General features: G+C 41.9%; 1 protein-coding gene across 7 annotated transcripts; it reads right to left on the bottom strand.

Annotated features, from left to right (window-relative positions):
* Positions 1–17,283: 17,283 nt before the first annotated feature.
* On the bottom strand, positions 17,284–71,711 carry pcdh19 (protocadherin 19). 7 transcript variants are annotated; one of them, XM_079670517.1, is made up of 5 exons: positions 68,499–71,711; positions 65,685–66,030; positions 40,935–40,993; positions 39,021–39,193; positions 17,284–19,924 (listed from the first exon to the last, which is right to left on the bottom strand). In XM_079670517.1, exons 1-5 carry the CDS (start codon positions 70,643–70,645, stop codon positions 19,371–19,373), a joined length of 3,279 nt encoding a protein of 1,092 aa, XP_079526643.1. In that variant the 5' UTR covers positions 70,646–71,711; the 3' UTR covers positions 17,284–19,370. The 7 variants fall into 7 exon arrangements, with proteins under 7 accessions (XP_079526643.1, XP_079526642.1, XP_079526647.1 ...); XM_079670516.1 differs by having other exon boundaries at positions 39,021–39,206; positions 40,936–40,993; XM_079670521.1 differs by having other exon boundaries at positions 65,898–66,030.
* Between the last annotated feature and the right edge of the window lie 378 nt (positions 71,712–72,089).

Genomic DNA, 72,089 nt, shown 5'->3' with positions numbered 1-72,089 from the left:
AGTTAAGTTCAGCTCGTTTTGAATATGCTTAATTAGATTCTTCCTTTGAAATTACTTCATTTGAATAACACTGTAGATGTCGTAACAATTACCTAATGAAATGATGAAGCGATAACGAATGTATGGTAATTCAAAATGTAAACTATACTTTGGTATTTCATTTTGACCTCTTTCCTTAAGATTTAATTCAACTCTTCTTTTATTCTTTTTACAAGATGAACAACATTGTACTTTTGCAAAAAAAGTTTTCCCCTTGTCCAGGTTGGCTCCCCTGTAGTGGCATAAGTGTGCTGAGCTAAATAATCATCACATCAATAACATATCAATTTTGTTTGCCTCAGTCATCACGCTGTAATTCCACTCCATCTTTTTCCTCGAGGGCTTATCTTCAGAACATTTGGAGGACTTGAAGGACCTGTGACCAGGAGCAACAATGAGCAGAATGCCATTTGTGAGCTCCATGGAGCGCAGGTAATAACATAACAGCATAATTGCCACACTTTCTTGAAAATAATCTTTAAGTCTTTAAAGTGAAAATTGCTCACAAATATCATCTCAGCCAAAATGCAGTGTCCACATTGTTGTTTGGGTGTTGTGGTGGCTGTCATGGCTTTCATTTGTTGTCTGGTGTTTGCAGAATAAGTCATGTGAGTTTTGAAAAGGGCATTTCATGGACCAGGGATTTGTTGTCTTTCTTTGAGCAGACATTAGAATGTGAAGACAATAATACATCTTACAACATGTGCTGGTCAATAAAGGAATCATTTTTATCCGTAAACCTTTCCCACACACATCTATCCATACTGTACTGTACTTTACAACCACTAGCACTTGAGAACGTTCTCAAAGTCATATCTGTTTTTTTTTAAATCTATTTATTACAGAATTTCACCACACAGACTTGGTCTTATTTTTCCTTCTTATCTACCGCCATAATCAATCTTGACCCAATCAACTGCTCACAACGGCAACTTTTGCCCACTGCTTTAACAGGTTTTATGCTTACTCCTCAGGTGCCGCCTGCTGCCACCTTTTTACACATGCCACTGTGTAAATAAGTTCATATATAAATAAATAGGAGACATTTCCCCCACATTTATAAACCAAAACTGTCTCATTAAATAAAATGTATCAAAGTAGATACGTAAAAAAAAACTTCAAAAGACCTCTTCAAAGCTCACCAGTAAGCCATTCATGAATCACCCTAATATCTCTAATAGCGGAGGTATGAAGCTCAATCCATTTGTAATCATTAGAGCATTTTATAAAATGGTTTGTGTAACGTTGATAGTGTTATGTATTGTAATAAATTATATGATACACTATATAAAAAATACAGATGATCATCTCAACACTGAGAGGGCCGAGCATTCACTTAAAGCTTTTTTTAATTTATTGTTATCAGGTGTAATGGTCAAGTTTTAGTTACAGAGAATAAATCTTAATTTGTTGAATGGAATCAATTCCTGACGGTCCACGCACAGAGAATAATAAAAGGGTCTTCCCAGCTGTCAGTATGTCAGAGCAAGGTGAGGGTGATTTAAAGCTCCCTCCATATGTTTAATCACGTAAAACACACAAATATAGTGATGTGTTGGCTGCCAGCCCCCCCCTCATCAGGGACTAGCCAGTAGATATTTTAAGCCAACGGAATGTTCCACGTCCACTTTCTCTTTAACGCTGTTATTGAGCGTCTTTGTGTCTTTATCTCTTGTTATTTGATCAAATAAAAATAAAACACTCCCGATCATTTGCTAACAGTTACAAGACGCAATATGAATATTGATGTCAGTTTTACGAAATGCTGGATTTCACAATGTTCTACTTCTGTAGCGTGAAACAGAACCCACATGTTTGGTCTTGTCTGTAAACATGTCAATAAATTATCATTAGGATTCTTCTGTATGGTATTTTCCAGCTTATATTATCAACAAAAAAAATCTTCTCTGATCAAACCCAACCATTTTAATCCTAAAAAGTCAACAACGAATTTGGTTTTACACTTTGAGTTCAACTAAATTGTCACTAGACTGTGTGTTTTAGAATTATGCAAATTACCTCTATGTATGTAAAGTGTGGAGATCCAGGCATATTCAACAAATATTTACAGTATGGGCGTATATAGTTGGGTCTCTTTTTATCCATCTCTATTTCCATCTATCAGTATAAATACTGGAAAACATGACAAGTGATTAACAGACTTCACTGTGAAGTAAATTAACCAATATATATCACTCTTGACAGGAAAAACATGCGCTGTAGTTATAAATTGTTAGAAAAGTTCCTCAGGCTGCATGTCCATAATGGTAAATCTACGCTGTTTACAGATTTATATATGGGGTCTTACGTCCTATCCAATGCTAATCTGTTTCAATATTTATTTATTTTTTACCAGAAAGGCATAATTTATGGAGGTTTTATCCAGGATTTGAAAAGGTTAAACTTTGCTGGGGTGTGAGTTGAACACATATCAAACAATTGAAATGTCAAAGTTGGTACCTGTGAACAAATGAAATGTCAGGGACAATACTTTGGCCCACGCCCCCCCCTCACCTGCTCATCATCTCCAGGCAGTCATGTTTGTAGTCAGACACAAGAGAGCAGACCAAATAGGCTTTCTTTCACTGAGCTGACCTATTAGCACCCAATTATTTGAACTGCTGAATGAAAAAGTGCCAGGGTCCCTTCACCCACCGCAGAAAGTTAAGGTCACAAAGTACAATTCTCTGGTACTTTTCTCCGTCCCTTGGCTCCTGACTCTGCTTTCTCCTGTTTCCTCTGCTTGGCACAGTGCCTCGATTCCTCCCAGTGTGGACATTCTCCCATGCACCAACTCTGACTATCAAAACAACAGTCATTAGGCAAATTTGCTTTGGTGCAGGATTACGTTAATTATCATAGAATTATCACTTCATTAAAGCAGGCAGAGATAAATTATCTCTGATGAAATGAATGCAAAATGAGGAAATAATGATCAGTCCAATAAAGAAAGAAAAAGTAAGAGAGTACTCGTCGCAGCAAATCAAGTCAGTGTGTTCCGCAGAGCTGCTCCCTGAGAGGCATTGCAGCCCAACGCAACATGACAGAGCGAGTGGATTTCCACAGAGAGGGGTGAGGACCACCCACCCTTTTACCCAATGCAGTGCAATTTCAACTTCCCAAGCCTCAATAGAGCCAATACTTTTCCCAGCAAATTACAAGTATCATTAATCATGCCAAATACCATTTTGAATGAATGTCTGCTTCAGCCCCGCAACGCTCTTTGTTTCCAAAGAAAAAACGCTGTAGCACTGAAGGACAAGTGTGTTATCTCTATTACAGTACTGTTGATGTTCAGGGTCACATTCTTTGCTCAATTGAACCTCACTGTGACCATGTGATATCCAGTTGAACAACTTATATTTTGTATTTAAATTCTGAAAAGCCTTAGCTATAATCTCCGGATATTTGTGAGAGCAGTGACGAAAATAAATCTGAAACTTGAGCTGATATTTATTATAGGCGTCTTCAGTTTGGAAAATTGAGTTAATCAATGAGACAGCCTTGTTTTCCACAATGCAAGAGAGGACTTAGAAAAAGCATAAATTAAACCTTTGCTATAGCAACGTTAATACCCTATTTCTTTCTTTATTTAATGAAAGAACAAAGGATTTTGTCACACCATTAACTCTTTTGTCGTTATATATTAAAGGTGCTACCAAGGGAACAAATAAACCATCAGGGGCTCATATTATTTTTCCCAGTCTTTGTTTTTGATGATCTTAATGACTGCAGCACAAGGACATTGGTCTCTGCTTGATCATCATAATAATCATATTTCTATGGTAACATTACGCACTTCCCATTGCTTAGCAATAGTTGATGTGCAGTACGAAATAAAGGTTTTCTATTAAGATGAATTCATCTTTGTGGTTGGGAGAAAATATTGTGGGAGAATCATGGGAAAAAACTGCCTCAAATTATGCTTGACCTTTTATCTCCTGTATAATTCATTCATACACAAAAAAAAGGTGTAAAGGTTAAAAATAAATAGTGTTTGTGTTTGATAATGCATTGACTATGCAAATTATTTTATTTTTATTGTAATCTGTGACGTCAGTTTGTCTAAAAAGCTTTTGCCTGAAAGGAGAGTAGAATGTTTGTTATATGAGGGGGCAAGAACATTCTTGTCTCCTGTTGCCTCAATTACTGTCTCAAAAAGCATTGAAAAAAACTTTAGTAGCATCCCTCGGCTTGCAAAAGGCAGAACATGTCTCTGACAAAGGACGTAGGAATTTTGAAGTGACACTTATTTAATTGCTTTAAAAAAAGTGACTATGTGTGTGGCAGTTAAAAGACGGCCTGACCTGTGGGTTTGTAACTGAAAAAAGATCTTCAATAGTAAAATATCTTGGTCTCTCCTCATTTCCATTACCAATAACCTTCCCTGTTCCTCTGCAGTAGCCTGCCTCACACTGCTGATCTAACACTTGATGAATTGCACCACTGAAGCTGTGATGCAGACTGCACTAAGTCCCTCAAGGACCTCCTCGTAATGGTGGCACAATGTTCTATGAAAATGCTAGTTTGCTTTGGAAATTGACGTTCAGGTTCATTAGAAGCCATCCTGTTGAATTTGAGAATAATCTCCCAAGTGAGTTGGGTAGAGTAGGGGAAAGAAATCACTAGAGATGGGGGAGGGAAGTTTTAACCCTCCCTCTCCTGCACTGATGGTTGCATCATCCAGGCCTTCTATTGTTCAAGTACTTCAGGGGAGAAACCTTGCAGCAGGCTACTTATTCTTCATGAGGTCACATTGAACAAAGACAGCCACTCTCCAGACTTTTCTATTACTTGGAAAAGCATAACGTCGTTAGAATGAGCTGCACTAGATGAGTCGGAATAAAACCTTCCATCAAGGAGAAAAATTGATTTGCTCATCAATTTGAATTCAATCACCAGCCCTGACATTTTCACAGTTGAATGAAACCATTGGGAGCCGTAAGAATGGCATTGGACAACACAATTGGACAGGAGATGTCTTGCAGGCATGTTAAATCAAAACGTGTGGCCACAAGTGTTGGTAATTTTTCAGCTGTTGCATGCTGAACTAGAGGATTTTAACAATACAATAATCACAGCATGGAGATATTTACACTGCTGTGACTATCCCTGTGTCGAGTAACAAATTACATAAACCACCCACAAGAAATCTGTGAAGATGTATTTGTGATGATGCAGCTACTCGCCACCATGGCCCAAGCGCTCTCTTTCTATCCTGTCGCTTTCTTCCAGACACTATTTCATGTTCTGCTTTTGTGTCGTGGAGGAATCTGTATCTTACCATTTTTACAACTTAGACTCGACCAAAAACATGTCCAATTTTCTTCCACCAGCTGCACTAGAAGCTACACACACCTGTAGCCAAAGCTCCAGGCGATCCATTCACTTTTGTTCAGAGATTTAAATAAAGTAGAGAACAATAAGAAGCGTGCACACTACACACTGTTCCAATTTCAGCTCTCTGAGTAATCTCTCATTCTTCTCTGCAGAATAGTGAAAACCATTCAACCTTTTTCTCCCACTGCCTCGGAGTATAACATTTTACGGCCATCCTATGTAAATATTTAGCATATTATCTAAATATGTTAACACTTTATTTGCATATAATGTCCATCCTAATTGGTTTGATCAAAAAGGCACACTGTGCATCAATAAATACTGAAGAGTAATATTCACAAAAGGTGCTCTCTAACATCCCAACTGTTTTATTTATTTGTTTATTTGTCACTGACAATGCAAACAATGTTAGATTTTACAATAACATCATGTAGATATATTGCATATAGCACTTATAGCCAAGGCTAATTGGTTACCCCTGTCCATGGTTACATTGTTCTGCTTAAAAAGGTCAATATGTCATTATTACCACGAGTGCAGTGCACATTAAGCACATAATAAATAGTGATATTATCATACATTCACAACTGTAAACTAACATTCAATTCAGTGCATACCAGAGTGAAAAGAACATTTAATCAGGTTGGCATTGAGGTCGAATGGGCGGGTTGGAAACCCACGCATGAATAACTTGTTATAAGGAACAGGCTTAATAATAAACTTTAATTATCCCTGAAGCTCTCCTATGGAATTTCATTTATATATATTTATATGTTGTGAAAGAAACGTAATGTTTGATGAAAGAAAAGGAGAAATGTTCCTAATGGACATATCTGTCATGGTGAAAAATATCGATATTGAACTTATTTGCACAATGCTTACAATCTTGCAGTACAATTAAAGCAGCTACGTCATGATAAACACTTTTCATGGTTACACCCAAGTACTGTCTAATGTGTAAAGATTGCTTTAACATCCATTTCATTTTATGATCTAAAGTTACTTCAATTGCTGCAGTAGAATAGTTTAGCATAAATCTAATTGTGCTTCTGTCAGAGGAATATATCTGGATCATAAAAGGCCGAAATCATAATCACAAAGCAGCATTACTTGATGTTAAAAAAATGAATAATCTATTACAGTTAATATCCAATATTTGTTGGATCGGGTATCGTTCTCTACTGCAGCTCAGAAAAAAACTGCCTTGTTCTGTCACAATGGGACATCACAGGGAAATTAATTAGGTGACATGCAGGACAAAACAAGTGTTTTTTTATATTCCAACTGCCAGCCTTTTATCTATTCACGGTTCACTTTGTTTGCTCTGCCAGCAGTAAAATATATATTTTCAAAGCGCCATAGGCCTTTTGTACCGATGTCTTTGAGCCCCATAGTAAATCACAATAGGTTACTGGTTGTATGCAGGGCTACAATGCAATGGGAAACACAACCCTGTAATTGTCAATAGCATTTCAGCAGAATTGAAGCAATAGTATTAAAGTTGAAAAGAAAAACAAATCTTTTCCTAACAGCAAGGTCACAGGAGAGAAGGCAATCACTTTGTTTTGCCATATGTTTTATGACTTTCTTTTTTCAAATCATTGACAGACACATTTTTATTATCTTTTATGCAGTTGAAGTGTCTTTCTGGGAAAGAAATAAAAGCTGAGAAATGTAGCCATATCTTGTAAATGTGTTTATTCATTTACAGGCATTTTTGGAGGTAGGACTGACAGCCACCATAGTTGAAATTAATGTTCAGACGGTTACTGTCTCTACCTTCAAGTAGCTTAAAACCAAAATGAACACTAAGGGACCTGACATGCCTGACAGTTGGAGGGAACGATTTTACAGATACAGACGGTGAAATAAGGCTGTGTTTGTATCCAACGTTAAAATGGGATTTCCCAGCATGTACCACAAAAAGCTTACTTCCCAAGTGTGATCACTATAAGCAAATAAACATGCAAGCCTTCATCCTTTCCGTTTTCATAAAATAAATGCATATTTGAATGAACAATAGTTTTTGTTATTGGATTGTCGTTGTCAGGACTACATTACTGAAACGTGCAATGACTAATGAAAAGCATGTATGCTCTGATTTTTGGGAACATTTTACAGTATGAACCTATTTATTAAAGCTGATTTAAACCGAAATTCCCCACAACAGTTATAGTGTAAGCAAACACTCTATCTCTGTTTGGTTTCCTCATAGAAGAATGAAACAAATCAAATTAACCTCACTTAACTCCTGTCGGATCATGTTTTATTTGTGTGCTTAAGAAACCATTGTCAGATTAGTCACGGACAGCGTTGGCAGCCAGAAGTCTTTGGCTTGCAGAAGAATAAAAGAAAAGGCTGATACACTCATCAGATCGGCAAAAAGACACTTAATGGTGGAAATCACTGGTTTACTAGCCAGTCAGACAACATTGAATGCCTCCACTGACAGTTCAATTCAACATGTTGTATCAGCCGAATGACTTCTGATGAGGGCCCACTACAGCCACTAGTGTCAGTCACACACTAACTGCTGTGTTATGGCTCTGAAGTGCTCATCTTCTTCACCATTATCCCACTGCTTGCATAGTGTTGAGCTCTACAGGCGTTTTCTAGGAAGCTTATTTCACTGTTGCATTCTTTACCTGCACACAATGGAGGCATTATTTCCCCTGGCACTCCATATGAAAACGGAGGGCCAAGAAACGAGCAATGAACCGCGTAAACTGTACTGGTTGCTTGAAAACATTATGTTGGGTATTAGAGAAATATCAAAGAGGTTAAAATCAATATGTCAACAAATGCATAGTGGATGATCAATATGGCAGGTTAAATTGAGTAAAGGTGTGAGTCATGCAGATGGAAAGAGAAAATGTGCAGCAAAACACTTTAGATTTTGTCAGAATATCTTCAAACTACAGGTAGGCTGATTGTTGAAGGATCAGACAGAAAAGAACAACAGCTAGAAAACGCTTCAGAGACCTCTCCCTGCTGCGAAGGTTTTTCAAGATATTGTATATTTTAGAAAACGACTCTCTTGTCTGCGATCATACCTCACTAACCATGAGAGCTGACATTTGAAGTGAGTTGCTCTTTCGGTTTGAGCTTTTCACAGCACATTTTGGTTTCACTTTGGACTGCAATCCATCTTTCTGAATTACTGCAGCGGTGGAACAATTGATCCAATCTTTTCGGTCCCCTGTATATTCCTGTAAAAAGATTAATTCCACAGAGATAAAAAAGATTTGAGATGGACTAACCCTAACCCAAAATAGATTAAAACTGGTTCCTAACATTTCTTTGAAACATTTGTCCCACTTATATTCCAAACTCCAACTAAATGCTGGTGTATTCTGTCACTCAGCTGTCCTCCAAAAGGGCAGAGAGGTCATGAAGCATACCTGTGTCTGGGTAAAATAAATCATTGCCAAGCTGAGAGTTTAGGTCAAATAATCACCCCTCTGATAATGCATGTCTATGGAGAGGGCTGCTGAGATTCATTGCTGTGCTCCGGCTGACAATAATGGAGGCTTTCAAAGGCCATAGTCTTTAATTTCTAGCCCCCGCCATCAGCATTTTTATCCTCTAGAGAGGGGGAGGTCAACTGCCCTTGTTGCACAGCCCCAGAGCCAGCATCCTGAGCATTAAGGGCTGAGAGAGGTGGCTGAGGTCAGGCTGTTTGCTGCTGGAGATGGCAGACTGAGGGTCCTGGGGCTCATCGGACCATTCTCCGACAAAGACGCTTCACAGAGCAGCTCCTAGGACAGTCCTATCAGGGCATCACTAATGGTTATGATATGATCTGTCTAGCATCACTTCCAATTAAAGCGTGCTGGGGGAATGTGGCCGCTCCCCATCTCATTGAGAGCTCCATATTGTTCGCTGAATGTAGACTATTGTTTAAGCCTCTCATTTCAGTGGCGATCAAAGTTCCATTGCGACTACCACAAAGGGAAGTGGCCACTGGCCAGGCCTATTAGATATGTAGCTGTGGTGGGGAGATGGAGAGGGTAATCAGTCTTCTTACTGATAGCAATGACCAGCCCTCTTCTCATTGTGACAAAGACTAACCTCTTCAATACAAAAATAAAGCTATAACAAAAGGTTATTCTTCTTGTTTGGGCAGCCTTGCCTTGCTGCCAGGAAAAATACGTCCTCCAGAGTCTTCATAATTTCAACAAACTTTCTCTTCACACTATAGTCTCTGAGCTAATATCTAATTCTTGGAGCTTGCCACCTTCAAATGACTGTGACTGCAGCAACAGTGGCAAAGTCTGAACTGAACAGTCACAAGGCAGAGCAAGCCGGCCTCCGCCAAGCATCTCAAATCTCCGAGCAGGCCCAGACTGAGAGCGGTGCAGATGTGGTGTGAGGACACATGCAGGGCGAGGTGACTCCAGCTCTGGGCCAATTTCATTTCTCTCCAGCAGGGATGATAATCGTCTTGCTTAAAGGTGTGGATCTGTGGAACAAAACTATTATCTGTTTAGTTTCCTATCTAGGGAGAATGTGAAAAAGCACTAATAGGACAGTTCTTTAAAGATAGTTAGTATTTTAAGTTATAAGGAACAGCTGTCAAAAAGTTAAAGCTTAATTTTTCATGTTTGACTGAGCTTCTCCACATCGTGACTCTGAAGTCTTGACCACTTCACCTGCTTTTCAGTGGAAGGAAATTAGACAAGAGATGTGAGCGTAAAGAGCTCAGAGTCAGTGTCTCATTTGCATGCTTGAAATAAAAAGGATAAACCAGTCAAACTGCACTGGACTGGAGAGATCATTATTTGCAAACTCTGTATTTTGGGGAACTGTCATTGGAATAAACAATCTCACATGGTGCCATTAGGCTTTCTTGCCACATCAAAATAACAGATAAAACCGATTCCCCCTTATTCTGTAGCAACAGAATGTTTTTTTTTTTTTTAATCATCCTTAAAATCATAGTTAAAAGTCTGATGGTCAAGGAATGCAACAGAACAGCAGGACAGTAAGACCTTTATGTTACTTGACTGTATCAAACATGACTGCCATCTCATCCCATGCTAAAGCTCCACCAGAGGTTCGTGAAAAGGAGCTGGCCATAATGAGGCAGGAGCAGCTGCAAGCCCTTTTGATAGAATGAGGTCACTAGAGCGACAGAGATCAGTGTGCCTGATTGGGGGTTGGTCGCAGGGGGGTCTCACTCAAAAGAACTGGCAACAAACTATTTTGTATTGAAGGAATGCGAGGCTGCAGGCTCTCTTCCTGCTCTTTTTCAAATGCATGTCTCTGTCAGAAATAAATCATTTTAATTGTTCTCTGATTCCCCCTCTCACCGTTTTGCAAAATGATAATTGAAACATTAATAGGATGTTAATAGGATGTGTGTCCTGGTAACCTTTGATATAAATCTTGCCCTTAATGGGGAATATTCTCCATGACCACCATGAATCAGGAGTAATTAAAATGCGTGGACAAGCACTATTTTGGGGATTTACAAATAGTGTTCCTGCATTGCAAATAGGGTTTGACCCTGGGGAATATTGTCGATATTGAAGACAAAGTTCTTTACATAAAGGTTTGAAAGAATTACTGCAATGTTATGCTAATAAGTCCGTTTTTCAGGTCAACGATTATGAGACTGGCTTCTTAAATATGCATATAATCCCTTCAGTTGGAGGTAGTACCTTTAGCAAGTTTGTTATGGAGACCCAGGAGTCTGAACACTACTGAACTCGTATGAGTAACTCGTGTGAGTGAGGCAGAATAGTGGTATTGCCCATGAGAATGGAACTTAGCTGGAAGAAACAAGATCCTCCTTATAGACTAATGGATGTGTTAGCGAGCGCTCTTTCAGACCAGCTTTCATGTTGGCTCCACCAGAGGGTATAGAGGGAATGGCAAATTAATTATAGAAATGAAGCCAACCTCCTTTTCTTATCATAGAGGGCAGCTGTGTGTTTCCCCCTCGCTCATTTCCCCTTCTTCTCTGTCTACGGCGCTGGAATGTGTCCTGTTCGACATCTACTCTGTGCTTTTCCTCATAAATCCATACAAACGTACTCAAGACTGAGATCTGCTGTGTATGGGATAGGTGAAAAGTGGAGCCCTTATTGAGTGAAAATGCAATAGCAATTGTTGAAGACTGGCAGAGGAAGAATTAGGCTCCATCTTGCCTTTCAACTTATTTCATAGCTTTTAGACCCTTCCACTCAAAGTCGACAAAAACATCAATATTTCAAGCAGGATCTTGTTTTTAATGACATCATTCTGTTGGCTGTGAAAGCACATTAACCACCAGCCGAATGGGAGTCTCAATGACAGGCTACATGTTCCTGATCAGCGTCTGCATTGTACTGTTTTCAGACACATTTGGAGATGTTAAATGTCTCAAAAATGGCATATGTGACCCACTCTAGCAAATGAAAAGAGCACTACCATCAGAAACAGACATTAGCGCACACTCACCTCACTTGTTGGACCATTCCCAAAGGTCTGCTTTGGAAATAATGGGAAAGAGGCAACAGTGAATGCATTGAATATTAATGCAGAGTTGGAGCCAGCTTCGACTCAAACTGTTAATTTCCATTTTATCATGACGAATAGAATAGACATCACTCCATGTGTTATCATGCTGCTTTCAACAACAGTTCTCAGAGACTCACATTAAATAACAGATTGTAAATGTATTATGGCGGATCTAAATATAGTTCAAAATTGAGAACTTCATGCATGCACTCACATCCATTTCTGCTTTATAAATTATTCAAGTTGGTCAATGGTCATTTTAACAAATATGAAGAGGTGCTGAAGTTAACATCTGCTTTAAATCCGCACATACAGTAAGTACACATTGTTTGATTATTTTTCTGCCGTAGCAGATTGGTGCGGGTAGGCACTAAAAAAAGGATTCCTTAAATTTGAATGGGTACATATATACACATCAAAGGGGCCACACAGGCAGCTGACCAGCTTGGTGGACCATTGCTTAGTCCCATGTTTTTGTGAAGAATGTTGCTCCATAACTCACATCAGTTCATAATGGTCCTGATTCAAATCATGTGACACACTGAATGCTAAGAATACAGGACGAATGGTAGTGTGGGTTTTGGCAGTAAAAAATACATTAAACACTAGCTAGCCGTGTCTTCTTTATAAAGTTGGATGAACATAGCTGTGGGAACATGTTTCAAATGGGGGGTGCTGTGGGGATGACACCAGGGCTGGTTCTGACCAATGTGCTGCCCTAGGCAAGATTTTAGCTGGCAATGAAAAACCTCTACAAAAGACCAATACACTGCAAAAAGAGAAATATATTGACATGGTGCACAGCTTATATAACAAGGCTTCAAATTTATTATATATTATAACATGTTTTAATTGGGGGGGTGGACTTCACATCCAAGATTTTTTTAACATTTTAAAGTAAAATGCTTCAATTTGGTGCACTTTGAGCGCCCAATTAGAGACTGATCTAGGGGGTACAACTCTAAACACCCATATGAAAAAGATCGGTTTGCATTTTATTAATCAAATAAGTAGGTATGTGAACATTTCCAATAACCTACCATAGCCAATAACAAATACATGTAACTTATTCTATTTGTGTTGTTCATTCATATCTTATTTTACCAGTTAACATTTATTTATTTATGTATATTTTAAAATCTCTCCAGTTTTAAACAATATTTTTGGTTTACTGTTCTATAGTATACATTGGAATGATTTCAAACCTGTTTTTATTTATCCTAATAATTATAAAGGTGTGCCTTGGAAATATTTGTTTACATAAATTATGATCAAAACGTTTGAGACCCACTGAGATAACTTCGACTAAAGTGAACTATCTAAGCCCTCAGAGTCCTTTACCTCACTGAGCCTCTCAGTCTGACAGGAGTGGACCCTCCCTCCACATTATTGTAGAAACAGCTTCTTATATCCGTTAGTGCAGCAGAAGCTAACAACAATCCCCGCCGGTGTTACAGTATAAGTTGAGTCATGACAACTGGCGACATTCTATTATTTTCGTCATAGGAATCCGGGGCGTTTACATTGAGGACCCATTGTTGACTTACCAGGAAAGAAACATCGTTTGTCGTTTACGTTCATCTTTTGCTATATCTGCCTTCCTAAGATCACTTTGCTGCACATTCAGTACTCGTATGTGAGGTTGTGGGTGAGAGTCCGATATCGTGACGCTTACAGGGAGGTATCGAACATTACAAAGTAGGTGACTGTGTGGATGCCTGTTCAAAACATTGCAAACTTCAATAAATCATTTAAATTATATATTTGTGTCCGACTTTCATTTGTTCATCGTTCTTAATGTGATGTATAGTAGCTTTGATAGCTGTCCATACCTTCAGACAGCCTAAAAGTAAAACACAAGTTGTTTATTCACAGCCCGAAAGCTCATCGAGATGACTGGATCAGTCATGACAACTTGTGATCAGCTCCGATTAAATTGTGATATCAATTCTGTAGCTATTCTCCAGGGAGCACGTTTATTTTATGAAATACCTGTATCCCTCTCATCACAACAAGACTCTACACTGTGCAGGAAAAACAATTACATACATGAAAATAACCTTGATGCACACACATCAAGGGGGGGGGGGGGGGGGGGGGGGGGCATTTGTTTATGATAGTATCGTTCGTTCCGGTGCACTCCGGCAGGACTATAGCACATCGAGATTAAGATTAAACAAATGTATTTCACTTGGGAATACACATATAACTACGGAGAACCAGATTTGTGTAAATTATTGTTCGTGGTAATTTGAAAACAAATGCCGGTGCCCGGTGGTGTCGGACACACACAAACACACCGAACACGCACACACACAGCGGAGCTGAGCACACACACACACACACACACACACACACACACACACACACACACACACACACACACACACACACACACACACACACACACGCACACACACACGCACGCACGCACGCACACACACACACACACACACACACACACACACACACACACACACATCATGCGCCCCGGTGACAGGACATCTCCTTCATAAAACGAGGGGGAATACTCTGGTAGTTCGATGTGTGTAGAGGTGTGTGTGGTTAAACGTAGCAGCCTCGATCTCTATTCAGCTGTTCTAATGAAGGGAAACGCAGTGAAGTAAACAGTAAAAGACACAGCTCTTTGCAGCTGGTGCTGCTCTTCTCAGATTCTGCTGAGTTACACGTTACTGCCTCCAGTGCCCTGTACGACGAAGCCAGTTCAACAGACCCTGGATATGTTTGAGTTACCCGGCTTAACTAACCCTAACAAACGCGATGTCGCTAAACGGTCCTACGAAGCTAGTTATCAACTCAGTAAATCAACCAGGGGTTCTCTGTCCGACTGAGAGCGCGTTGACGTGAAAGGGACGGGGTTAGCAACATTTGACCAATCACAAACATGGAGACGCGGGCTGACAGCGCAGCGTCATACTTCATGAATGAATAGTGTAAATAGCAAAATCCTGCTTCGTAGTACAGGCCACTGGTGCCGCAGAGATTTCATAAAGTGAAGGAGGTTTTCCTTCTATAAATCAGTTGTGGGCAGCAGATACTGTGAGTCACGGACAGGAATCCCTCAATTTGAATAAAATGAGGCCACGCTTTATTAACTCGCTTGCACGCTTTATTAACTCGCTTGCACGCTTTATTAACTCGTGCGAACGAGAAAGTAAAACGTGGCCACGTTTTATTTATTTTTCTCTCTATGAATCCTCCAGGGCTCCGTAGAAATCAGTTACAATGTTATCGGCTAACTTTCCTATATTTTCCGAGTAGTAGCTTATTAGCTTGCCTGGCTTCCTCTTTCCAAACTACTGGTTCCCGTAGTTCTGTTCGTTCCAACAAACCACCAGTTTTTCTACGTAAGGATATGTTGGAGGAATGTCTTCCTGAGTAGAGCAGCAAGTCCTTTTCATCCGTTTTGTTTACAATGCAGCAACGCGAGATTACGAGTTAATTAAGATGAAGGCATAGGCCCTCCATCCTCTACCTCTGATTGGCTAGTACTTCTCACCTGGCTGGCGATGACGTTTGGCTTGTCTCGTAGCAAACTTAACAAATAGTTTACCTCTGATTTCAACTTGTTTTGTACGAAAAATGTATGATGTTCTTGAATTATTAAACGAAAAATAAACACATAGCATAGGTCTACATAAGCCAAATATACTTTTTTATAGAATAAGATGCATTGCTGCAGAGGAGTGTGGGGCCCTTAAATAAATACAATAATTGTTATCCTTTAAAAGGTCCCATGTCATTGCCATTTCTACTGATCATAATTCCATTGTTGAGGTATACTAGAATATATTTATATTGTGCAATTTTCCAAACTCACATTGGTTTCTCATACAGCATCTCTGTATAGTATGTGTATTCACTCTCTGTCCTAAACGGCTTGTTGGAGCTCATGCCCCCCCCCCCCCTGTGAGCCCAGTGGCCATCTGCGAGACAGCGAAACACAGCCCGAAACACACACACACCCGCAGCCTGGCTGGGAGTTTGTGTGTGTGCTCAGGCTGAGTTTCGCGGTGTCTCGCTGTCTCGCCGACCCCACACTAGTGAGCCAGCTCGCAGTTTCCCGCTCCTCGCAGCAGCGAGCCTCGCAACGTCCCGCCGAGTGTGTGTGTGTGAGGAAGTCCGCGTATTGGTCCAAACGTAATGGCTCCTCGGACGTAACGTTACGTTACGTCACTATACCCAAATACTTCACTATACCCAAGAAGTAAACAATGGAAAAAGATAAATCTCCACCAAGGCGTTTTGGGGCAGCATAGACGGGTCTTTTCTGTGTTATGGTACGTCCACAGAGCAGCTTTAAAAAAATCTTCCAACGCTTCCAATGCTTCTCTGCCCGTTGACTTTGAATGGGGGTGACGTCACTTTGCCTCGCTTTTCGCCGAACTGCATTGTTGGGAAGAAAAACGAAGATTTCCAGGATTTTCAGGATTTTCAGGATTCAAAAGTTGAGCAATGTTCAACCTTTGAAGCTGAGCTGGAAGCGTCAGCCAATCAAATCCCGTTTATGCAAATCTGACAGTACAAGCGCTAGCCAATCAAACCGCATGCAAGCTGGGAGAGCCAGACCGCAGTTCATTTCCTCAGATTCCAAACGAGAAATTACAGTGGCAAATCACCCGGTTCTTTACGACCAGAACTATTTACCGGGATACAAACCGGAGGAACCAGGCATGGAGGGAGGTGGCAGAGACAGTGGGTGAAACTGGTAGGTTTTCGCCTGTTTGGGGAGTTTATATATATATATATATTGCTCGCATAAAATCCCCGGGATTTTTTACTTTGTATGTCGGGGGCGGGAGATTCATGTGATTGGTTGTTGGTCGCGTTGCTCGCAAAAAATCCCCTAGCTCTTCAGACACGCCCAGCTCCAAGATTTTCAAGATTTTTTCAAAGCTGTTGTGTGGACGTACCGTTAAGAGTTTTACTTGCTACAGGGTGTACTTTGAGGGTTTGTGACTCTGCAGACCGTTTATATGCATAAAAAGCTACATAACACATAAGGGGACGGGTAATAACCAGAAAAGCATGACATGGGACCTTTAAAAAAAAAAAAGTATTATTATTATTATTCACACGACACCTACTGTATGGCGAGTCTGTCCATCCTGGGTCCTCTTTTGCTCTCTCCGAGGTTTCGTCCTTTCCCCCCCAATTAATTGAGGGAGTTTTTCCTTGTCTGATGTGGCGGTCTAAGGACAGAGTGTGTAGTTTGTTTGTACAAACTGTAAAGCCCCCTGAGACAAATGTAAAATGTGCGATGTTGGGCTGTATACATTAATTTTGAATGATTGATCGATAGATTTATAATTCTGAACACAAAATATCAGTAAAACTTTATAATTTACATGTGGTGAGTAAAGACGAGGAAACAATCAGTGAACATTTAATAGTTTAATTATAAGCTGCTGTATACATTCAGTGATTATTCCGATTTTCATGTTGCCAGAAGCCATGGGTGAGACCAGCAAAACATTCAGCTACAAGATCTAGTTTGTTGTATGCAATTTGTCAATTTTCATTCATATTTTTCCACATTGTACATAGTTTACTGCAAAGCAACATAAAACCACATTGCTGATGTGCAACACGGTTCTTCCAAGACCTTAGTTTGATCAAACATGATTCCACCCAGTATGTTGTGTGATGCTCGTAGGAGGGAGAGCCCTGTTTATACCTCTGTTCTTAAACTTATCTTTGAGATCAACTGAACAGAGATGGCATGGGTGATAGCAGTGCTGAGCACAGCTAGTCTCTGCTTCCAAATGCCCTCAGTTGAGGCTGGAAATGTCTCGTTTGAACTTGATTGGGCCCAATAGGAAAGGTGACTCATTAAACAGATAAAATAGGTGGAACCCTTTTACCAGCTTGGAGAACACTGGGTGCTGTTTCTCTCCTCCGTAGATTCTAAGATAAGAAACATCCGGCCATTTTAAGGTTTTGTTTGCATCTTTTTTGGTTTCTTTTGCTATCTCACTCTAAGCTCATTGAACTGAAACACTAATGTTGGTGCTGATATCGCTTTTTTTTGTCTTTTTACTTTTTCTAGTAGCCCACACAGAAACTTGATGGCACAAGAACTGACCAATAAGAAACTCTTTACAACAAGGTAGACTGCAACAGTTGCCAGGGGTCACACAGTAAACAAAAATAATCCAAGTTCATTTTGAAAAAAAAGAAATATCAGATTCAATATAAAAGCAAAAGACAAAATGAACAAAAGCAAGTTAATTTCAAGTATAACTTACTCATAAAATAACTACACAGCATTAAATATTCTCATTATACATTTTTAAATTATTTATAAAATATATTTTGGCATATATGTTTTTTTTTATTTTTGTGTTTGTGTAACAAACGCTACTGTAGCTTCAGTTGAACACCAATGTTTATTTGTTTTTTTCTCTTGAAACAAAACATTAAAGGGATTGTCACATAACAACAGGTTATTAAAAATGATAATAGTAAACCCTATAGAGAGTTTCACATAGCAAGACATGAGTGACGATCCCTTCTATCCTAGCCCCATAGTCAAAAGTCAAAAAAAGTACAAGACCAGAGCACAAAGGTCTAATTTGTGCTCCACTGGCTACAATCAAGATTGGGCACAGGAGATTTCAAAAGCAGTAAGTCTTTTTTTCATACAACTCAATTTGAACACAAGGATCTGTCTGTCCCACTTCCAGTGTTCAGAGCGGCTGGGCAGATAGCGAGAGTTCATTTAGCTCCATCCTTGATAAAATATAAATACTGTAAAGACCTCAGTCTGATGACACTGGGATGTCCTCGGGGATAGGCAGAGAAAGTTTCTCTTATTAGTCAGGGAAAGTGGCAAATGAGACCAGGAGGCCTCTCTTTCCTTCCCCTGAACACACTGAAAACTGTTGAAGGAGTAAATTGAGAATATTTTTAGATGAATCCTGTGTATGTCGTTTATTACATCGATTGAGCTCACTATACAAAGGAACAAAGAGCGATTTGGCAGCTAGAACAAACTGCAAAAACCAAAGAAGGCAAATATCAGTTTGTGATACAAAAGTAGTTCAAAAGGCATAACTGTACTTATGAATCGGCACCTCAGGTGTCCAAACACGCAGGGTCCTGTTTTGGCGCAGGCGCTTCAGAGGTCCACTGGCCATGTCCATGTCCATGCAGTCAACAGTAACCTGCCTGTCCACTCAGTGCAGACTGATATACGAAAAACTGAACAAAAAGCAAACAAGGAAAAAGTACTGCGACTACAACAAAGCCACGTCCACTACCTCAGATTGAGCACACAACTAGCTGCAGCATACTACAGTTCATCATCCTTAGCAGGAGCTGGCTTGTGAATTTTGCATACTGCAAATGGATGTGTCTCTCTACTTCCACAGCCTGACTTTCTTCTGTGTACACACAGCTATTGCGGGGTACATATATGTGAGTTTACACGGCATGAGTGTTGGTGTGTGTCATAGAGTAGGTCGCTAAAGCACAATGTCCTTCAGGCGCTTGCTGCTGGGGGACTCCTTGTCTCGGCCATCGTGGAGAAGCGTGTTGATCTCCCTGACAGCTGGCTCACTGTCCTTCCCCTCCGGCTGCCGCAGCAGGCTGTGGTTGGCGATTCGCTCTGCGTCGCGGCATTTCAGCGTGTTATAGGCAGATGACGGCTTGGACAATGGGCTCTTCAGGTGCACAGGGGAAGTGATGGGGCTGGATGCCTCACGCCCGTTGCCAGCTTCACGGACAGCCCCTCCATTGGCCTTGGGGCTGCACACCTGAGACTCCTGAGTCCGCTTCCCCTTTAACTCTCCCCTTTCCACGTCCTCAGGCCCATCCTTGCCGAAGGTGGCAAAAGTCCTCTTGATGGTGCCGTCCTCGTAGTGGGGCACGTCCACTGTGGTGGCTTCGATAGACAAAGCGATGACATTACGGCCGTGCTCCGGTGACTTGACACGCGCCGGGACACGGGGCATCCAGCAGCGATCCGAGTGGCCAAGGATGCGACATTCGTCCTGGCAGTGGAAGCCTTCGCTGGGATCTGTGGAGACACAAAAGGAAGAGAGAACATTAATGTCTGAAAACCAGCCTTTTTTCTGTACTCATTCGCACTCAGATTTTTCTACCATGAGGCTTTTATTTGATTTAATTTCTGTCATGAAATAATAGAACACAGAAATGAAAACCAATGCTGCATTTTGTTTTAATTAAAAAAGTAAAATATTCAGGAATGATTAGCTTTCACTTGCAATGCATTTGAGCATCTGCTCAGGATTGCAGACCCGGTAATGCCGCTCACTGATAACTGGAGCTGGATGTTTAGGGTACTTCTAATATGCCAATTAAATTATGTATTGTTAAATCAAAAGTCCATTTGCAACTCTTGTATAATTGGGTTTTCTGTAGCAACACTAGATGAAAGGCAGGTTTAAACAATGCAATCAGATATCTCGCAGCGAGAGACACCAGACGAGCTGCGGTGATGTTGCCTGGTTCATCTCTCTCTTCCTCTCTGTCTCTGTCATCTGGCGCCGGGTTATAAATATGTAATGATGTTTAACGCTGGAGTGAAAAACACATTTGCCTGAGTCTTTATAGCGGCGCTCTATTGTACTTTGTTGTGATGGAGGGAAATTACTTTCAAGACAGTTTTAACATCATTACAACGACCAAAAAAGTGTCATGCTACGGTACTCAAACTGAAGTTCTTTAATTAAGTTTTCATGTTTGTTTTTAATTCACATATACATACACTGTTCATCGTGAAAGAGCTTGGTGGGAGGAATCTATAAACACGATATATGGTACACAATTTCAAAATTATTCAGCCCCAGAAAACCTAACAAGTCCAAAATGTATCTTTGCCACTGCGCTGTTGTGTTTCCACCTGCTCCAATTTTGAGAAAGAACCTGCCACACAGATGCGCAATGACACATTTCTTCGCTCCCCTACTGCTTGTTTCACTTCTAGTAAGAGTCATCCTCCGTTCCAGAGGCCCAAGGTGACAAGAGGGGATTGTGAGAGGGATTGCCATCGACCCAAATGCATACGCTTACATCTGGCAATCGCAGCTTGACAGATCACCTAATTAAAATCACTAATGATCTGTTTTTCTCCCTTCTTTCCTGCACTCATGAGAGGCACCTCTGCTTAGACCCTGGGGATCGATATTTAAAGATTGGAGACAGGCTTTTCAGGGGCAGATATGCCAGAGCTGTCTCTCATAAAGTATAATCGTATGAGACAGACAGATAACATGGTGACTAAATGACTGCATGCATGAGTAAAGGGGATCATGGGCTGTTTGAACCCAAATATGGCAAGTGGTATTCTGGAGGAATCACCATGCCTGAAGGCTGAAAAATGAACATCAGCGCACAAAAATGCAGACCATGAGTGACCAATGTCTACAAGAATGTTTTATAGTGAGGCAGAGACGGCACATGATTGATAATTGAATAAATACAGGCATCCTCATCCTTACAAGGGACAGCATTGTTACGAGCCTCTCAAATATAACCTACAATTACACCCCAATTAACAACTAATAGGAAATATTTCTGTGTAAACTATATGACATGTCATTCAACACTATCATCCACATTATCCACACAGCAGAATAAAAAGGCAGTTTCATAAAATATCTATACAGTTCGAATAATTTTATGAGGCCAAATAGTAAGAACGAGCTAATTAAATGTGTTTTCCACTCCGGTATGCATGTACATTTGCATGAGTGCTGATTAGTCCGAGGGACTGCACCAGCAGCAATCAAGGAGACAAAAGGCATGAAGCTGGGGGTTTTGTTTAAAGAGAAGGGATCCAATCAGAATGTAATAATGTAATCAAAAGTCTTTAAGAGAGTCTTTACCAGGTACCAAGAAACATAATGGAGGCAATGAATACAAAAAAATATAAAACCTGCCCACATACTAGATTGGATTGTCCACTGCGGCGGTGTTATTTTAAATCCCTTTCAAATCCCATGTCCTTTTTTTAAACTGATGTATGATTTGTTATCAGCGTCATTTTGAACTTAATGCACTTTTATTGTCAAATTGCGAACAATAAAGATGAGATTCATTGCAGCAATGTTAAGTATATTTAGAAATAATATATAATGTATCTCCTCCCTGGGTCCACGTCTCTGGGCCCACGTCTGTGGAATCAGCTTCCAGGGAACATACGGACCTCGGCATCACTCTCAGTTTTTAGGAAATGCCTCAAGACCCACACCGCATTTTACTGACTGTCCTTTACTTTATTTATTTAAAAACAATGTATGCTCTTAACCTTTTATATTGCCATATTTGATCCAATATGCTCCTTTAGATATCTTTTTACTAATTTTTCCTTATAGCTTTGTGAAGCACCTTGAGATGACGTTTTGTCTGTAAAGTGTGCTATATAAATCAAATGTATTTTTATTATTTTCTGACATAGAAAAAACTTGTAGACTTTTACACAATTCCCTTCTCTACATTCTGAAAGTGTTCTACAAATCTTGTTAGACAAAGCAGATATTTTTCTCTGCTGATTAAAGATTTGCAAACATCTTGGTTATGAATGCAATTTCCTCAATTTTTTTTTCTTTTTCTATAGCCCAGAGCACTTCCTAAAGCATGAAAAGCCTCAAGGCAGAAGGAAAAATACACAAGTTGTATGCCCGCTTCATAGCAGCGCATGCATATGCAGTGAATGACATTTCTCTCTTTGCTTTAGGGGTCTATGGGAGAGCAACTGGGTTGTAAATGACATTGTTAGGAAAGGCAAGTGCCATTAACACTGACACATCCTGCCTCTCCTTAGAGCTTCATAAAACGCAGATGTTGCTCGAAAAGGCTCACAAAAAATGGAAGAGAAAAACATTTAAATAAAAAAAGTGACGGGCCATCGACCTCTTACAAATACAATCTCCTCCTATTCCATAAACTGTAATGATTGGAGATGAATTAATGGATTTTACCGCGGTACTTTGGAAGTCGACAAGTGGAGAATAGAAGACAGTGAAGGCACCTCCTGCTGTGAATGTGTATTCAAAGTGTTCAGGAAAATAAGCTTGCCAATCAGTTCCAGGAGCAGATTTAAAGTACAGTACGGTGCAGGATGTCATTTGGAACATTTCCTATTCACAATTTAATACCTATTAATTAGTGAAGGAGCTCCAGCGGGAGGCGGAGGCTGCCTGGGTTTTTAAGTGTTCCACATTTGAAATACAAACAGATTGTTGGTAGTGGAGGCAGAGGAAGAAAAACACCAAAGTCTTGCTATCAAATCAGATATACTTTACTTACGGCTGAAATAAGGTCCAACGACGAATAAAGGCACTGGGGAGCACATTAAATATGTATGTACCGATGCGCATGGTTTTGAAAAATAATAAATACTGCCACTTTAAATGCAGAAGCCAAATCCTCCTGATAATGCAGGTCATGTTGTTGTGTTTGTAGTCACCTGGAATAGCATCACAGCACAGGGAGAAAACCCCACATGCTCCCTGCCATTTCATCTCACATCTGCAGCATGCCAGCAGCCGATTCAGGCCTGCCGCTTCCCCTCAATCAGATCAAGGTGTCTTGACTTCAAATTACAGCAGACAGATCCTCAGCTTCAGCATGGGGATCCCATAGCCTGACAAGCTCATTGCTCAATTTACCCCTGTGCACCGCATATAATGATCCCTTCATGTCCTACAGCTGGAGGTGCTATTTGTTTGTTGCTAATTTAGCAAAAAAGAGAAGAATCAGCAAAAGACTTAAACCCCCTGAAACGAAGGGGAAGGTATCTGTTCAGTGAAAGAGGCAACTCCCCGAAAAGCTCTATGAGCTTTCGCCAGCTATTTTGCGTCCTGGCTGGCTAACACATGGAGCAGGGCTTGGAAGACACAGATGCTTTTCCCTCCAAAATTAGTGCACACAGCCTCAAGGTTGAGAACAATGATGTAATCCTGTGTAGAATGAGTCTGTAAGCAGCCACAATAAACAGAAGGCAGGATTGGAGGGCCAGACACGGGGTTGAGCTGAAGTGAGAACAGATTCAGGTGACAAATCTTCATTTGTTATTTCATGGTTTAACTGGAGCCACAAAGGCGATGGCAACATGCTGCATGACACAATTCAGTCAGTTCGGTTTTAGAGCATGAACCCTGAAAAGAATTTGGAACAGCAGCGTGGCATGATAAATCATTTTACAAAGAGTGTCTGCCACTTTTGGCTTAAATTACTTTTTTGTATTTCCTCTGTATGCTGACATTTTTTTTGTAGCAATAACAATCAGTGTCCTGATTTAGTTTGTCACAAGAAAATAAGCACTCCTTAGCAGACAGCCAGACAGAATAATATAGATATTACTGTGATGTTTTCTTGGGGCCTGCACTATGCATCCCTTTGATTTCCCCTGCTTTCCTGTCCTTTCTTAAACGTCCTTGATATTAAACCCAATCAAAAAGCCATCAAATATATTGTCTAGAGTCTGGAAAGACAATTATTGAGTTCTGGTGATTGAAAAAGCTAAAAGCAACCCCGACACTGCTTTAAGCCTGTTTTTATTGCTGTGTGCGAGGACTGATTTGATGTACAGAAAGTTAAATGCATGTGAGCAGAGTCCTGATGACCCTTTCTGAGGACAGCCTGGGAGCCATGTCTGAGTGGAGTACAGAAAGCTTTCATTTGCTGCTAAAATGCCGCCTACTTTTCTGCTCTCATCTTGGTGTTATTTTGACACTGATGGCTGTTTTCTAATTGCTCTCCATATTAATTTTCCATCCTGGCAGTCAGATGGCAAAGATTGATTAAATCTAAATTGTTACTACAGAGTCTTGATGGAGTCTGTGATGCAGAAGCTGATGGAAGTATTACAGGGGAGGAAAAATGCAGAAAATATGGCACCAGCAGAATATAGGATGACTGTGAATGGTTGGTGCTCTGACTGCAAAGCATGCTCGAGACGCGTCACGCTCGGCCCCGCCTGATCCTAACACTGGGGATGGAGCTTAACATCTAGTCTGCCCTAACTACAGCAAAGGGCAGTTCTCTGGCCAGCTGAGGCTGAGGCTTGGCCGAGCAGTCTCCCACACTACACACCAGGGAGAGTCCGAGCTCTGCTGTCATCCCAGCCAGCCAATTCAGTCTGTGGGCCATAAATCAGCCTGGAGGCCTGGCTCCTGCGGGAGCGGCAAGATGGAGTGTGATGGTCTTGTTTTTACAAACAGTAGAGGGGCACCCTTAGTGTGCCACGCAAGCCATCATTCTCTACACAGCACAGAGTCCTCACCTTCTCCCAACAGCATCTGGTTCAGTCACATCAAGCTATCCCCCCTCTGACACCCCCAGATTCATCCCTCGCAGCTCCCTGCACAAGCCAATCCTTTATACTTCCCCTCCTTCTGTCCTCTTTCATCTCATCAGTACTGCTGTCTCACGTACATCGCTGTAATTAAATAAATCCTTCACCCAAAAATGTCTCACTTCTGCCTATCTGAACAGAATTCCTTCTACTCTTCCAGTAACATATTAATTGTGAAGGAAATTAGGCTCACTAGGCGGCCTTGTTAATACTGTCATACGGCTGGTGAAGCCAGGGGTTCATGTGGCACCGGTTCTATTTCTGAGCATTAGTACCAGTCAATTTATCAAGAACAAATTCACTGTCTAATCCATGAAGCACTTCAGAAAGTGTCTGACAGTTTGTCACTTCCACCAGGCCTCTCTGTGTCCTCCCAAAAGCCGATACCAAATGGCAAGTTAACTCAATTTTGAGCTAGTGTTACAGTCACTGTTCTTTATAAGCTCTTGTCAGTAACTGTTTTAAAAGCGGGCAGCAGTTCAAGCCAAATGTTTACTTCCTCTGTATGTATTCCCTCCCTCTCTGCTGGCCCATGCAGACTGTGCATTGTGCAGCAGGTCCTGGTATAAAGAATGCATCTCCAAACTGGTGTTGACAAACAATGCTCTAGCTTCTAAATTGGTACAAACAGCATCTGTTTAACAGCTGTGTAACAGCAGCGGGAGGAAAAAAAGCAATCGCTATGGTGTTTTATAAATCACTATGTCATCGCAGAGCACTATTTTGTTCAAAAGCAGGACCACTAGCCAATGGACTGCTTGATGTAGTGGAAACGATGTGAGCTGCTTTTCATGATGATGTGCATGGGTGGTCTGCTTTCTAATAATACAATATATAATAATGTTTGCAGAAAGGATTTCCTCACCTTGTTGTGCCCTGCTCCTACAATCACTCGCTCCTACAAGGCGCAGTTTCTCAGTCAGACTGTGGAAACATTACCGTTGGCTTCTATCATCACATATGCAACGCTTGGAGGGGCAGGTTTTTAGACCATAATTCATGCACTGGTTTTCAAACATGACATGAGCCAGTGACTGTTTAACTTTCTCAACAGGAACTCTGGACTAGATTTAACCCAGACACAGAGACCTAAGCCTGGCTGCATGAGGCTGAACTTTACTAAACACGAAAGCCTCTGGAAAGGCAGCTGTCATGCTTGAACAAAGCCCAACTGTTTAATCACACTGCAGATCCAGCTTGAAGAAAAAAGGTGTTTTTACATGGTCAATATGATACAAAAGTAATAACAGACCAAAGGCGTAAACTGCATATGTTGTTGCCTATACATTTTTCTGATCCAGTCTAGCCACAGAAGAGTTAGATGTCATTCAAAGGGGCATATGTGAAAGATCTAATCATTTTTTCTTGGTACACTTTACACTTAAGTTATGCAAATTAAAAGAGGTTTCAGGAAGTGTGTATTTGTTCAATCTTTTTGATTCAGTTCCAGTTATGTTGGTTGTTCTGCCTAGTAATACTTTCCACATTCAACACTTGTTAGATAATAAATAGATAATATCTACAATAGATAACCTGTAACATCATTTGGGCTATCGTTGACTCTTTAATACTTAGTTTGTTGCTCTATTGGTTTGCATCAGCAATAAATAACTACTCATTTGTGTTGATGAAGGTAGAAGAAGTATTGTGTTGTACCGTGATGTGATGTACTTTGCTCTAATTACACAGTAAATGTCACCCTTGTCAATTCTCAGCGTCCAAATTGCCCTTCTAATGATGGGCTACAAATTAACCTGTGTCCTGGCGCCCCAGGCCCACAGCAGCAATACAATGCAGCCCAGAACTTCGCACAGCAGGCCAGCTGCAGACCCACTCCAGCATGCCAGCCATTCAGACCGCCTGCCTACCTGCCTCTGTCTGCTTGGCTCGTTTCCTCAACAATGCATCGGCAGAGGACATCTTTAAATACCCCGGCAAAAACGCGTTGTTTCTGTGTTTAAGCTTGACCGAGCTAGCAAGCTAATTTGCTCCTAAACCCTTGAGTCTGGGAGAAGCAAGGGGAACAGAAACAGACTCTTAAATTACATCTATGAATGGGGTTGTCGGGAGCGGAAGGCTTTACAGGGAGCTGTGATGTAGAGGAGGTGCTGTTTAGGGATGGTAGCGCCCCCTGATGATAGACTCATTGATGTAAAACTGTGGTGAACAAAACATTGCTTTATGTCAGTTGAATCAATGATGTCATTTAGTTTGAAACCTAAACCAAAAAGCACAATTTGACATTCCTACACTGAATCTATTGGTCAGGAAATCCCTTTTATACTATTTTAATTGTTGTGAATTAACAATCTGGAAATGTCAAGACAATGTTATACTGGATGATAAAAAACACAATGTCACAATGTCTATTTGACATTAAGCTTTCCCTTATGAATTGAGAGGTCCATGACAAATGATGTTTTGCCAATGCCAAGTTTCCTATTTGCTAAACCAAGATTTAATCCCAACAGTGAAAAATCCAACATTAACTATTGTGGGAAAATAGATTTATGATTGAACAATCTATAACCCATCCTAGAAAAAGAAACCATTATCTAATTTGCCCTAAGAGACATTTGTCATAGTTTCTTCTTTTAGATAATGATTTCCTAAAAAGCTCTATTTCTTTAAGCCATCTGAAATAAACACAATTCTTCAGCGACTGTCAATGTGTCCAGCTCCCAAGGACCTGACCGCATACCAATAACTTAGGAATTCCTTTCTCTCCGTCTGTGAACCTCAGCTTTGCCTCAAAAGAGTGGCGTTACATAATTAATATAATGTGGCTTCTCATTCAGTCATGTTCACTTTGTGTCAGCCAAGTCTATGTGTTTTAAATTCTATTTTATCTTGTTGCAGAAGCACCAGCATGGGTCCTTCTCTCTTATATTTGATCCTTTTTTTCATCTTTTCCCAGCAATTTTAACAGCCTCTGGAAGTAGGACATTATAACATAGTGGTAGGTGGAGTGATGGGCAGGTTAGGCTCAGCATGCAGACATATATACAGTGGGATGGAGTGGGATACATAAGGACCTATTATTGTTTGAAAAGAGAGGCTCTTTATTTCCCCATGAACCGGATTGACAATGTCACTCAGGGACAAGCTGTATATAAAAGAAATAAGGAGAAAACAGCTGGGCCCTTGCTGCGTGGAAATGCATTAGATTCACACATACTGGGCAGAGGAGAAGCAGGAGAGAGGCCTTTCTTACACTTTCTATTTCCTGTCACAAAGGCCATTCAGTTAGGCAACTGTGAGGCATGCTGACTCCCTCCCAGGTTCTCCATTTTATTCTCCATGTGAGGCCTGCACCATGATACCACTTAATATCAGACAGTCAGAAGCAATGTCCGTAGCATTAGCCACCCACCCACCCACCAGCCAGCGCTGCACTATATGGAGGGTTGTCGGCCGCAGTGAGGCAGCTGCAGCTCGTATCTAAGACACACAGATTGAAATGGAGGTGGAAGACTGGTCTGAAGAAAAGAGAAGGAACTAATAGGCACATCTTTTCTGATTTAAGGAACATGACTATAGCATACATAAGGATGATGGCAGGGGTCTGACACACTGGTAGTAATTGGATTTCTCAGGCCCTGTGCCCACTCATGATAACATGCTGAGCTGTGACATGAAAAGTCCTTATGTGTGGCAAGGGAGCAAGGTGCAGCAGAGTGGAAGTGACAGGTGTCAAAGATCCAATTCCCTCGCTCCCCTCGATCCCCGAGTCTCTTTTCTCTGGAGACAGCCGAGGAACAACCTGCCCTGTGGTATAGCCAAACACCAAGCCAGACATTCAGTTGCAAATCCAAGCTTGTTAAACCTATGCCGAGTTCAGCGGAGGAGGCGGGGGAGGAGAAGAAGGAGGGAGGGTGAGGGGCCGAGGCACCGTGGATAAGAGGTCACGGCCTGATTGCTTGCTTTATTTATTTTCTGATGCTAATGTGAGCTGAATACAGAAGGAGCGCAGGGCGATGAGCCTGAGAACTCACAAGGGAGCCTGAGACCCCCTTGCAGATCTTACAGATGTTGGGGGGGGAGGGGGGTAGTGCAGAGCCTGGCCACAGTTCCCTGCCTGTCCTCTGTGTGCATTCTGACCTAATCTTTAACGAGGACTGCATGAAATCAAGCACATCATTAAAAAGAGCCATTCTGAGACTTTCCTGTCTGCCATGAAACTTAACAGCCGACCTCTTTCATTAGCTTTTATCCTCCCCTTAAAGATGGGGGGGGGGGGGGGGGCAAGATGCATCCACTGAGAGAGATCAGTCCTTTAGTCAATTGTACATAAAAGGGTTGACAGTAAAGTCTCCTGGAGTGCACCGCAATGATGTGTGCATACTGTGCAAAAACGACAGCATTATAATGTAAATAAGCAGATTTGTGAAACAGTTAATGTAGTTCTCACATGGTTTACACGAACCTTATTTTACATAATGTACTAATATAGTATGATAATTAGCTTAATGCCCAGAAAGATGAATGGTAGCCTAAAGGAAACATCTTATTAGCGGAACAATACAAAGTCGGAATAATGTTTTTAATGTTGATGAATTTACTCTAATTTGATTATCTACCACCGCCAGCTACGCCCGATGGAGAAAACACAAGGCTGCATCCTGTTCAGCGCTTGACCTTTTGAACACATGAAGAGAAACAACGCAGGCAGGCAGCTCATTGCAGTGTGTGCATAACACGGTCATTTAGATTGACTGTTAACTCAACGTAGTGTTCAGGTTATGCATGTTCAAATATTGATCTACATTTAACCAAGATAACCCTGCTCTATAGAGATGTATGTGTCATTAATCTGAATTGCTAGTTGCTTAAGTTAAAGAGAGCTGAGGTCTGGGGAGTTTCTTGAATATGAAGAAGTGTTGAAAGACAGGAACCAAGTGAAGTCTTGCAGAGACAGGTGACTAAGAAAAGGCTGGGGGAGGGTCCACACACACTGTCTCTGTTACAGTCCCTTCACTCTCTCATCAATTCTTTATAATCTGGGTCACTGGCAGTCAAAGCGTGACTCCCACCATTGAGGCCTACTCAAAATGTATTACCACACAGGGAGCTCATCCCTGCAAGGTCATCTAGGGGACAGAGAGAGATCTCTGACACTAATTGGTGAATGAAAGATAGTAATGATAGAGGTGGTTCGGACGACTTCTCTTTAACCTCTGTTTAACTTCTGCTGAGAACAAATCCAAAGAGAAGATTCTACCATGCTATGCTTCACAGCGTATGCAGAGTCTCAGAGAGAAGTTCTGCATTTCAACGGCTTTAAATGTTACAGAATAAATCATCTAACTGAATATACATGAGGAGGGGAAATATGGAAATATTACAGAAGTATGCCTGAGGTAGTAACCTTTTGTTGCCACAACTGAGGAGGACGACATAACTTAACATATTCCCGCTACATATTCCATCTGAGTAATAATGTTGTCAGGAGAAACAAGGTGATGAGAAGTAAGATAAAAAAAAATAGGGGGTGGGGGAAGGCATGTGGCAGGTAGACAATGAAAAAGAAAACTAGAACATAGGAAATCTCAAATGGATTAAAGAGGATGGAGCTATAGCGTTCTTCCCACAGAAAGGAAGTGATAGGGGTTAAAAAAGAAGAAGCACATTGCTGCAGCACAGGAGACACCCCCTCTCACTTCCTCCGTTACCCCAGCTGCAGTGATAAATGTCTCTTTGTATTCTGGACAGAAAACAGCGGTCTACAATGTACTTGTCAGAAGACAGCTGATTTCCCCCTTAAACAGAGCAGAGTACATTTTTAATCCTTCCTTTCACAGAGAGAGAAGATAAAACAAACGCCTCGTGCCAAGACACATAATGCCCAGAAAATATGTGTGGCGCATACGAATGTGCTTCTATGTGTAAAGGATGTGTCTGCAGCAGGTGTAGCTATAGCATGTGCAACTGCATGCTCAGTTAGCTATTCCGAAATTTCACAGCATCCTTAACCCCCGCAGTATAGCCATGGGTCCACCATGAGGGCTCATAAATGGGAGTCACAGGTAATGGAGCTGATTATAGCTATCTGGGCTACGGGCCAGCTGCCAGACTCTACCCTGCCTGGAGGGAACACAGGCCGCCTGGTGTCTGATATCCTGGGATCCCTGTAATACAAGCCTTGCTTTGGCAGTCACTCGGTGACTCTTCTGCCCACGTCCAGCCACACACTGAGGCTCCTTTGAGTCAGTCTATGTGTATAGTATGTCCTCATCAGGTTGTTTACTCCACACGGTATCAGTCTTTAGTCATACCATTTCAGCAACAAGGCTGCGGTAAGTCATGCTTTTGGTCAGGTGCATTAGGGGCTATACCTTAACAAAAGCAGGACTTAGGGACTCTTGAGAGGGACTCAAGTTGTCAGCACAGGATCAGAATTGGGTCTAAAGTTACATTATCTGCTTTTTTCTGTCCTCGAGGCAGAGTGGGTCTGGTGGCCAACTAGTACCCACGTAAATTAGATTCCTGACAAGACAGACAATAATGGCTCATCAGTTGGGGACACATTCCCCCGGCAGGGCATTGAAATCTTTCACTCAGCTGATCAGCAGTCATCCAGCCTCCTCATTTGCACTAAAACTCCAGAATATTAGCATGTCCGGACCAGTGCTGGGATGGAAGTGTTAAAATCTACCATGTTAAGGTCATCAAATTACCATTCTCAGTAAGACAGTAATGTAATTCACTACTGCAGGCTTCAACGCTGACTGTTAAGAGCTGATGTCAGCCACAATTTCAGTCACTTTATATTTTGAGTAATTAAGATACCATGTCGTTTTACTTGAGTATTTGAACAAATATGCGCTTTGAAAGAATAAAAGCCTAATTACAGAAAACAAAATGAATTTGTGGTGTTTTTTCTTCTAACGGATACTTTAAAGAATTTGAATCTTAATCAGTTAATGTGTCAAAACCTGCAATTTCTGGTAAACAAAATACCAGCTGTTGTCATATTCTTCACAGATATAATACGTAATGAAATATCTATAATGCATAAATTATTCAGTAAAATAATTTCTATGCATGATTTGTTTTTACACATTTATACGGCCAAGAATGAGTTGCCTATTTCTCAAGAATTGTTGCAATGCCAACCTGACAACTGTTCATGTTGAGCCTTGTACTGTGTATTGTTCAGTATATTACAGTTAATGGCTTGGTTTAGCGGTTTTATATTTAACATAATACATTTCAACACACGTGCAACATCACATTGAATGTATTAGTAGTTCTAAAAGTTAAAAATAACTTGGCTGTCACGACACGGCAGCGTGAGAGAGCACTTGCACTGTTTGTGGGTGGGAAGGCTGTAAAACTAAAAACACCATGGGGGAAGAGGCTTTGTTGACCTCTGATTGTGTTGCATTTTAAATCACAAGAAGATAAGATAATCACTGCTAAATGTAAATTCTGTTCAGATAGAGTCCATGGCAGCAAGCCTGCATCAAACCGGAGGTACAAGACCCTCGACACGTTAAAGATTTTTAGCTGCAGTGCCGCCCAGCCACACAGCCCTCTAGTTTAACCCCCAGTCTTATTGCTTGAATTCTGCTGCAGTGGAAATGGGTTTGTGCCCACTCAGTGACCTCAAAGAATTAAAAACACAAAGGTGCGGTTAGGAAAAACGGCTGCTCCCTCGGTCCCTCAGACCAGAACTACAATCAATCGGAGCCACAAAAGGTGAGAAGACTAGAGACCGCTGCAGCTCTGCTACTTGAATTTCACTCTATTTCCCCCCACCAATGGTATTTCTCTCTTGCGCCATCTCTTTATCCTTCTCCTCCTCTCACTCTTCTTCCCTGATTAACCTTTAAAAACACACACTTGCAGCCACACATACACACTCAATATACTTTGTACATACGCTCTCAGACAAGATTTCAAATTCAGGTACTTTCTCCTATCGCTTTAATACACACTCGGCCCCTTCAACTTCAGCACATTACCTGTTCTTAATCTCCCTCCCTCTGTCTGGGATCATCTTGATCCCCCTGTTTTCCCATCTGCTGTCGATTGGGGCCCAGCTTGGCTAGGTGTTCAACAAACAACTGTGATTCACTTGGTTTCTGCGGAGATTATTAACACACCTAGCATGCCACAGCGTCATGAATAAGCAATGGGGATCCGGAGCCCTATTTTCTCCCTGTCTCTGTGTTTCCTCCCTCTCTCTCTCCCTCTCTCGCCCTGCCGCGTTGTGAACTGAATGCCAGGATTGTCTAGAAAATGAGCTGTCAGTGGAGGACCTGCAATGAGATACATCATGCTCATTGTGAGCCCTAGAAAATAATGAACTATTCCCATTTCTCCCTCTGATATGTTCAATACGCTATCCATGACAAGTGCAGAGAGATAAGCAGTCCCCTCTTGAGCTGATTAAATACACGGGGTATATTCAGGAGAGCTCTGGCAGAATGAGGGTTCAGGGGATGCCATTGTACTATTATAACATTACTATATGTTTTACGTCTGGGCTGGGGAAGAAGACCTTCTGAATACATCTTTGGCTTTGCTGTGTAAAACTGAGGAAGAGAAAGCTAGAGGCGATGCTCGTAAAAACGTAACATTATTCAAACATGTCAAGTTTGTTTAAGCACTTCTTCACATCTCTTAACTCATTCCCTTGTGGTATTAACTAAAGAAGGGAAGAGCTCACATAACATATTTTCTTTTTAAAGAATTTGTTGGTTTACTTATGCAAGTACTGCAAACAAAAACTACCAAGAGGCAAAAGCCAATTATTTGAATTCAGAGCAAACATAAACGCAGTGCAGTTTGGGAAGAAACTGTCTTGTTTTACTCAGTGAGAAACTGCATTTAAAATAAATATGGAGAAAACATATTCTACGTCTTTCTTCTAAATGATGGTCTGTTTTACCGGGTGCAAAATCAACAATAGTCAGCTCTTTTTTTATTTAAATGTACATTAGTTTTAATCGCAATAAGCCAAACTAATTTCATTCAGCGATGTAAGCACAATAAAAGAGATGAGCACAGATGGACACAGCTTGAAATGACATTTAGTTTCCTTATACAGTACTTCCTCAAGTCTCCACATCTCAGAGGCAAAATGTGCATCTCGGTGGTTCATTACAGACCTCAGTACACCTGCTAGCAAGCTGTCTCTGGTGTGTTTGAGCATGCAGTGTGTGTGCACTCTATCTTCCTTAATGCTTGTATTGCACTGAGCTCTTTGTCACTGTCAGCCATTTTACCTCCACCATGGGTTACACATTAGATTAGGCAAATCCAAATCAAAATGGATGGTGTCAGTATAGAGTTTGTATGTTAATCTAATCACAAAATATCATAACGCAACACGTGTTGTTGCCAGCCCGAATCACAAGGAGAGTTTTGGTGCTTAATTCAATCTAATGTTGTTTGAGAATCACTCAAATCCTCCACAGAGTTATCTTGGAGTGAGAGAATGCAAAAAAGAATCACTCCTACCTGTCAGAGAGATTGTTTCCTCCTTTCCTCTTTTTATTTCCCCTCGCTAAGACTGCTTACTAGACTCTCAGCTCATCTCTCCATCTTTGTCTCCCTCTCTCACAGACTCCCTCTCCCCTTCTCGTGTTGTCAGCAAAGCCCTGTTCCTGTTGCCTTCCTGATTCTGACACCTGTCAGCATTTTCGTTAGTAGATCAGAGAACTGCAAACTAGAAATGTTCCCGTGTTGAATTTAGGGCAGCAGAAACATGTGAGGTGCCTTTACTCTTTCTTTAATTCAACAGGGGAAGGAAACTGCTTGACTGGCACAAAGTTGGGTTGGAGACATTTGCAGTCAGTAGATGGAAACAGGAGACGAAGGCAGAAGAGACATATGGAGGGAGAGGGAATGAGAGAAAGAAAAAAGAGGGGCCTGAAATCAATTAGGAACAGTGAAACCCTGTGGATCTGCTGATGGAGGAAGGGAATATGGAGAAGTCTGCGGCCCACGTAGGGGGCTTCCATTCCTGGGCTCCAGCTTCAGGCACACACCCATAGGGAGCTAACAGATAGATGAGAGATATTCTCCAGAGGTGGAGGCCGAGGAATATGTCAGAAATAAAAGAGGCCTGCTCTGGTTAATTGAGCAGTCTTGGATCCCTTTGAGTCTAATAAGCCAAGAGGAAGGGCTTTTTTTGAAAAACACTTACAAATTGACCTGGAAATAATTCCAAAATCAAGAACCGAAACCTCTAAACTCACAAATCGGACACTGTTAAGCAACATCATGCTCCCCTTTTCCCGCCTGCAGAGATAACTCGAGAGATTTAACAATACATGAATCTTAATCCTTAAAACCATGGCTCATCCATATCCGGGAGGAATTAAAGTGTGAGCTATGACAATCAAAGGAAGTCGAAAAAAATAGATTTAGCTCTCTTTGTCACCAACCCCCTCGGAGTCTGTTCCCTCGCTTCTCCCTTGACACTAATGGTTCTACAGAGCCAAAGCTAGCATGTCGCGCATTTCAACCAAATCCCCCTAACTTCACAGACATGCCTATAAAGATAAAGACGAATTCATTTCATATGGCTCTTCTTCTCAGTCTATAGTTACACCCATATCAGCCATTATTATTCTATTGGCAGATATGTCAGAGCCATTACATGTTAAAGATAGCCTTTCCTTTATAGATTTTAAGAGATTTAATGTAATTTGTTCTTCAGATACTTCCTAATCTAATCCACTGGATAGGGATATTTCAGGTCAGGTTTTCAAAAAAAGAGCTCACACGCCTTTTTAGACTCTTGGCAGGGATTCAACAAAGAGGCATTTGCTCAGTTTTAAGTCCAAAATCTCTTCAGAAGCACTTCGCTGAAAGTTACCTTGGTGGTGGCTGGAGCAGAAATAATAGCTGTAGTTGAAAGCGCATCAGTGAAGAAAAAAAACACAGCTCTCTTTGATGGACAAAAGCCAAATATCAAACTGAAAACTAAATTGATACAGAACAAGCCCACGGTGACTCAGCGCACGGCTAGTTAGCAGCTGAGTCTCGTCACACAATTGGATTCCCACATGAAAGCTCCCAACATGATGGGAACGCAGGGTGTTTGTGTAAAGGTAACGGCCTGTCTCCTGGGCAAACATCACCTTTACATGGTACTGGGAATGGTAAACATTTGCTCTGTTAAAGCCCGGGAGTTTAACCCTTCCTCCTTCCCCCTTCCTGCCTCCTTTTGTTCTTGCCACTTAACACACACTAAAAAAAAACAGAACAGTAAAAAAAAAGAAAGAAACAAGGCTCCTCTCTCCTTGGCTTGTGTGTGTTGTTGTCCTTTGGCAATTGCAGTCTCTAAACTTGTTTTCTGCTTTAGCAGGCAGGAGACTCGCAGTATACAACATAAAGTCCCGCAAGACACCTAAGCAGCACAGTGTTTAGTGAACAGGCCTATTTGTTTTCTGACGATTCCCTCATTTCAAGCAGGAGAACATGCAGATAGTGTCCATTTCTGTCAATTAAGACAGATGAGCTCAAAGTGAAACCACATCATCACATGACTGTAACCGCTGCGGCTCTCATATTGTATAAACCTCAACTGTTCTATTTCTGCCTATGTCCTCAAGTGAGTTTCCACGGAAGAAAATGGAGGAGGGAAACGAGGAAGCTAGTGTTCTCCTGAGGAGCGCCACGAAAAAAAAAACATCATCTAATACAACAGGAGAGACAGATTCAAATGTGCCTCATGCTGAATCTGCCCATCTCTGTCAGCCCACTGTGCCCTTTAACTGTGTAATTACTCGATGAGATGGTAATAGAGGGACGATTTCATTTGCTCTGTCATTACATTTCTGTACGTGTAAGGATCTTTGGTCTTTTCATTTAATAATTATGAACAGCCTCTTATTACTCTCTGGTGTGACCACTGCTGCTGACTGACTACCAAAACAAAAGCAGCTTCTAGTGGAGCCATTTTGTTAAGACCTGGCTGAGGAAAACGGCTGGCCAGAAGTAAGACAGTAACTGGAAGGAATAAAAAAAAAAAAGGAAAAAGGAAAAGCCAATAACAAACCACCTAATTGTAATTCAAAACAGATACTTTGTTATCATCTATTTGTTCTGGTCAAAAGTGGACAGCACTGTGAAATAGCCTCGTGTTTGTTTACCAGCCGTTTGGACTGCATTACACATTCAAGAGGCATGCATTCATTTTGCTGAAACAGATACAATCATTGGTGGTGTTAATGAAAAAAGAACTGCCTCAGAGAGCTCTTCCCACTTGTAACATTTCTCATGTACATCATTTCTAATTGTCTCCAATAATGAGACGACCAGTAGAAGACCTGTCAGCATGCATTTTTTAAGGCAAATTATTATTTTGCGGGTTGTGAAGTGATTACCGCTGGCAACAAATAGTCAGCAAATTCACTTTTCATTGTTCATTACGGTCTGATGCAGTACACGTTTATTCTAATGGTTACCACCATAACTCCTGACCCTGTGTACGTCTATCTGTATTTCTCAGCTCATTACAATATATGGGCAACTGGCCGTGAAGGCAGATCCATTTGTATGACTGTATTCCCCATTAGCATGAAGTTTAGGTTGCCTAATGGTATTATTCCCTAGTCAAACAACATCAACAGCCAAATTACTCAAAGTGAAGCATCTGGTAAGGTAAATGTGCCAAAGAACAGACAAGGAAGAGCCTCCATGTCTATTACTGCTTCTCCAACCGCACCCACACACTTCACAGTCCTCTGATAAAAATAGATAGATAAATAATACATTTTAAAAAATCCCATAATCTTCATTCCTTTATACTTTTCTTCAGAAACTAGGATCCTTTTCATTATCTCTCGCTCATTAAAATGTCTACCCTATAAGAGCAGAGGAAGAAGAAAGTAGAGTAGAGAGAGAGTAGACAGCCTTACTGGGGCAGTGTTAGTAAAAAAAAAAAAAAAGGAACCAAAATAATGAAAAAAAGAAATTTGGCAAGTTCCCAAATTGGAGCACAGCGCATATGTAAAGTTCAGATACAGCGACTGATATCAGAGAGTGCTGTCCTCAGGAGTGGGATTTAAAATATCATCCTGGGTTTCCACCTCACTCTGTATATAATATCTAATGTTAGTATTTCTGAAATGCCTGCGTATTTCACACAAACACACTCTCGTGCTCTGCTGAGCTGTTACACCTGCATGTGGCATTACCTTTGAGCTTGGTAAATACCCTCAGGTGCATATAGTAGATTCTTGGTCTGCTCAACTCTTCCCCTTACTGACCCACTCTCTTCCTCAGTTTGACTGGCAGTAGTTAAGAATCAGTATGACCCTTACACTGACTTCTGCAACCAAGTGGATGTCTTTTTAAACGGTGAGTCAGAAATGAAACATCAACATTAATTCCCTGCTAAATGATCCTACTGAATAATGGATGAGGGCATGTGGAGATATGTAGATTTCCACCTTCTACCTTTGTGTGCCTAATTGCTGCCATTCAAGCACATCTAAAGTCGGTCCAACCCCCCCTCCGAGAGCAGACATGGCTTCTATCAGTCAATAATGTTGCCTAAGCTTGTATCAAAGGGTAGCCTTAGCTGTCAGAGATCTCTCACATTAGCCGCTCTAGCGGGACATCAAAGACGGAAAAAAACTGTGCTGTTATTCATACTTGCACATCTGAAGCTCGCAATGGGCATAATGCACCTTAAGAGATGCTCTTGTGGCATAAAAACAGACTCAGGTGCACAAATGAATACACATTGGTCTTATCTTGAAACTGGCAAAACAAACTCCAAAGGATGTTGCACACACAGCGCACACACTCAGACAAGCAGCAGTCTTACCTTGGTCTGGCAGCTGGCAAACATTGGGGGGGACAGTCATGTTCAGCACGTCATTGACAGCCGTGTCAACGTAGTGTCCTCTCTGGACATCATGTTCACTGTCGGTCTGGTCGCTCTCCTCGTGGCCGCTGTCCTTCAGACTGTTCCCCTCCAGGTCTTTGAATGTCGACGTGCTACATGGGGGCCAACAGGGAGGAGAGGGAAGATTTTGATTAAATGTCACATCACCTATTTCACATGCTTTCCTTCGTCCCCTTTACGATGATGGTTTGTGACGAGCATTCTGTCTTTCCCTCCTTGTCCCTTTTACTGTTTTTCCTATAAATGATTTAACTGTGGTCTATTTCCAGGAATTCAAAACAGATAAATTGTGTTTTTTTAGTTGTTTCAAATACTAAGAATACAGCTTCTGCAATTGCCTTAACTATGAAAAAAGGAAACGTTTTAAGCCTTTTTTTGGGTCATTTTTCAATTTCACAGATAGCACGGCAGCTTTGGGGTGTCTCAGACAAGGACATTTTGGATGGATGCACTGACTTCAAGGGCATCGCATTGAACAAACAGGAGGCATTCACTCACTACAATCAAACAAATACTGCAGTAATCAGGAATTCCTGGAAGTAAGATGGATGTAGGAAATGCTGGAAGCATACAAACTGAGCATCTGTCTTGGTTGGGGCTCACAGTCAATAAAGCGGGTGGGGTGGGGGGGGCACAATCAACAGCTGCACAGTAACAGCATGATTTCCCTTCATTTGATTTCCATCCCACTGGAACAAATTCCGCTTTACAAACAACACTAAATAGGGGTGAATATATGAACATGTGTTCTTGCAGGAGAGAAAAAATATATAGATGAGTTCACGCAGATGGAGAAAAGAGGTTATAAAAGGAGAGAGAGCGGTAGAGAGAGGAGAAAATGAGAGTAAACAAAAGTGTGCAAACAAAAAGATATGAAGAGAAAGTGAAGGACAGTACAAGGTAGCTGCATTCCTGGGCCCAAGCCTGAAATTCTCCCGGCTGGGGGAGAGGGCTGCAGGTAATGCTGGCTCTCTGATGTTATCACTGTAATTGCACCTGTCCCAGACCATAGGCTCACCGGCTCCTGGGGGGATTTCTTTGTAGTGTGCTGCAGAGGCCCACACTTGAACGCTCTTTGTTTACATTAATGCCGGAATCTTTAGGGGGGGAAATTGCCATAATAGCTTTTCAAAAGACTGGGAAGGCCTCAAACAAAAGAAAGGCTGGGATGTTACATAGCTGCAGGTAAAAAGGAAGATTGTAGTTTCCCAAGTGGGCTTGGTAACAAAACCCTGGCTGCAGGGAGTTATCATGTGACCCTAAAACCTGCATTCCCGTAACCCCCATCAAATATCCTGTTTCAGGTGGACTGAAATACAAAGCACAATGAAAACATTTATACCACACTTCTTCCACCCGGTGAAAACAGAGAAGATAATTATTGACTATTCATGAAGATATTCATGTTTTGAAAAACAGTGGCGGAAAAGCACTTGAGAAATCTCTTGAATATAATATAATCATTGAGTAGTTGTTTTAAGTCTTACACTTATGCAATTCAAGCCACACGTGTTGCTAATAAACTGAATTACAGCCGAGTAATGAGGTTACCTGTAAATATGAGAATCATTACTTGCTGATGCTGCTGCTGTGTGTAATCTAATAATCTGTGAGCGTGAGTTTGTGGCTCGTTTCAACAAATGTCTACTAAACGCACTATGGAGTAATGCTATTTATCCCCAAATCTTATCCTCCCATTGCAATTAAACTGAATGAGAAACATGCAGGAACACATGCAAGCTGCTGCAACGGTAGCGGTGCACTCATTAGATAAAATAATTACAGATAACAATGGTAACGAGGTGCTGGTAACAATTCCTAATCAACACATACCTTTTAATGAGGTGGGCTCTGCTGTTCACGTAACTGGAGTCGATGGAATAATTCTCCGTCTGTAAAAAAACGAAGCAAAGGGGTGGGGGGATGAGTGGGTGGGGTGGGGGTTGTGGTTGAGGGATGATGGGGGGCAAACAGAGAGAGGTACTTTTAATAATGGAAGCAACCAAAATAATGTTACCAGTAATTGGCTTTCAGTTGAAATGTTATTTTCCACAAAGGCCCCGGTGAGCAGCCTCGGCTTTCAAAGGGCTGAATCCTATTCTCTTTCAAAGCACACACACTGAGAGGCTGACTGGGAGTGGAGAGCCGAGGAGAGTGCTGCAGTGAGCCTCTCTTCTCCTCTTCACCCTCCCCGCTCTCCATCCCTTGCTCCCTCCCTCCGCTGCCGGTCAGCCCACCGTCTTTAAAATGGAGTCATTAGGGCGGACAGACTATCATGCAGACAGAGGGAGAAGAAAAGTTTCCCTTTTTTATTTTCTGAACTCTTCACTTTTACCATGTTTGAGAAGACATTAATGTAGAAATATTAAATAAATAACTCCAAGAGAAGTAGATGAAATTAAGAGTGTACCAGGGGAATTTTAACTCCGCAATTGCAGATGAAAAGACGTTCTGAATATGCATACGATAGATCTCTGACCCACATTACAGAACACAGTTCAAAGGCATCCTACATTCATTTCTTCCCAACATTTATTTAGCAAGGAGAATGTCTGACGAGTAAGAGCACATGGACAGAGGGGCGAGTGAACACTGAGCAGGTACCCCTGCTGCGCCTGCCAAGCTTCTACTCACACTTGGTAAGATGTCAGGGGGCCAAAGGGTATCAAAGCCTCTCAAAGGACTTCCCCACTCCTGCGAAAAGCCAGGACACGACCCTTTGGACAAAGTTTGATAAGATGCAGATGTTTTCTGCAGAAAGAAAGCAGAGCCTTCACTTAAAATTCCACGGCGCAGATACATCATGCTGATAAAAAAGAGCTTTGAGTCAATGGCTGAGGGAAGTCCGTAGTACCAATATCAAAGACCTGTTGAAACAAGAATCCTCTCTGATAAGAAAGGTTAATGCAGGCACTGAAGCAGTTGCTGATTATCAAGTGAGCTACACATTTGACACAGGCCTGCTGTTGAGGTAGCAGCGGCCCCGCACAGCTGTCATACAAGGTGACCAAACTGTGCCCACACTCTTCTCAGGAGATGTTAATGGGGTTGAACATTTTGAACTTTTCAGCTTCTCCGTGGAAATCAAACCACATTGCCAAAGAATCTAAGCAGTGAGGACAACGGCGCCGCAGAAATGTCACACAGTAGTCGAAGTCTTCTTGAGTCTCTTTTATATATATATAATATTAAATACATGAATAAATAAAAGTGAAGACAGATCACAGCAGCCGATGTGTGATATTTACCTCTGGCAAATAGCTCACATGACCTGTTTGCAGCCTATGAAATATGTAAGAGCTATAATGCTACCAATGCATGTCTTTGTTTGTTTAGATTTGCAATTTGATGCCATTTTCTGAACTTCAGAGACAACATATATGCTGTGCAGCATTATTATCCGGCTGATGCTGACTCTGTTCCTGTCTCTTTAGTTGCTTTTAAAAAAAGTTTGTGCGTGTATCGGAGATACAGTTATCCTTCAGTATTCTCAAAAGTGCATAGGTCTACCTTCAATCATTAGGGGCTAATCTGTTGTTTGCCTTCTCACCTCCTAATTATTTTTCCAGAAAATGTGTATAATGATCAGCAACAATGCAAGGGCAGGCCTCTGTTCGGGGTTTGCTAAATTATGATGCATTGTGTTTGCGCTGAAGGTTAGCACCATTCTGTCTCCCTTTACCATTTACCCCTTATTAAACTTTAACTCATTAATACAGAGAGGTTCAATCATGAAAAAGGAATTTAATTAACATTTTATTATTAGCTCTTAATTTGGAGCACACCATGTTTGTTCTCTTGTATTGCCCCTGACTCCTTTTGTTCCCGTTCAGCTTTACTCCATTAAATATCAAAGGTAACGGCGGTGGCAACACACTGCAACTCAGATTTGTTATTAATTAATGATTAACACATTTTAATTCATTTAGAAATCGCACCACATATATGTGGTGTTTCATCAAAGATGAATATATTTCCATTAAAAGAATAATAGATTTACGCTTCTATTATTGATCAATAATTTATATTAATAATTCTGTTATGCAATAGAAAACATGTGCTGTATGTGCCTGGTCCCAGTGAGGAAGAATTAAACTGCCTCATCTTCCACAGTGGCTGTGTATCCAGTGGGAGACTAATGAAAATGCAAGGCATGAGTAACAAGGGGCAAACTTCATTTAAAAGATAGAACATTTCTTGTGAATGTCACTGTGGCTGCAGCCTGTAATTGGTTTGGATGGCAGGTTGTGTGTAGAAACGACCTGGAGAGGAAGGCAGTATGCCCCGGCTCTCAAGCTATTCCAGTCCAGAATTGGAATTGTACTCTCCATAATGCAATACCCTCTCAGGCTTTTTACATTGAGCTCTCCTAAGTGTGTGTAGTAGGTACGACCAAAAGGAGACTCTTCATATAGTATTCAAAATTGCTGCTTCCTCTACAGCTCACGTTCACCCCGGCAGCTGCTTGTTAATAAAGGGTTCAGTGGAGATAACCACATTTCCTCAATTGAGGAAACTGTCAGTGGAAATACACAACTCCCAACATGTGAGTGTATAACCTTAGGCAATGGTGAGTCACTCAACAGAGCCTATTTTGAGGGAGAATCGGATGCATTAGTCCGTGATTCCTGTAAAGAAATGTAATGTCTTCCCCCACATTTCTGACCAACCTCAAATTGGAGGACATGTCAATAAATCTTCCTGGGAGGTCAAATTTCAGGCAAGAGGATGAGTACTGCTTAACTACAGCGAGGATGCCACAAATGGCTACTTAATCAGGTTGGACAATGTGTTGTTGTGATCTGAGCGGCCCCAGTTTGGCGGCCAGAGTCACTCTACCCCCGTAATTATTGTTCCGTTTCATCTGGAGGACTGGAGGGAGGAATGTAGTCCCTGGTGTCGCCGGGTGAATGATAGGTAGTGTCAGGATGAGTGGGTAAGGGAGTGGAAAGAAAGAGAGGGTGAAGATGGGAGGAAATGGGTGAGACTTGACCTGCGGGAGACTTGTGGTCCAGCTGCTGCAGCCCAGTAGCTTTCCCCTTTTCACCCTTTGCTTCTTTCTCTCCAGTAAAACCGGAGGCACAGGGACGATGGGCTCGCTCCTCTGCGACTGAGAGGAAAAGCAATCTCCTCGCCTACTTGCTGCCGTAAGATTTGATTTGCCTTCCTCCCAGCGTGACAATTGGTTCTGTAGTCTGGATGCAAGTGTATTCATTGTGTGGGGGCATGGGGAGCACCAGAGAGAAGAGGAGGGGTGGGGAGTGAAGACACCAGTTGTTACACCAGTAAACACCCGACAAGTTCAGCAGATGTCACACAGATAGGAGAGAAAAAGAGAGAAAAAAATGTCACACAGCTGCCCTACTGTATGTATTATTGAGGCTGATACAGCACAGTATAACATTTGAACAGGGAAGCAAGCTGGAAAGATATAGACAGATGCAGCGACATGCACTGATAACATACTGTATTCAGAAAGGGATGCAGGGTGATTCCATCAGCAATCTCTTTCTTAGTCAAGAATATAATTTAAAGTAGTTTTCTTTTACATTAACAGTTTAAAAAACGGACAGATAAGAAATCAGAATTCTGCAGTCTTTGCCAGGCTGCGACTGGAATAATTTCAGATTACTAAAGTACAATAATAAACCTTGCTTGATACATGATTGATCTTAAGCAAAGTCATCATTTGACATTAACTGCATTCATCCAATATGATTTAAACTGCTTAAAAACAGAAGGTATGTAAGCAGGGTGGGGCGGGTTGTACCAGACTGTGTCTGGAAAAATTGAGCATCTAAGAGAAGAAAAATTGATTTCAGGAGTGAGTGTTTCATGTCTGTCATGGATGCTACCCTTTAATGTCATCAATTTAGCTGACGAAAAACATCAAGCCGTGTTTGTTGTGGATACAAAATGCTCTTACTGCCACACTAAAATACACAATTTAAACATACAGAACAACAGACTAGACAGAATCAATTAAAACTGTCAGATCGAATTTTGCTGCTTCATTCTGTGTTTGAGCAGTCTGAGGTTGTGCCTCAGTCGTCGTTTATTTTCTCTGCAGCACGCTCATGGACTCCCTTCGGTCCCGGAAGGAAATGTTACACATAATGTGCCTTGTTATTGATATCCCATTGCTAAAGGGAGAGAGGAGGAGAAATAGATCCAAGGGGGTTTACAGGGCAAGCCAGTTGCAATTAGAAAATAAAAAGGCTTTATTATCCGGCTAGGTTTGGCTGTGATAAAGTTTTAAGAGTAGTGATGAAAAAAAAAGATAGAGGATGAAATTAGAGGAAAAACTCCACCGGATGAAAGATGGTCAGTCTCTTAAAGTGCCTTGTTATAGATGCATTTATTCCCCTCATGTAATGTTGCAGCACGGATGCAGAGTAGTGTGTGTGTGTGTGTGTGTGTGTGTGTGTGTGTGTGTGTGTGTGTGTGTGTGTGTGTGTGTGTGTGTGTGTGTGTGTGTGTGTGTGTGTGTGTGTGTGTGTGTGTGTGTGTGTGTGTGTGTGTGTGTGTGTGTGTGTGTGTGTGTGTGTGTCTACGGGTGACTTTCTCATCCTATACACTTTGACTATGAAAAGAAATGTTACACTTTGAGCCTCTTGCACATTCACATTCTTGCACACACAGACTCTCTCTTTCTGCTTCCCCACAAAAGCACGGCTCCGCCAATCCCTGACTTGCAGGACTGAGCTGGCGCCCAACCACTCTGCCTCTGCGTCTGCACCCAGCAGCACCTCCAGGCAGCTCACATCCAGTCAGAGTGACACCCATGACGGAGACAGAGACCACCAAGGCACCTGCTGGGAGTGGGTTTATGTTTTTGTCTATTATTATTTATGTGAGTATGAAGACATGCTCTTCGGCCCCTGAGCTGCAGTAACCCTCCACCCCTCTGCCCTCCACCCCAACGACCATTATCAGCCCCTTCTTCCCGATTATAGAATTTCCCATAGATCCTCTGCCATCTGCTAGATTATAGATTCCCCTCTTCCTTTATAGAGGGCAGGGCCCCTAAGGGAGGATCAGTGGTAAAAAGGGTGAAAGAGTGCCTGAGGCACATCCATGGCTGTGGATGAGATTACATTTTCTATTTTTGCCTGCTAAAGGGGACCTGCAGTGACGAATACAGAGAGTTGTTACCATTTAATATCAACTGGCTCCCCTGCAAACTCAAATTATACACAATCAATTGTGACAGAAGGCTACATGTGTGACAAATAACCTGCCACATTCTCTGCATCATTTCACTTCATCACCCATCAATTCACCCCAAACCCAGTAGCCCATTTGGGAATCAATCATGTTATGAAAGTGAGTGATTCTGTGCTGAAAAGGTTTTTAAATGCCCCCTTGCTCTGCTGTAGCTTGTACAATTCTGCAGCCTTTGTGAGTGGACGAAAATAAATACACTGGGTGAACCGAGGGCTTTTGTGAGGTCAATTGTATCCTTGACCACATCTGTTAGTGTTGTGTATTGTTTGAGCAAACTAAATAACAGCTCCTCAGGAACACAATGAAACAGATTTGAAAACACAACAGCACTTCCTGCTTGCACTTCCTCCTCGTTTTTCTTGTCTTACCGTGTGAAATCGAACAAACACTCATTCTGACCAAAACAATCACCCCCTGTCATAAAGGGAGGCCAAAGTAGTAAAGCTATAGCTTGTTCCACCTGTGTTTCACCCCCACATAGGAAACTGCAGAAGATATTGCGGCTGTCGTTCATTCTTAAAACAGAGACAATAGTCCAGACAAGTCTCCATGTCACTCAGGCCTACCGGCTCCACAGAAGTCCAGTTAGCGGAGATGTGATTAATTATACATACATTGATAGAAACAACATTCATTATTCATGAGCTTCTCAACGTCAAAGCTATTTCCCTCCCTTTCAGCATGATGAAAAGATTTTAAATAATAGGCCCCCTCTGCAGACGTCTGCATTCCAGCGGAGTCGGCTGACGCTAAAGAGGCTTAAGTCGAAGCTGTTGTCTTAGCAGAGAACCACCGCTCAGGACCAACGTGTTTCAAACTGTTGGTGGCTGTGTGGGTTCCCGGGTCAGGGTTTTTGTTTTGTCTTTGTCTTTAAAGACAAGGCTGTTGCTTTTAAGCCTTTCAGATGGGAGTTATCTGTCCACCAAGAATGAATAGGGGTGCAGATAAGGCTGGATAGAGTTTCATTTAACACCTGTTCCCGCTCAGGTCTGCGTGTGTTTCCAGACTTATTCTGTCTTCAAGTCAGAAAGAAAACCTGAGTCTTTCTATGAGATTATGATTCATGGTTTTACATAGTAAAACGGAAGGAGGGAGGAAAAATGTAGGCTGTTTCCTCAAAGAAATCGGCTTACTTTTCTTAAAGCCTGTGGAGCCTAATCAAACTCAAAAAGCAGGCACTTCCCCTTTAGGCAAGTCTTGAGAGATTTTCTTTAATTTGGATGTCAGACCGAAAAGTTTTCACACTCTCTCATCCCATTATCCATTAATATGTGTATGGCGCCACATGAGAGAGGTAGGTGGTGATTTTTGTGAACAGACTCCGGAAATGTTGAGTGTAACATCTAATCCAGGTAGACTTTTTGTTTGCCGGACGCTGTGGGAATAAGCACTACAAACATATATTTTCATTTAATTTGAAGGAGAGAATTACTAGATAGCAACTTCTTCCTCTCAGTTATGCCCTATATTAGCCTGTGTAGAGAGGGAGGGGGGGGGGGGCGCTGAATTAGGGCACTAGGAATTCCCAAGAGGTTTCTCCCACCTCCCCTGGGCAGGGACATAAAAATAAACATTCAGAGAGACTGCAGATTATGTAAACACATCTCTTTAAATGCTTACATGAGAGCAGTGACTGAATAAACAGCTTAACTTTGAGTCACTTTTGAAATCAGTAAACTTAGTATTCATTGTTGATTAACTCAATACACATGAGGACGACAGAAATGGGGAATCTTTGAGGAAAGCTGCACTCCACAACATGGTGGAGCACGACGCCTGCTACGTTTCCTCTCAGCAGCTTAAAGGTGGCTGCCAGTCACATCGGTGCTGCTGTAGTCTCCCTGCCCCCACTCCCTCGCTGTTTTACTCTCCCTCACTGTGACAAGGCATCTTTCCAGACATTTTAGTTGGATGGAGATTTGCAGCAACTCATTACAGACTGGGAGGCTCTGTGAGCGGATGCAGTCACTCGGAGATGGATTGAGTGGGTCTGTTTATTGACATGCCTTAATCTGACACTGGGTAAAGGGAATGAGTCACCGCCTCCAGATACACTACCACATTACAGCCACTCGGGCAAATAGGGAGGCAGCACCCAGGATACAAGTGGAACTTCATCAGCGCTCATTAATCCAACTACCCCAGGCCACTCGCTCAAACAAACCATGTTTACACTGCGTGCTGGCTGGATGGAGAGGTGATGGAGCTTTTCAAAGGGCATGTGTGCAGGTGCTCAGATCCGCAACGCACACACACACACTAATGCGCATGCTGTCGACAAACACATACCCCACACTCCTGGTCATCAAAAAGCAACCCGCCTACCTCAACCCTCTGAAAGCAATATCAGTGTACACCAGCTGCCTAAACTCAGTTGGTACACTTTGTCTCGGAAATCCGAGCAGGGGCACAAATCAGGGGTGGATGAACCATGCCAAGGTACGTATCACAGAAAGGGGCTTTTTATCAAACAGATGGGCACGCGAGATCTCTTTGCTCGCGTCACAACAAGGGTACTCCTATCAGTGATCCAGCCCAGTTAGCTTTTTGATCCAGTTTGCCTGCTCCAATGAGAAGCACATCTGGTGTTATTATTTGCGATGGTCTTTCTCGGCAGCTGTCAGTGGCGGGATTGACAGCAGAGTATTAGCTGCTCGCACATCACCACGGCATCTTTAAATCTAGCTTGTTAACAGGACGGTGACAGGCTGCCATCAGGGCACAGGCAGAACAAAACAACACACAACATTAAGTGGTCCGATGCCGCTTTGTGTTTGCTTTCCATTACACTGTTTATTACTTTGTCTGAAAAATGTGGACATGTGAATCCTATATATCTTACATTTAACTGCAAATTTACAAAAAGAAAAACTGAAACCCCAGGAAAAACAAAAAATATGTGAGAAATATGTTGAGCCAAACAAAAATAAATCTTTCTTGAAGAAATGCTCAGATACACAGTGGCAGAGGCAAAACAAGCAAATGGGAATAAACACGGTGAGTCAGAGAGGGAATAACACAACGGGAATTTACAGTGAAAGCGACGTGTTACACAAACACACAAATACAGTCGCAGTGGGGCAGAAAGTGGGAGCGAGCCCTGCTGTCGTCTCCGTCCGTGGCTGGGAGCCGAGCAGCTTGAGAGCAGGGCCGGTGGAGAGGGGGCCAGATGCAGCGGGCTTGACCCACTCATTCGGTAGGGAGGGGGTTGTTTCGGCAGCTGAAACACACGGGGATTAGCTGCACTGACTTCGTTTAATTTAATTTGTATTAGGGCTGTCTTTGGGGGCAAACATCGTTTTTCACTGCAGGGGGATATACAGGGTCGTGGAAAACAGCAACAGACGGTGAATCTCTCTGCCTCCCACCCCTGCCGTGGATTCACAGGGGAAGGCAAGGCGCTGTATTCCCAGACCTCACACACATAAGAGCACACACCACCTTTCCCCACTAATTATGTATATATTATGAAGTCAAATTGTTCCGATTGAAATGCATATTCAACCCTGCATCCACCTTTCCACAGCTTGAATTCTTTAAATGAAGAGCTTGAATCCTTTTGTTCTGCCACCATGAACAACATGTAGTAATGTTCCTGCTTATCAAAGCTATGCTCTGTGTACTTGTGTGTCTCCGTTTGTGTGTGTGTGCATGTTGCAAGCACACACACTAAGCCGCTATCTATCAAGAACATATCTTAGGGGTGGATGTTTATCTGTGCTGATGCAGATTGGAGTTCTCTTTGTCTCAGTGCAGTGGTACATACTATTATTTTTGTTTTTCTGTCATGGTTTATTTCTCCTAGGCTGATATCCTATAGTGGAGAAATCCTTTTAGTTACCGCCTGGCATCTAATGTGCTTTTACTTGTACTCTTGGAATTTAATAAGTGAAAAGAAGAGGAAAAAATCTGTGCACAATCAAATAATTCAAGTCCAAATTGTATTGTGCAGAACATGACTTCCACTGTTAAGCAAAGGAAGAAAACAACTTAGAGAGTGAGTACCCAACATGCCTCCTCACAATTTACAATAGCTCTGTGGACAAATATGGCATCAATTCTGCTGTAGCCAAAGCCTGCAGTCGTGTGAAAGCTCAATTTTGGGTCTGCAGGTGACACAGTCTGAGCGACAGCTAATGTTGCATCCACTGGGAAAAGTAGTTTTATCACAATTAAATCCCAAAAATATGTGTGAGCTACAAAAGCATTGCATTGTCTCTGCTAGAAAGGACTGTGCTGCAGGAGTCTGCTCAAGACTATCAGGCACTCAGTAGCAATCGTTTCTTTCCCTCTCTCCCCCAGCCCCTATCAAAAGATGTTACTGTGTAAAATGTCAAAGAAAGAAAAACCGCAAGAGAAGTAATCTCCTTCTCCTTTTTGATCGCAAGTGGAATAATTGGAACCCTCTTAGGCTCATTACACGAGTTGCCCGCCAGCCAAAAGACGGCTCTAACTGCCCCTCTCCATTCATGTTGGCGCTTTGAAAAATATCACTTCCTCTAGTAACAACTCTTTATGAGATGCAATGACGAGAGGTCCTGGTACCTACACTTCGGGTAATCCCACAATGCCTTTGAAAATATATCTTTCAACTACCACTGTCAAACACCGATTCAGGGGAAACAGCAACAATCTGGTTCCGTAAAAATGTCATTATGCATATTGCACAGCGCCTCTCACCCTGGTGCTTTTTGGGCAATGTGGTTCTTCTCAATTACATTAGGTATTGCATATGTGTTAATTTGTACCCCTAATACTAATAACCTCGTCTTCATTGTTATTACAACTATGCTTGTAATTATTGTGGCTCTAATTACTATTACTGTATTACCCAAATTAACCTTATTCTGGGTTTAGATCACCCGCACTGACGGTAGCCAAGACATGTCTATGAAGAATGGCACCAATGTCCCTTCAGATAAATCCGGTATAATTAGCTGTGTGCCTTACAGGGCCTGTGTGATGGTAATAATTAGAGCTACTGTAGCAAAGGTCATGCAAAACAATTTAGAGAGGATGCTGGCTGCATGGCTAATAGGAAGAGAGGGGGAGCGATAAGAGGAGGGGGGGAGCTCTCATGAGTTGGAGACTCTTCTCCTTTTCCATCTTTCAGAGAAGGAAGACGAATGCTTGTTACTTTCCCTCTGCACTTGGTTCACTTTTTAACCAATGCTCTCAAAATAATAGAAATTGAAAACCCATTTTAATGGCAAGTAGACTCCACGCTAACGTAGTTAAAATGGATCCATGATTAGATTTGAGGAAAGTGCTACAGGGTGTATCTGTGAACTGGAATCAGCTGAGATCGATCGCTGCCTCTGAGGTGCGATAGATGCCCCGTCACCCTGCTGTTTCATCTGTTCATTATCTCAGGTTTAATGTGTATAACACCCTCAGTTATCCTTATTAATTGTGAGAAAGACAGAGAGATGTATTGCTTCACCTAGGTGCACAGGTTAATGAGCTGAGTCAAAAATGTTGACACTGAGGTAAACAAGTTCTCACACACACACAAGTACTTCTATTTCTACGCTCCCCCCATGTGGCTCGACTCTCTCTGTAACTCCCAGTCTGCCCGTGATGAGAGCGCAGGGTTCCCAGCCCGGATCCACAGGGAATTCACTCGGCTCCCTCACCTCCCCAGCGTCACACCCAGATGAGATAAATAACAGACTCACACTCAAATATAGCATCTCAAACAACATATATGTGTCCTAGATTGGTCTCTATTCCCTGTTGTAACACTAACCCTGATGCCCCCACCCCCCAGAATCTAACAACAGTTCATTAGCAGCGAGTGTTAAAAACAGCAGTAGATTGGTAGGGTGAACAATTTCTATAGCTCCTGTCTTTGTTTATCGATATCAGTGGTTTAAGGTTATTTAATAAAATGGAAGTACTTAACATTACTGTTTTATATTTTTGCATGTGTTTGCCTGGCCTCTGGGCAGCCAATGGTTTGCATTAATTTCACTGAAGCATTAAGGAATAGTTCGACATTTTAGGAGAAGTACACTTATTCAATTTCTTCCATACTTCGCTGAGATGATTGATAACGACTTCAAACAGCTGGCCTTAATCCAAGGTTAAAAAAAAACAAGAAACAGCCAACTAATAAACTAGAAACTAAAAACCTGAAGTGTAAAAACAACAAGTTGTGGTTTAAGGGTGAGTTTGTGGCCAGAGGCAGTGTTAAACTGGAGTCTCCGCTGATAGCCGAGCAACAACAACAAAATGACAAAATATTAATTTAAATAAATTAATGCTGGATGATACTATGAGGCTTTAATGGGTATGTTATTTCAGTGGTTTTCAGAGATGGTCCATTTGCTGTCTAATATTCCTATTTGGAGAACATTGATGGAAATATTGCTAAATAAATACAAACTGCAGGTTTTTCCAAGGGTCTCAGATCAAATTTTCTCCGCAACAAAGGCTGGAGCCGTGGTGTCAAACAGTTCATAAATGTCCGTGTGAAAATGATTAAAGTCAACAAGCATAAAGTGCTGCAGGACATCTGATTTAGCTGCTCCATTCTGTTAGACTCAACTTACTGATGAAATCCACTGGCGTGGGAGCGCAGGCATGTGCTCAGATCCATATGCCTTTGTGACTGCCGGGGTTTAAAAAACATAAATTGTGATTATCATTGATATCAGTCGTCAGATGCCTAATCTCTGACTCATATCCGCACCGGCCACGTTGAGTGACGATGAACCATCCTCCCCCACATCTGAAGTCCCAAACAAGTGTTGAGGGAAGCAGTGATAAGCAGGTCCTTATCCTTTTAAAGACACTCCCGTAATCCAACAGTGGTGGGGGGAGGGAGGGAGGGGGCTTCAGCTTTAAGGGATTTAGTCTGGATTATAGCTAGTCCTCCAAATTAAACCAAAAGTCAGCTTTCTGAAGTTGCTCATGCAAGCTGGCGACTGGCTTGTTACCAGCATTACAAACAAGGCAAACGATGGCGGTCTATAATTAGAAAATGCTCTCATTCAGCTATCCGGACAAAACACGTTTGTTATTTGGAAGCAAAACCCGACCTGTCCTCACCTAAACTCAATAGTTGGCCTTTCTCTCCCCTTTCACTTCCCTGCTGACCTCCTGTGACTGCACTCAAAATGTCTTCCGTGCCGTGTACCTGACAGTCGCTGCCAACCAGCTTATCCACTGACAAGCTTCTCAGCCCGGGCAAGGCTGCTCTGTCCCCACTGATGCTGCTTCCCATAGCAAAACAAGGCCAAATTTGGGGCTTAGAGGCTAAAATAATCATTACTGGGTAGCGAACAAATGAAAAGTCAGAACACCAACTCCCATGCCTGTCCTCCCCCGCCACTCTTGGTATTTTGTCTGCTGTCCTATCGCGCACAAACAAAAAGAGGGCAACAGCATTAACATTTAGGATGTGCCACATTTCGCCTAATGCTGAAAACGCAGAAAACAAATCAAAGCTAAAACCGGTCTTTTTTCTGGAATATAAAATGTATTCAAGGAGAAAATACATTTATGCAACAATATTTGGAGGAAAAAAAATCAACATTTAGGGAATACAGTGATTTACTTAAAGTGGACCTATCCTGCTATATTTTAATAATATAGTGTAGGACCATACCTATATAAGGCATATTTATACTTTTCATTTTTCAAAGTACCAAACAGATCATGCATTTTAGCCATTCCTCATTTCGCTCAATTTAACACTGTCTTTGCATGGGCTGATTCTGTGAGAACAGCACCATCTACAGGCCTGGCATATGTACTACAACGTCTCCAGCGCTTTCGAACGGCAATGTCCGTGGCTGTCTCCTCCTGATTGGTGGAGTTGGACCAATAGCCGTAGCGCCACTTCTGTGACATCATAGAAGTGTTCAAATCTGGATCAGTCTGTATCAGATCCGTTGCAGCCCCTTTTTAAGAGATTTGGGTATGGAGGGAAATAGAGAGGGTTGTGTTTTCTGACACTTGGTGAGTTCCCTGGAACACCGCGGACACATATTCATGTATACAAGACATACAAAAGTGCATTTTGCATGATAGGTCACCTTTAAGATGTGAAAATGGATACCACTCAATATGAAGCTGTAGCTAAAATAAAGGTTAGCTTAGCCTAGCAGTATGACTCAAGGCAAGGGGAAAGAGCTAAAATGGATGTCAAAAAGGAACAAAAGGAACAAAAGCAGCAAAGCAGCGTCTCTTAAGCTCACTCACGAACCCAGTATGCGTTATTCCTTTAATTTGTGAAAAAGTATTTCCAAAAGTAATGATATATATGTATCCTTTTTCCATTCTAAACCAGAAACTAATTGTCAAACGTTTATTTTAAGTGAATATTTAAACATTGTGGGAAGCTTACCGTTGCCCTATGCTTTGTGCAAAGCTAGGCTATACATATCACAGAGCAACTTTCTCATTAACTTCTTCTCATCAAAAAATGAAGTTACATTCCTAAATAGGACATTTCTTAATGTTGATATATTCATTTAAAGAATTGTTTTACTTGACAATGTGTTCGTCTTACTACATGTGCACCCTATATGTTGATGCATTACCATCATCAGAGCCTGCTTTGATGTAACAATCCCTGAACTACAAAGGGCACTAGGCAGCTCCATAGTGACCCTCCTGCCGTGCTCCCTGACAGCGCAGTCAACCTCTCTTATTTCAGCACAACAATTATAAGCAGTCCTGCTTTTGAGAAATATTCATACTCTGCCTTCCCATTTCAGTGGCTCACCACAATACTAAACGGGGAACAGCTCTGAAAAAGACAGCAGGTACAGGAGAGTAATCTTGAACGAAGGAGGTTACTGGGGAAAGTAGTGCACTCGGAGCAGTCTGGCACAGGCCAAGTGCTTTTCATTCATTAACTGGGCTGTCTATGCTGTGGTATGTCAAATGGTGGACGTGAGGGGAAAGTAAAAACTGACGTCGGATTGTGCTCCACAGCCAGACATTGACTGAACCCTGAATATTGTTTCCTGAGCACAAAGAGGTGGGCGAAGTCGTTGTCAATTCCTTTGCAAGGCAATCATAACTATTATCATTATTAGTGTTTTTATCCTCCAAGCTCATCCCGAAGTGGATACCTAATCTATTCCCTGGCAAACATCCTTGTCTTTCCAACTTGACCTGGTATCACTTGAGCAAATAAATGGTTTCCCGCCTCCCAAGAAACTAGATATGGGCATAAATAATAGGCCAGGGCCTTTTCTGAAAAGCCCTAATCCCAGAAAAAACAAACCCGAATGAAACGGGCCCATCTGAATTGCTTTCAGGGAAACTAGATAATCAAAATGCAAAACAGCCGTTGATAGAAAAATAAGCCGACTTCTTACAACAAATCCCCTACACCTAACATCAGCAAATTCTCCTCCTGAACTTTTATTTGTATGCTGTGTTTGGGTTTTTAATGTAATCACACTACACAGGGCGCTCCATCAATGAGCTATTCTGATTTATGTCAGCCCGAATCAGACTGACTGCTTAGAGCTTTACAGACATCATGAATGAGAAAAGGAGCCACACATTGAACACATTAGGGGTCCCACCATCTCCTCAGACAGGGGGACAATGGGAAGGAGAGCAGAGATAAAGCAGGGGGATAACAGGGGTGAAGGAATGGTTGATGCTGATCTAGCAGAGAGAAGGGGGAGAATAGGAGAAAAGAAAAGAAGAGGCCCAAGACACTGGCCACACAGGGCAGGGGGAACGCTGGGCCTGCGAGAGGCCTATACTCGGTCATAGCCCATTAGGCTGGCTGGGCGAAAATGCTACAGCTCATTACATGCTCTGCCTCAGTTCTGTGGATGAACAATGCACAATTACGCTACCCTGCTGCTCTCCTAGCCATACCGCTGCACGGCTCCGAGACGGCCGATATTGCTGCTATAGCGGCTCGCCTGCCAACAGCCTCTGTGCTCATCAAACATCCCATACATGCACTTCCTAATGCGCATCCAGGTTTATGTCTAGAGACAAAAGTGCTGCATGAATTTACTGAAATGAAAGCAGGGGAGAAACAGGAAAGACTGCTCAACCACTGGAACGAACAAAACAAAGGTATAATGCTGCAGTTTTGTGTGAAATAAAATAATGTTTGCTCCCTTTTGTCTGCTCTGCTTTCTTGAAATACTTTGAAAAAGGTAGGCATGTCACAAAGGGATTCTTTTGTCTCCAGCTGAATTAAGTTTCACTCGATGTTGCAATTATTGTAAAGCCACTCTCTGACATACAGATCCAAACATAACAAAAATAAAGGCAGTAAAGTATAAGCAGGCGACATTGAAGTATCGTGACACTATCTGCAATGCAGTGGACAACCAAGCTTGGGATTGTTATGTCCACCAGCAAATTGGTCCAAGTCTTCCTCCTTTCCCTTATACAATTATGCATGCAGAAGTTGACATTTAATCTGATGAGGGAAATGCTAACTAACATCGTCCTGCCTCCTCTTTGTTTTAGGCAAAAAAAAGGACACTTGGAAAGGTCATTCTTCCCTGGTGTCATAGCTGGCTGCTTGGAAAAGTTTCCTTTCACAGCTAGTATTGTTACGATCCACAGAATCCCAACCCCCACCCCAATTTCCATGTCATTCAAATGGCATAGCATCAGCCTCAAGCCCTGGGAACTATCTTAACAATGTGGCAACACGTCTGCTAACCCGAGGTTCAACTAAAACAGGACAGTCAAAAAAGACTGATACCGATGCATTTTAATTAATATATTTTCCCCCTGCACATTTGGACAAAATTAGTTTTTGGCCCACTCAAATCATAATGGTCATTACCAGATAATTGTAATTACTTTTGATTCACTTCGTTTACTTGGTAGAAAACATTCTGGTTTTGTTGTTCCACGACACATCAGAACAAAAGAAATGATAATTTCCCCAAAGAGCAGGTTGATTGTGAGTCCCTTGTTATTCTTATCTGTGAGGAACGATGAGGTCGATGTTTCCTTTCACTGCATGCCAACACACACTGTACAAATGATTTTGTTTTAATATTTCTGAGCTAGAGGGACAGAGGCGGGCACATTTGTCTTGACATACAGTGGATACGACAGAACAAATAGTGTTCCACGGCAAATAGATTTCACTCCTGGCCATAACAAGTCTTAGGGCTTCTGTTTTTAAACATGACCTTTTCTATCCTACAGTATAATAATGTAACTTCAGCCATTTTCAACTACAGCAAAATCTGCATCAATCAGATACGGGGTTATTTTGTTATTCTCCTGTAGCTTTCCCTTGTCATCGCTCTTCCTTAGACCTTTTTTTTCACTATTAGATTTCTCCAACTTAGTTTTGCTTGACATTAAAAACGGTAGGGGTTTGACACTAAAACTTGGCAAGAAAATATGAGGAAGGCTTTGTATGCTCGCTTCAAAATGTCTTAATAAATCCATTTTCTTGAGGGTAAATTGTCACACGTTAGCTCCCTCTGTGTTGGGACTTGGATTTCCATGACAGAAAACAGAATGCTGCATATTTGTGTCTGAGAGTTTAATTTGAGAAATAAAAAACACTGCTGCAGGAAACTCATTTAAATGGGTAATTACGTCCATGCAGCATTGCTTGCAGGGCTTAACAAGGTGCGTAATGATGTCCCCTTCCCCAGCGATAAACATCATCACTATGTCCATTTCCTTCACTCTATTTAGCGTGTGAACCCATCAACCTATAAGCCCAATGCCATTATAACCCTCTTTGCATTAACGTACGTCTCCAGTCGAAATCTTTTAACATAAATTGTTGAAGGACTAATGCCTTTATGTGCCTATCTGTGGCTCCACAAAGAAAATCCTATTCCTTTGATGTTTAATAGGTTTACACAAAAGTTCATTCTTGCCACATGATAGAGCTTTTAAAGTCATTTAAAATATATCTTCCTTCTCTCGTCTTGATCCAAGTCAAATCGTTTTGAGAGATGGATGGATTATCAGGTTGATTAGTGCCATATGATTTTACTCTTTTATATTGATGTAATTGTGTGCTTGTGTGTCTCTGGTGTATAACAGCTTGAAAACGTCTGCTGTAGCAAATATAGTCTGCTGATGTTATCAAGATGTTCAATCATTTGATGGTTTCCTCCTGGACTGTCAAGATGTTATGCAAAGAGAGTTGTTGCAAAATGTCTTCTGAAACCACAATCCTCTGTTAATACCACCTCCTGTATTTGCAGGTATATCAAAATAATCATATTTGGTTTTTTTTCCAGTGGAAAAAACATCTTGTACTAGTAATAGTTATGTGACATTATTGCTTTCTGTACCAGTTGATATGTTAGGTGCAATAAAACCACCTCATCTTTACACCACATTTTACAGGGGAAAATAAGATATTTCAGGCAGTAGCCTTACAGGTTGAGGAAAATCATTGGCGCTCTATAAATAGACATCTCTCTCTTTCCGTCTATCCTCAATTTTCTCTGCCCTGCCATTTCTCCACAGTAGCCATTACTCCCTCTGCATGCTCCCTTCTAGTCACATGTGGTTAAGGACACATGCAGTGAAATGTGTTCATCAGGCGCCGTCACTCATGTGTTTTGACTCCTGAGCTCTTTGGCTGGGCGCTCTGATCCCGACGAGAGGGTGGCAGCCCGGCGGCCCGCCCGCCGCTGACTGGCTGCCTGCGGTTGTTATGTCATTTCATTGTACCTCTGCAACATCGAGAATGGCGTGAAGTGAGGGGGTGTTGCGGGTTGGGGTCAAGGCTATAAAAACCCAACCAAGTGTAAAACTAGCACTGGTTGTGCATGAAGTGAAAACCATCTTGTCGAGTAATGTCACAAAATCACCCTACAGCTTCCCCAGCTTTGTGTGGAAAACACAATGGGAGGAGCAATCTGAGGAATGCAATAAAGAGGGCACTGAGTACATCACTGTCACACTGGTAATTTATTTCTGACAGACAAGGCTTTATTTCACCTTATAAACACTGACACTTGAAAAGCCAAGCATTTCTGAAGTCTGCCTTACAAATAACCTCTCTAAATAATTAAGAGGTTCATCTGCCACTCAATCAGTGTGCATCCCAAGCTTTTGGAGATGAAAAGATTCTTCCTCAAATCCTTTGAAAGGAGGAGACTTTAAAGAATGCAACATACACCTCCCACTCCAACTGCACATCAAATGTAAAAAGAAAATTGGCTTTTAAGATCAAGCAGTTATGTATTCCTTCCATTATTTATCTGTTTTTTCCTTTCCACCACCATTAGTCTTTCTATCTCTTTGACAAACTGGGGAGGTTTTGAAATAGGAATTTAAATCAGTTTATGCCATCAGAGTATGCAGCTTTTTTCTTATAAAGCTCTTCAGCAAGACATTAGTTTTGTTTCCGTTTTAATGTAATGCAAATTCAAGCCGAACTCTTGAAATAATGTAAAGATTAGTGGATAAGTGAATAATGGGACACTCCATACTGGTTTGGAGGATATGATCTCGGCTACAATCAGGTATCAGAAGCAATGTAGTGTATGCTTTAACAATGGCTGTAATTGGTCTGTTAACAAGAAAAACAATATTATATATATATACACTGAACAAAAATATAAACGCAACACTTTTGTTTTTGCTCCCATTTTTCATGAGATGAACTCAAAGATCTAAAACATTTTCTACATACACAAAATAACCATTTCTCTCAAATATTGTTCACAAATCTGTGATAGTGAGCACTTCTCCTTTGCCGAGGTAATCCATCCCACCTCACAGGTGTGGCATATCAAGATGCTGATTAGACAGCATGATTATTGCACAGGTGTGCCTTAGGCTGGCCACAATAAAAGGCCACTCTGAAACATGCATTTTTGCTTTATTGGGGGGGTCTGGGGGGGTCTGAAAACCAGTCAGTATCTGGTGTGAGGATTAGGGTTAGGGTTAGGGTAATGTTGTGAATCGAGTGGCCTGTGTTCGTCATCCATAACATACGCCTGCCCATACCATAACCCCACCACCACCATGGGCCACTCGATTCACAACATTACCCTAACCCTAACCCTAACCCTAATCCTAACCCTCACACCAGATACTGACTGGTTTTCGGACCCCCCCAGACCCCCCCAATAAAGCAAAAATGCACGTTTCAGAGTGGCCTTTTATTGTGGCCAGCCTAAGGCACACCTGTGCAATAATCATGCTGTCTAATCAGCATCTTGATATGCCACACCTGTGAGGTGGGATGGATTATCTCGGCAAAGGAGAAGTGCTCACTATCAAAGATTTTTTCAGATTTGTGAACAAAATTTGAGAGAAATGGTTATTTTGTGTCTGTAGAAAATGTTTTAGATCTTTGAGTTCATCTCATGAAAAATGGAAGCAAAAACAAAAGATTTGCGTTTATATTTTTTGTTCAGTGTATATATACATACACACACTGTTGCCCACAAAGTTTGAATAATTTAGTTTTTAGACACATTCCTGTTTTTATTCCTATATAGACACAATCATTTCATGAGAAGAGGTACAATATATGTGATTCCAACTTTATGGGCACCAGTGTAGTATAAACAATATATATTTGTATATAATGATATACCAAAGACAATGTGTCCAGGAAGAGGCGTTTCAATGTCATTTCATGCATCAACTCTTTTTGACACGTAGGTGTAAATGACAGGATGGTTCTTTCATTTAATAAGTCCATTGTTTTTGCTGGAAATGTCAGACTCATTCACATCTATTCACTTCCAAACGGCATTGAAAGTGCGAATACAAAGCTCACTGACAGACACTAGAAAGTATAAACGAAGGCAATGAACTTGTACATTTTGAAATGATCTCAAGCCAGAGTCTCCTGTTGCAGCATGGGAAGCATTCAGCAGCAACGTGAGCGCTGAGGAGCTCTACTCTCACTCCGTGCTTCTCTACTTTCCATGTTGTCATCTCCCAATTACACTCTCTACCAATTGCTGATGTTCCCTACTTTCTGTCAATCACAGCATGTTCAAGTCAACAAACAAAAGCTCAATTAATCAGCCAGATACAGCCTGGAGAGACGCATTTTAGAGACACAATTTCCACTCACAATCTGTACCGTCCTCTTTACTTAACCAACAAAATTACAGTTTCAATGCAAAGCTGCTAGATGAGAGGAAAATATCAATTATTTCATATACTGTAAAACTATCTGCACTGATGAAAAACAGTTAGCAACAGCAGTAAATATGTAAGAGCTGCCCGTAAAATCTAACACTACAACGACAGAAACTATTAAGGGGATCCGATTTGCAACATCTATAGCCAAGCATTTCTTCTACACCAGGGAATGACAATATTAAAAAAAAAACATTAGAAGAGTACTTTAAATGCAGAATCACTACTGTGTTTGATTATCGAATATGTTGGATTATGCCTCTCGCTTCAACTTCTCTGAGGTTTCTGAGGCGGTCATAATGATGTAAATGATAATATCACAGTCCATATTTCAAATAAATGTGACACTCCATAAGAAAAAATTGTGTGTGCGTGTGTGTTTGTGAGTAGGTGTCTGGGGGAAGATTGGCAGTTTCAACAGATGTGTAGTATGCGCTGACAGCATGACATCTACTTTGCATGCTCAATATGACACGTTTGAATGCTCCCATGCATATTGTCCTGATGTGAAATGATAGCGAGGGATATGCAGCCTTGCTGGAACCACTCCCTGTTGTCTTTCCGACATCAATATCAAAACTTCTTCCTCCCTAACAGGGAAAAACGACACGACTGGTGCACTGACATGTCCCTGTCACTTGTTTCTTTTCACATTTTTCTTTTCTCATTTAGGATCCTTTGATTGACTGAGGAATCCGAACAAACAAACGCAAAATATACATCCATTTCTCTTTGAGTCAGAATCTGAACCTGACACTGAGGAGCACACTACCTTACAGAAACACTGAGTCTTATGTAGCTGCAGTATCTATAGGGAAACGGTGCAATACGCATCTGGAGGGTGATTGCATTGATTATGAATTAACTGAACTGCTAAACATTTTACACCATAAAGTGCAAAGTCCAACTTCCATTTTGAAGCTAATCAATAAAGTAAGATATCTTATTTTCCCGCTACGCTCATTATCTGCAATCACAGGTGTGAGAAGCCTTAGACATTACAAATTAAAAAACATTCTAGCCAAAGGCCATTCCTTTACTGTATAATTGTCTCTCCCACCAAGTGATTCAGTGTAATTAAGTCATGGAAGACAGCTCTATTCTCCTGTGAGCGTTCATATTAGTGCTACCAAAGGCAGGTCTAACAAACATCTCACAGCTGATGCTTTCCAAAACAATGGACAGCCATGTTCAGGGAGGTATATACTGGTACACATACTCACAAGGGAGAATCCAATATACACAATGCAATTGCAGGTATGAAGCCTTCGGGGAGACCTGTCACTGTTATCTTGGCCGAGTCTGCTGTGTGTGTGTACGTATGTGTGCCAGCATGCTTTGTCTGAAGCAGGAAAAGCTTGAGTTTAGCTGCTCTGACATAGGCAGGATGTTCGCTGCCCCACATAAACTAACAATGGAGGAGAATTTTGCATTGATCAAAAACACAATTTACATATAGACGTGGGCCCACTCCATATCCTCTCTACCTCCATTAACAAACCTAATCCGACCTCTATCCACATTTTGATGGCTATGATCATTTTAATCTACGTTTAGAACATAAACAAACAGTTATCATCCTGCCCCGGTGTAAAAACAAAAAGCTCTTCCGCCGTGGATAAATGAATCATGGATAATTATGAGGTCGCCCTCAGAATGAAAACATTTTTTTGGGGGACAAAGCAGCCTTGGTAATCACAACAGTGTAGCCACTCGTGTGTATTAGCCAGTCAATGTGATCTGGGTGTAGGACTTGTGGAGTCAAGTGGTTTCAAGCCCAAGCTTGCACATTGTAACAAAGCAATTAGCATTTTACTGCTGTTTGTTTGTGCTATAAATGGCATTGCAATTATACTGAAAACATTTTACATTTAAGAGCAACACTTGTGAATATTGTAGAGCTTCTGCCTTTTTGCAAATGCCACAATGGGCAGGAGAAGAAATTACAACTGTTGTTGAGCAGTCGTTGGAGGTACAAGGCATTCCCTCGCTGTATAACACTATTTCTCACGAAGTATCACTCACTCACACACACACACACACACACACACACACACACACACACACACACACACACACACACACACACACACACACACACACACACACACACACACACACACACACACACACACACACACACACACACACACACACACACACACACACACACACACACACACACACACACACACACACACACACACACACACACACACACACACACACACACACACACACACACAAATGATCTTCTTCTTAGTCCAGGGGAAAATGTGCACAGGCTGGGTCAAAGAGATGTTTGTCAACATCATGGGCAAGGCGGAGAGCAATGGAAGCTGCATGCTAAACAGGCCCGGCCTCTATCAAGCCAATCATCTGCCTCTAAGCAAATGAGAAACGTGGTGGAGGCTCAGACACCTGGCACTAAGACTCATTCACCCTCGCTCACTTCTCCCCTACTTATCTCACTATCTGCCCTCACACAGCTCTATCAAGACCTCTCCAAGCTCTGCATATGGAATCATCTAAATCAATCTTCAGCCCTATTTGTCTCCCTCTCCACTTTTTCATTAGCTGAAACAAATAAAGTCTCTGCTAATCCTGCGGCAAATGTGCTTTTATTGGAGTGTTAAGCCACAGAGACAGGATGCTTGCTGGAGTTATTTTTTTACAACGTTTGGTGATCTCTTTGTGCACATTTTCTTGGCTGAGCAAAGGTTGCTGGTGACCCGCATAGCACTACCTACCAGCAAATACAATCACAGCATACGGGTCACTGCGTGTACCTGCTGAATCCCCCACCTCTGCCTGCACTGAGAGGATAACGCCACAGCACAGCCCCCCATAACATCTCTCATCCCTTCCACCTGTGTTACTTACACACAGACTCAGTCAGATCCAGCTCAGACAGGCCCAGTAAATCAGCATGCCTGTAAGTAGGTCTCATTGACCCCTCAGGATCCACCGCTGCCTGGATCTCTCTGTATCATCCAGTCAATACATCAATATCCATCTTGTGTTTCTTGTTTTAAGACCCACACTTCCAATCCCCCTTCCCCTCCACCTTCTTCTCACTGAATGTCAAACGGAGATTGGAGTCATCAATTACAAGTGTGTGTGTGTGTGTGTGTGTGTGTGTGTGTGTGTGTGTGTGTGTGTGTGTGTGTGTGTGTGTGTGTGTGTGTGTGTGTGTGTGTGTGTGTGTGTGTGTGTGTGTGTGTGTGTGTGTGTGTGTGTGTGTGTGTGTGTGTGTGTGTGTGTGTGTGTGTGTGTGTGTGTGCGTGTGTGGAGCTGCTGTCTATAGGAGTGAGCATCATGCACATTCTTAAACAAACACAAGCACAATAATTCATTTCCCCCTCACACACAAACATAAATTCCCCTTTCCCCCATGGGATCAAGGACAAGTGGGTCACAAAGAGAAAGGTTTCCCAAAGACTCCAATAGACCGGTTTATACATAGGTAAATCTATAAACTAAAGATCAGCCGGGCTGCACACACTCTGTCAGGCAGAATAGTCTTTCACTGCTCTGCTGGAGCCATGCATGGTATGTCAGGGTAATTCAATGGCTGGCTGTGCAGAGCGGCCATGCGGTAATACTGCAGCCAAATGGACAACACAAAGATAAAGCATTTAAGCAATGATTATTCTTTTTAGCTAGCACCTGAGATGACGTGTGGGGGAGCTGATTAGACGGGTCAATACATCTGGCAGCTTCTCAAACCCGCTGTTCATTTTGCAATAGCTCAGCACCAACAAATAAAAAAATAAAGAAAACAAGTGGAGTTAGAAGGGCCAAATAATCCACTTCGTCAGGCCTGTAAATTCTGCTTGGCGAAGCGCTCTCTCAGTCACAGGTCAGCCTCAATGTCTCTGTGGCTTAAAATGCTGTGAAGGATTCCACTCACATCCACTGACAGAACGACACACGTGCCATTTGAGATAGCTCGGTGTTCCATCAATAACAGGTGGACATTTCACTGACATTATAATCTCTGTCACGATGGAATGCGAAATGTCACTAGAACTTGGGATGTGATGATAGGTTTTGCATTGCTTCTCTACTGCTCATTCTTAGGATTCAGCATGATAAAAGAGAGCTATTAAATATAATTAATTAAAGAGGGAATCTAATAATGCTAAGTGTTTATTCATGTTTAGTCATGAGAACCCATTTTAAAACCCTTTTCCTCTCCCCTTAACACCCACAGCAGCCCAGCCAAGGATTTAGGACAGAGCACAGCGGATTGTATCTCACCTCTGGCAGTGGCATGCCGTTGATGATGAGGTCTGGCTGCTGGTGACCCTGCCCAGTGAACGGGTGCTGATAGCCATGGTTGGGAGCTGCATTGCGTGAGTTCTGGTTCTCCACGTTGAGGAAGGTGCTCTCGGAGCGCCTGCAGCCCAGCGGCAGGCTCTGCTGGTGGTAGTCGAAGTAGTTGAGCGAGGAGGTGAGAGACGAGCAACTCACCACATTCATCTTGTCCGTTTCCTCGACGTCACGTGGCACCAGGCGGATGTCGTTCTTGTTCAGCTTCTTCTTCTTGCTGGACTTCTTCTGGTTGCCATAAGAGTACTCCGCCACCCTGCGCAAGTAGAAGAAACTGAACAGACTCAATAAAGCAGTGTTCTGCCTTAGCCACCCCTGTCCACACGGTCAAAGAGCGCTCCCGCCATGCCAGCTTTGGCGCTACTCGACCATGGGTGCCAGACAAGCGCTCATTGCTCGTGTCCAGGGGTGGAACAGCACACTTAAGTGATTCCCCACACCCGGCCTGCATGGAGCTGCTTTCCCTTGTGTGTTTGCATTTGCATGCTCAATAATCGAAATGTCACAAACAGGCAAACAATATGCAAACATGCCAAAACCACAGAAGCAAAGCACATGAACACACTGGTACTGAGCAGCACTACCGGTATATGCAATCATATTCAAAGCACACAACCCACACTAATTTCATTTCTTCTTTCATTATCAGGCGAGCCCACTAGCAGCTCGGAGTGCACGAGAACTGCAGATTCAAATTCATTTAGCTGCTCTCAGTGGCTGCTGCAAACTTGAACTGAGTATTTTGACTTTAATAAGAGCAAATGAGCAACACAGCCATGTTTTATCAAAGGATCCTCAGAGTGGGGGAAATATCCATTCTTCACAGAGCCTTGCAGTTTTTCACAGGAGAACAGATGCTGAGTTCTCCATGGTGATGACTACAAACCTCACTTAACATATTCCATATCATTTGTGATGTTTTTCACCATCTGTATAACTTCAAACTCTGGAGTAGGCCATTTTTAACCTTACAGCACAGAGCATAATGGTTTATTTTATGTGAAAGCCCACAACAAATATTAAGTTACCCATTAAATTACCATTTATGGAATGTCTCTGTTCCTGCTTCTTGAACATGTTCTGCTATCCCAGGCCCAACTGGCCTCTACTCCTCACTAAAATGTGTCTCTAATCCTGTGCCGCTTCTAAAATCACACTGGCTAAGACGCAGCAGCGTAGTTCGTTTTCATTTTTCTTTTAGATTGCATCTTCAAAACATCTCCCTCCCCCATTCTGCTCCCCTTTGATTCAGAGGAAGGAAAATGGGCAGCTGCGAGAGCAGAAAATACTCAATCTCTTTTTCATTTATCATTGTAACATGTTGTCTCTCTATGTGCCCACAATTGAAATCTGGGAGGGGAAATGTTCAGATTCAGACAGACTGACTGAGGACAAGCAATAAATTGGAGATAACTGCTCCTCATATGCAAGGTGCCGACTGAGAAACAGAACACATCAGTGCTGATTAAAGCAACCAAATGGGCTCACACTAGCAAAGTAAAGTACTCAGAGCTGTTTTACATTTGGAAGTTGTAGTTTTCTGCAATTGTTTCTACAAGGAACAAAAAGTAAAGATTATGTACAAAATTATAATGCATAAAGAAGCTGTGTTGTGATCAAAATGTCAACACGAGGGTCTTTCTGGATCAAATCAGGTGTTTTTTTTATTTTTACTATAATCATGCAAAGAGATGTGGATTCTTCATCTAACAATATTAAGGTAAGGTTGGGCTACTAGAGAGAGAAGAATAATTTGAATTTGAAAATCTGCAAATCAAAAAAATGTTGAAAAGTAATTGTGACGAATTCAATTAAAACGTTTAATGAGAATAAAATAAAAACACACATCTCAATCTATATTGAGATATAAAATCTGAACAAAACTTGTGGAATTTTAGAATATTTGTTTTTAAAAAAAAGCCCAAGTTAACTTTGAATTAACACATTTATGTTTAGAGCTAAATATGATTATAGCTGCAGGTTACATTTTCAAATCCAATCTATATGTAAATTTATAGTGGAAATGTGGCACAGGGAAATCAAAGCCATAGTTGATGTTCAGATTGATGAACAACAGAAGGTTCAATATTCAAAAGGACCGGAAAATAATAATCTGTTACTTTCCAGGAAACTGGGTAAAGAGTTCATAATGATTTGATATACATGATTTTTGCTACACTTTTAAATGTTGCTATTTATTTTTATTTCATTTTATTACTCACAATTACCCTTGCTGCAGATGAAAGCAGAGGAATATGTGAGTGATCCTACAGAGAAGTGTGTATAATCACACCGGATTAGATCTGATAACAGCCAATCAGCCATGGTGGACGTTAAATAATAAATGTCTGGGACTGCTATTGAACCAGTGGGACGTTAATTGTCCGGCAACACACCCGCAAATTGAACATGACAGTTGAACCGTCATATTTATGAGTCAATTGGTTACAATGGGTGGATTAAATCAATCAATTGCGTTTCCTCAACACGGAACAGTGGGCCTCAGCAGAATGTATCTGATTTAAAGCAGTCGGCTTTATCGTCTACCTCACTTTCAGCTTTTGGGAAAAAATAAATCTGCAGTCCTCACACTCGGGCCTCTACATGCTGCACGATAAAAAGCAATGCACTCACAACAACTCGCCGTTTCAGGCACGATCGCTGGCACGGGCACACCTTCACTCTCTCATATGCACACACACATACACATACAAATACACACACGACAGATTTAGTCAGTACCTGCAGTTGTACGTCCGGATCTCCTTGTTGTCCCTCTTGCACTTGACCGCCACAAAAATCATGGTGACAAACAGGATGGCGGCGATAGAGCCCAGGGCGATGATGAAGATGAGGGACAGGTTGACAGGTCCAATAGGCTCCTGTGCATTCAGGTCTGGAGAGAGGTACACCACGATGTAGGCCGAGGCAGACAGGGAGGGCTTGCCGTGGTCCCTCGCCACCACTGTGATCTCGTAGTTGGGCTTGGCGTTTTCTCCAAACATCCTGGTGGAGCGCACCTCTCCGTTCACCTGGTCGATTTCAAAGAAAGCCCTGTCCCCCTCTGAGATGGTATAGGTCAGCCGGCCGTTCTCCCCCTCATCGTAGTCGTCTGCTTTCACTTGTGTCACCATGTAACCCACCCCAGCATTTCTTGGGATGGAAACCTCTGCTGTGCCATTTACTAGGGGAGGGTTTGTCATAACAGGTGTGTTGTCGTTGACATCCAAGACAACAATACGCACTGTGGCGTTACTTGATAAGGAGGGATTACCATTGTCTCTGGCTAACACTTTGAAATCAAAAGTCCTTGTGTATTCATGGTCGAATGATCTCATGGAGTAAATGCGGCCTGATGGGTTTATGCTAACATATGTGTTTACATCCATGTGCTTAATCTCACCGGGGACTATGGAGTAGGAAACTGTGCCATTCATGCCCAAATCCGGGTCTTCAGCTGATACTGCAAGCAGGCACGAACCCGGGAGGTTGTTTTCCATCACCATCTCTTGATAATGTGGTTTAATGAAGTGGGGAGGGTTGTCATTTTCATCTGAGACTTTCACAACCAAAGATTTTGTGGCGCGTAAAGGAGGCGAGCCACTATCCTCCGCTTGGATAGTCAGGTTGTATGTGTCCTTTTGCTCTCTGTCCAGCCTGCCGTCAACAAGTATAGTGGAGAAGCTCTCATATTCTTGAAGTCTGAACGGAACGTTGCCCTGTAGCCTGCACTGCACTTTGCCGTTTGCCCCTGAATCCTTATCTGACACCCTCACCAGCGCAATTACATATCCACGCTGCGCGTTTTCACTAACTTCCACCATCTCTGTGTTCAGTGAGAGTAAACTGATGATAGGTGGGTTATCGTTCGTGTCCATCACGTTTACTGTGACTTTGCAGTGAGCTGGGATAGAGTTGGGACCTAAATCTTTGGCCTGGATGTCAATCTCAAATATTTGGCTTGTTTCATAATCCAAAATACCGTTGACTGTGATGATTCCGGTTCTGGAGTCAATTTTAAAAGCATCCCTCGTTTTTTCGGTGACGTAACTGTTAAACGTGTACACAACCTCTCCATTAGGACCCTCGTCGGGATCCGTTGCATTCAAATCTATGACTAATGTATTGATAGGGGAATTCTCCATCACATTAACAGTATACACTGACTCGTCAAAGACAGGGTTGTTGTCATTAGAATCAATCACCTTGATATTTAACTGGACCGCGCCTATTTTAGGAGGGTCTCCTCCATCTTCTGCACTTATTTCATATGAATAGTGGGACTGGGTCTCCCTGTCTAACGATTTTTGCACAACAAGCTCAGCAATTTTGGAGCCGTCCCCTCTGGTCTTGATTTCTAGTCCGAAAAGCTCATTCGGGGTGATGGAATATGATTGAACTCCGAAGATCCCCGAGTCCGGGTCGCTTGCCCCCTCTAGGGGAAACCTGGTACCAGGGGAGGCATTCTCAGAAATTTCAATGTCAATGTGGCTCGTTGGGAATCTGGGTGCATTATCGTTTAAATCCTCAATTTCTACTTTGATGACACAGATCTCCATAGAGTTTGACATCACTTCTAGGGAAATAATGCACTTTGGGTTCTGTCGACAAACTACGTCTCGATCTATTTTCATTTGGGTTGTAAGGATTCCGGCTGGACTGAGTTCCACCCATCGTGGTTCTGAATTTGAAATAACCCTCAAGTACGGGGGCTGCAGTGCGATCTGAAATCCTTGCTTTAGTGCGTCCTTTGTCACGTTTCCAATTACTGACCCGGGCTTCATCTCTTCGTTTATTCCATACTTTAGGTTGATAACAGCTTCAGCCCCGACCCAAAATAAGAGCCACAAAGCAATTAATTGTATTAATTCCATCTCCTTGGTTTGCATTGTACCTGTTGAGTTTTCTCTGCCTAAAAAAGAGCTTGATTATTACGCACAGGTCTACACGTCAGAGGAAACAGGAAAAATGTTCCAAATGAATCATTTCATTTAAATGTCCAGAAAAAGTGTTAGGATGACAAATAGCTCTTGTGTGTAAAAAATTATATCATGGTGTGAAAGCTATAATTGTTACAAGTGCTCCAGCCTATTTTACTCTTCTCAGGCACAGCACATCCTCCGGTCTACTGCAGCGGGCGAGACATTGGGAACGACAGATCTGTGGGAACATGCTGAATCTCCTCACAACAGTGATTTAGTGGTGTAAATCCATGCAGTTCTTCTCAAGCGGCAGAACTGGTCTTACACATGACTCATATGATGAACTGTCCATTTTCAAGTGAATGGAGGGAATGAGAATTCCTGTGAGCAAGTCCACACAATTTGAAGTAACGATGTTCAAAAAGTCCTTGTTAAATTCTCCGCCTTGATGCCAGACAATACTTAAGATTTCGGATAAACACCTTGCTCTGTGAGATATTACAAAGCAGTGATACAATGTCCTCTTCGGCTATCTGCCTTCAAACTGCATATGTGATGGAAGAAGCTTAAAGAATCTCCAGTCAGATAATTATTCAACAGCTTAAGTCCGGCTATCTTTGCCTAAAGAACATGGGTGCGATTGCAGACATGTCTCATCACTGAAGTCCCGGTTACCTTTTTTATTTCCAGCAGATTTAGTCTTTCATCCCGTCCGCGAGTCTTGGAGCTTTTTACTTAGTGATTAATTTCCTCGTATCTCACTTGGAAAAGGCTGCCCGATAATTAGTCCATTCAACATGAAAAAATAAAAATCCGTAGCCAAAAGCCAGTTGGGAGGAAACGATGCAGGAGCCTAGTGTATGTACAGAATGCGTCTCATGCTGGGCTGCAGCAAAGTAGAAGCACAGTACCCTATATCCAGGCTGGTTGAGGCAGAAAAAAAATATTTCACCACTCGTTGCCAGTAGGCTGTCTAGTTGACTCCAACAAGCGCTCCTCTCGCTTCACTGGTGCACACTGGCGGACGCGCAGCTCCGAGCACAGCGCTCAGTCCAGGACCTGCAATCCCCTCAGCCAATCAGGGGTTACACAGGAGGGCTGAGCTGCTGGTGGGTGGGGCAAAGTACAGCAATGAAACACGGCCAACTACCTGTTCTCCTGCAGATGGACGACGAGACAGGCAATTACGGCGTACAAGTTGAAACACGAAGCTGTGTATTAAATGATCGTTAGAGCTGCGGTTTCAAAAGTGGGATCTGGGGACCCATGGGGGTGTTTGAAAGGATGCCATGGGGTGATGCAGACAAAAAAAGATGTACAGACTAATTTCTCTCAGCGGAGGCAGAAGAGATGCTAAGGATAACTTTTCACATATGTGTCCTCTTTTTCTCTCATATTAGTCAATGGGCAA

This window comes from Notothenia rossii (assembly GCF_949606895.1).
Source record: "Notothenia rossii genome assembly, chromosome: 3".
Classification (NCBI taxonomy): domain Eukaryota; kingdom Metazoa; phylum Chordata; class Actinopteri; order Perciformes; family Nototheniidae; genus Notothenia; species Notothenia rossii.
Note: the sequence above shows the minus strand (reverse complement) of the source record. Positions and strands in the feature narration are given on the sequence as shown.

Bases quoted from the DNA above. Each gene is read 5' to 3' on its own strand.
- pcdh19 (XM_079670516.1), bottom strand. From the start codon at position 70,645: ATGCAAACCAAGGAGATGGAATTAATACAATTAATTGCTTTGTGGCTC. The intron at 66,031-68,498 runs GTACTGACTAAA...GAGTCTGTTCAG, and splicing joins ATCCGGACGTACAACTGCAG to TTTCTTCTACTTGCGCAGGG. The intron at 40,994-65,684 runs GTGAGATACAAT...GTTTTTTTACAG, and splicing joins ACGGCATGCCACTGCCAGAG to ACGGAGAATTATTCCATCGA.